Below are 72,089 nucleotides of genomic sequence, written 5' to 3'. Positions count from 1 at the left end.
TGAAAATGTAAAATATTAGCCTCAAATATGAACATTGTGTTGATGGCATGATTTTTGCTAAAATTTAGAATTTCTTGAAAGTTTATCATTTTATAATAATAATAATAATAATTGTAAATTTATATTGCGCAATTTCTATTTGGATATACTCAACTGCACATTACAATACATAACAGATAAGCAGAAAAACAATTAACAGGATACGCAAACATTTTAGAAGTAAATTTACGTTTGCTAAATTGATCGAAGAAAAATATGTAAAGATGGATTATTTCTACAAAATACATAACAAAAAAGTGACTTATTTATTAAAAACTCTCTTGAAAGAGGTGGGATTTCAGTTTAGTTTTAAATAAGTTGACAGAGGATGCATTTCTTATTGAGGAAGGGAGACTATTCCAGAGTTTGGGTGCAGCACTGACAAAGGCACGGTCACCTAGTGTAATCTTTGTTTTACATGGTGGGAGACTGAGGAGCATTGTGTCATGGGAACTACAAAGCCCGTAAGACTGGGTGGGTGATTTTAATTTAAGGAGTTCACTGAGATAGGTGGGGGCCATGTCATGTAGTATCTTATATGTTAGGAGCATTATTTTGAATTTGATTCGCTGACGTACTGGAAGCCAATGTAGATCGTAGAGTAGGGGCCTTACATGGGAAAATTTGGGGGAATTGCAAATGAGTCTGGCACATGCATTTTGAACACGCTGTAATTTTATCCATATTTTGTACCGTTTGGCAAAGGATAAATAGATATCTAGGTCTAATACACATCTGAAATTAAGTCAGAGTAGTATGTTTTTATATCAAAATAAGAAATAATTCAATTAATAAATCCAATTTGTTATAATGTGCATTCACTATTCATTTCCCACAAAGCATTGCATTAGACCAGGTCAGCTGCTCTATACTGCTACTTTAATTGTGTTAACTTGTATTATACCTGCCTAGTAGCAGAAAGAAGTATGAACACCATTACATGCAAGCAACGATGGTTTTTATATCATGAATATTCTTACATGTTTGGACTCCCTGTGGGGTATAGCATGCAGCAAGTCGGCCCCAGTTAGGAAATAAACTATAGCATGTAACAAGCCTTGAAATCGGATGCAGAAAATTGAGAAATGATGGAAAATTCTTATGCCGACCGTTTTCACATGAATGAATATGTCCACTTATTATTTTCAGCTAGTGTTTCGTTATAATTTTGTACACTGCAATATATATATGTAAAAGTTTCCTAAAGAAAATTTGTGTTGTAACAAACTGTTGGTGAATATATATATATGTCTTACCAGTACCAAGAAAATGGTCAATTATGAAAAAGTTAGATTCTAACTCCTGAATTAGTTTATTCTTTTACCAGTTTTGCTGGTTGCACAGACGCACACCCACATGGTATTTATTCTGATCAATCTTTTTTTTAACATTGACCGGTAAATCATGTCCTGTGCAGTCAAACTGGTTAGTCATCATATTAGAAATAACCTCTAGGAAAGATTCAAAATAAATATTTTTATAAAGATGAATTGATGATGAAATAAAATGTCATTAGCAAGTTCCCCTTATAAATTGGATTTGTAAGTAATTAAAAAAAAGAAGTAACCCCAATTAACTTGATGTAAAATCAAACATTAATAATTGTACAATCATATATAATGGCATATATACATGTACCTCCAAAATAGGGTTTCCCACTCGGCAACCCTTCTGATGTACCTTTTAGCCTGTGTGTGTTTTGTGGTATTGAATTGAAAAAAAAATTATTTCATCAAATTCTTCATGAGTATTCTTTTTTTGTCTTTCTCTCGTTTACAGTCAAGCTGGAGGACTCATATATCATGGGGGACATGGGCGGAGCGCCCGACCATGACAAGTGTCATGTGAGTATATTTTCAACTTTAAAATTGTTTATTCAAGCATGGACTCACAGACCCCTATTCTGAACTCGGGTGTAAAGCTGGTTTAAAGCTGTGGTTGAACTAAGTTTATGGATAGCCAGTTGTGGCAAAAGTCTCCAGTAAATATTTCCATCTCATCTCAAGACCACTGCTCAGGCCAACTCCTTCTGCTGCATTGATTTTATGGAGTAATATTCCTGTATTTATTTGTATTTTGTCTTTAAACAAAGTACAAGGATCCTTAAGCAGATACTTACCTATTTGCACACATGGATGGATACATACACATTTGTCCATGCAGGCAAGGCTTTCCACTAATCAAGAATGAAAATGGAATCACTTTCGTCTAATAGGGCCCCAATCGAATGCCATTTCTACTTATTATTGCAAAGGTTGATCAGTGTAGCTGTACTGTTTTGAGTTCAGGACCCACACGAATGATCATCAATGACGTTGACAATACAGGCAGAGGAACATTATCAACATCTCGATCCTATAATCCCCAAACCTTGTATCAATTTATGTCATGCAATCCCTATGTAACATGCCAATTCAATATCTAGTAGAGCAAGGAGTGACCAGCCGTGATGGCTAAATTGAAGAATATTGTCCAATGTAAGTCATATTTTTCTGTTTATCATCCGAGGAAGCGGGGAGGAAATTAAATAACTGCACCGCAGTTTGTTTTGCTGATCCCAGTCAAAATTGGATTTCAATATCTGGTCCAGATCCGCAAGTAATTACTTCTATTACTTTGATACATGTGGGAATTGAGACCTGGAAACCATTGCCCATGATCCTGTTTTATGTATGAGTTTTTTTTTATTTAATAAGGGTACAGTTCATACAAAAAAATATGTATATAAACATTTTAATGACCTTCAAGTTCAAGACAGCATACTGTCTCGAACTTGAAAAGATGGAGATTCAGTGAAATGTGGCACCCCCTGGAATGCAATTTTTTCCTTCATTTTTGGATTCACAAACGCTTGCAATTGAATAAATAGGATAATTTGATCACAAGAAGATCATTAAAAGGCAGACTGTGTATGTTAGGGGAGTTTCATAACTTATGCTCTACCAAAAGCAAGGCTATGCTTCAAGTCTTTTTTGTCAACATAATAAACACGTTGGCCCTATAAAATTAAAAAATTTGCCATGAGGTTAACTTGTGGCTGCAACTGAATTCTTGAATAAAATGATTTCCATTCCTTTTGCCATTGCTATCACCATACCATTGTCATTACCATTACGATAACCATTACCATTACCAATATGATTATCATTATTGTACAACGCCTACTTAGCTTGCTGGACGTGAGCAAATGGGAGGCTGAATGTCAAACATTCGTACCGTTGCACACACGACGTACCATCCAAAATGTACCGTCCAAAATGTACCGTTGCACGGCTTTAGGAGGTGACGTCACAATACGATTTAATTCATTGCACTCAGTAAAAATGAAGGTGCAATACATGTATGACCTGCTGGCCAAATGCGCAATGCTGCCCAAGATCATGTGCACTTGTGGGATTTGCCATTCGCTTTCATTATTTTGCTCCCTTGTCATAGATTACTGCAGGGCAAAACTCTTGTTTTTCATATTTTCGCTAGATTCCGAAGCATTGTACAACACAAATAGCGAATATTCTCATTCGTGCATTCGGTGAAAGAAAGAAACGCTCTATTCAATTCGGCTAACGCCTCGTTGAATAGAGCATCTTTCTTTCACCTCATGCGAAATCTCGCACCATCGCACTCATGCCTATTCGCTATTTGTATACCATTGTCATTGTCACTATTACGTTACCATGGTCACATGATCCTAACAGGTGCTTATTTAGATGAAGAGTAATAGAGTGGTGATAAAATAATTTCTATTTTTCTTGACAAAAGTTATAATGCTTTCAAATGTTAGATGCTGCATGATTTATGTTATATTGCATCTGCAGATTGAATGCCGACATTGCAATACTTCATTTTGAATTCATTTCACAACCAGTTAACCTTTGTAAGCTGTACAGGGCCCTTATTTTTGGAAGTGTTCTGGTCGCTTCAAATTATACTCATTTGTGATTGATCTCCAATTTCTAGCTCAATATGAATTTGATTTCAATCCATCGCAACTCTTTATAAGAAGGGGCACAGGAATTCCAACGTTATGAATGATTGCGTTTATTCTGTTGTGGATTAAACTCTGTTTCGTTCAACATAACAATCTTGAGACTGAAAGAAAAAAAAAGGAAAAAGAAGGAAACCCTATGGAAGTGCTTATAAGGATGATTTCCACAGGGATGTGAGAAAAGAGGATTTAACTAATCCAGTCTGAGGATGAACCTGGCTGTTAAGAGCATTGATGGGGATGAGGTCGTCGCGGCGACCCCTCAACCTCCAGGGCTGGAGTCCAAGATGTTTGCTCATCTGACGGTGGACAGACTCAAGTGTAGACTTTGGATTTCCAAAGACGTCTCTCCGGGATGTTTACGGGAGATGGAATAGATGGGACACCCCCTTCTCCCTTCCCATCCTTTCCCCAGTCCCTCATTCCAAGGAATTTTTCTTCACGTCCTCTCAGGGGGATGATTTGGAGGAACAAGGCATATTGATTACCACATTTTCATTGTTAGAACTTTCTTAGTATCTATCAATAAATTTGGCTGTACCCCATCCCTATTTTGAAAAAGTTGTCTAGTGCCACCATTATTAGTTTTTCTGTACTCTCCTGTACCAAGTCGGAATCAACATTTATTGTATTTTTACAAATCAAATACGATGGATTTATCCTGTGCTGTTTGTAGGCGTATACTCTATGCTTTTTTAAGATACCTCCCAAATTTGTTAAAAATGATTGTGAATGTCAAATTGTGACAAAGTAATGAATTATACTCTTTGCAAAGGCATATCTCACATCCTTGTGGACCATTTTTTTTTCACCTCTCAGCTTATATATAAATAATGTTAGAACTTGTCAAAAGATGTTTTAAGAAAATACTTCTGGTATCTCTTATCTTAACAATAAAAAAATGAAGAGTTAAGCTGAGATAGTGATTTGGAAAATATTCATCTTGCTTTTCTTTCAAAATATGTCTTATACTTCACTAGGATAACAATGTGATGACATGTGAAGACTATGTCAAGGGCAAATAAAGATAAAGATTCCGATGTACATGTATAAACAAAATATGTATAAATCCAAAGAGCTCATCTTTCAAGAAAGTTATAAATGTTTTCCAAATAAGGTTAAAATGTGTTTTGACAAAATATGTCAATCTCAGAGATTGAATCTGTGTCTCAACTTGTAAGGAATGAAACAGATTGTTTAGTTTCCCCAATTCCCCTCCATTGTTAATGTTCCAAATATTTTGGTTATTTCCTTGAAAGTTCACACTCTCTAGTACATGTAACTGTATCTGTCCTGTTAAAACATTTCATAAAGAGTTACAACTGTCGTAACTTTGCCATTATGGCAACTACCATGGCAACAGGGCTCAGCAGCCAATCAAAATCAAGGTTACCATGGTAGTTGCCATAAGTTGTAACTCTTTATGAAATGGGGCCTAGGATTGTAATCTGCAAATGTGTCAGCCTACAAATAATGTAAGCATTATTTTCACAACCATATAATATTACATCCATTTTGAAAACACATTGTTATCTGAAGATTCTTTTTTGTAGGATGCATTTTGTACTTCAAAACCCTTAAAAATGTCAGTTTGATATTTTCCTTTTTTTTTTTTGGGGGGGGGGGGGGCTCTGAGCTACATGTATGTAAAAATGCAGCTTCTTGAAGCTTGACATGGAATCAAGGAGAACTTTGTGTTACAAAAGTGTAATGATTAACCAATATTTTTTAAGAGTTTCAAAGAGTTTCTGGAAGTATTTGAAATTAAGAATCGATCCTGGTAAATAGCACAGTGCATCCCACAAAAAACAAAATCTGTCTTTAATAAGAGTTGGATATGATTATTGATTATGTTTTGATCATTAGCTAAGAGTGAAATTTTTCTTTTAAGGTCAAGTCCACTCCAGAGAATTGTTGATTTGAATAAATAGAGAAAAATCAAACTAGCAAAACGCTGAAAATTTCATCCAAATCGGATAACAAATAACAAAGTTATTGAATTTTAAAGTTTAGCAATATTTTGTGAAAATAGTTATATGCACATCATCATGAATATTCATTAGGTGGGCTGATGATGTCAAATCCCCACTTTCCTTTTTCTTGTGTTTTTACATGAAATCATAATTGTTTAATTTTTTCATGAGTGAATAATGTGTCTCTTTTATAATTAAATAAGTTGCAGCAATGAAAGTATTGTCTAATTCAGTTGGCAATCCAATTTTTTCAGTTTATGGTAGAAAAGTTTGAATAAACCTAATTTCATGTAATAAAATACAAAAGAAAAAGTGGGGATATGACATCATCAATTTGCTCATTGAATATTCATGAAGACATGCCTTGAACGGTTTTAATTTAATGGAATAATGCAAATCTTTAAAATACCATAACTTTGTTATTCCTTGTCCGATTTGGATCAAATTTTCATTGTTTTTTTTTTGTCTGATTTTTCTTTATCTGTTTGAATCATACTATTTTCAGCCCGGAGCTTCCCTTTAATGAGCCAACCCTATCTTACCCAAGGTCATAATATCCTTAACAAATTGCGACCCATTTAACTTATTCAACGCATCTATATGTATACATTCCTATCGTATTACTTAATTTCAAAATAAAGAAGAAAATTTTATTTTCTACTGATGTAAATGGAAGACCTTAAATTAAAATCATTTGCTTTTGCTGGAAAAAATTACTGGGAATCCTGTTTTCCTTATTTTGTGGGATGCTCTGTATATCTTTTTACCTTGTAGTCAATCTCATTTAAAACAAAATGGAGGATAGAGATTTAGATAGGATGGATGTGATGGATCTCATTTAAAACAAAATGGAGGATAGAGATTTAGATAGGATGGATGTGATTTTATAATTAATTCTCTCTTGAGTTCAGCTTAACCTAGTTTTTTTACAGTATGTAAATTCATGGATAAATCAAAATAGACAGAGCGGAAGCTTACTTCACAGGAATTATTCTTGCTAAGAGACAAAGGAAGAAAATAGGACATCAATCAAATAGTATTTCTGGGTAACTAATCAATCAGGAATTATTATTATTTGTTTGAATTTGACAGCAAATTTAAACAGATATTCCTTTGAGGTACGACTTCATTCCTGTGGTCCATTTCCATTTTCTCTGCCTCCTTTTTCTTTACACTACCAGTTCCAAGCATTTGTTCTTTTAGAAAGAAGAGTTGTGCTTTTGTACCTTCCATACACATAAAAATCCTGTATTATTTACAGCAATGTGGTGTCAGCAGTGTCCCCATGAACACTGGGCTCCGTCTTACAAATAGTTACGATTGATCCAATTAATCGTAACTCTATGGAAATCCATCAGTGTCATAATTTTTTTTACAGAAAATTTTCAAAATTTCCTTTTTAAACAAAGGAAAACACACCAAATTGTCAAGAAATCAATGAATTTATGGATATACATTTATATCTAGATTTTTTAAAACGAACATGCATTTTATATGTTGACTTTGCTGGCTTTCCATAGTTGCGATTGATTGGATCAATCGCAACTCTTTGTAAGATGGGGCCCAGGTGTAAAAAATAGTTTCATTGTTAATTTCTTGTCCGAAAGTTCACCTGAGAGGGACTGAGAGTAGCAAGAGAATTTTTTAGAATTGCTACACTCCACATATTTAGTTCAAACAGAACACATGTGTTACAGTGCAGGTTGTTTTAAGTCTTTCACATAAATATTTGCAGGAGAAAATAACAATTCTGTATTTTCACATCACAAGATGATGTATGGGAGTCTGCTGACACCACATTTGCCATCAAGAATTTGGAAGAAATAAAGATTTTTTGTTGTCACTGTGCAGAAAAGCTATTGTCATATCCACCACCTTTTAAATAAGAAGGTGATTTTCAGGTTGCACTGTGTGTGCATTCAAGCTAAAAACACCCATTCTTTCTTTTCCCCTCATATTTTGTGTGTCATAAACATTATGGCTTGTACAAAGGAGTTGCTGTGTTTGATTTGGTCTTGTTTGCTTTCTGGATCTTGGATGTTTGTTTTGGTCTTGAGCAGAGTGATCATTTTCATTTCAATTCAAACAGACTGGAGGGCCGACTAATGAAAATAATAAATTCTGCCAAGACCATGAACCCTGTCTGTGGAACCGACGCACTGAATGTGTATTCTATTACAAACAGGAATGTTGGGCCAGGTTTCATCAGGAGGTATAAAGCCTATTGTTCAAATTCTTTAAATGGAATGGTTAAAAGTTATTAAATGAGCACCCTTCTGTTTATAGTTTACTTAACTTATAGTTTTGATATTATACTCATACATGTAAATCCTTTTAAATGGTTAAGTGTTTTTTAACTTTAATTGAATAATACAGCGCCTGGGTATCTTATATTCTAAATTAAAAATTTATTTGTTACATTTCAAAATTTTTCAGGCATTATGAGATAGGAACTTTAGAAGGTATTGCAATCGGATCAATCTTGATACCATATATGGCTGAATACCAGACTTTAAGGGCTTGCTGAACGATCAGCTAATTGGTATTGTGGCTACCTTTGTTTAAGAAAAAGAACTAATTGTTATTTTGACCAGGATATCAAACCATGGTCACATAAGAGGATATTCTTGCAAGAAAATCTTTTATTTGTGAATAAGAGACAGACTGACCCATTAAAAACTTGACCCAAGCTCTGAATTGATGGTCCGAGCCAAAGCACAAGCTTCTGGTCAGTCGAATGCAATCAGATGATAAAAGTAATGAAGACAAATCCCTCTCCATGGGTATTGATTTTCGCCCAACATCAGAGAATCAATTCTGTCCTGCGGATGGAGCAAGAGGACGGGAATTGCCCGAGCAGAATAGCGGAAGAAAGTAATACCCACGTGACTCGGGGAATCGTGCTTCTCTCTGCAGTGTCCGTCAGAATTCTGTTTGTCGCCCCCCTCCCTTCTCTCCCTCAAGAAGAACAGTTGCTTGGGGCTAGAGAAATAATCTAGCAGGGTTTTGGCAAGTGGAAAATTCATGATTTGCATTCAATTTTGTGATCCAGGAGTAGAATTATGGATTGTTGTGGGAGAGGTATTGTTTCTCCTCTAGGGGAAGGTTCTTGGTGTGGAGCGAGATCTACTGAATCATGCAGAGACCCCTAGGTTGCTTTCGCTTCAAAATAAATTCATCCCTTGCTCATCGCGTCCATGAAGACTCCCATTCGTGGTGATTATTGTCTGTGTAAAAGGAATCGAGTAAAAGCAAGATAGATACACAGATAATGAATTTCAAATTATTTTTTTGCCTTTCTCCCAGGAGGTCCATGCATACTGTTGAATGCATCTACATGATTGTGCCTTGGGGTATATAGTGGCTTATTTTGAGACAAGATTGATAGCGCTTTTATCAACCGCCTCTTCAAAATTGTCCTCCGTTTATTTCTCTTTCCTTCAAAATGCCAAAGCTAAAAATGTGTCATATTTAGAAATATACTAGGGCATACAAAATTTTATCCTACACATGATCAGTATTTCAGAATAGATTTAGGTTTGATTAAAAGAAATATTGAATGTAAATGGTAATAAGAGGAACCACATGAAAAAATGCTTATAAAATGTTTATGGTGTTTCGATTTACTGTCTTATTTAATAAATGAAACAAGTAAGTTTGCCATTTTTCCATTTTTAATTGGCATCCTTATTTTAAGAATGACCTCATTTTTTGTTTTTCTTCTTGCAATGGTAGCATAACACTGAGTTATGGTGAGGAGACATCGCTGAGTCAGAAGCCCCAATAGCGTGAACAAATAGATGTCTAATTATTTTCTTACGTATATATATTCTTTATTTTGTCTTATTATTATCCTCACGGTCTCATCATGGTGGAAACTCTTTGGCTTTATCAAGTAGCTCCATGCAATTACTAAAATATCGGAAATTGTTCGAAGTTTAAATAATAGTCGACCATAACAAACAACACTCAGAAAAAAACCTTTCGAAAATTGGGGCGACCAATTTGACCTTTGCTTTTCTGCTCATGGAAAATTACGATGCGAAGCCAGCTGCCAATCACGATTTCGAAAACGAAGCATAAACAGCACTCCCAGAACCATGTTTATGATCGGCGATCTGAAACAACGTTTGAAAACGCTGATTCTGTCTCCGCAATTGAAGCATAAACACCCCCTAGTTGTATCTATTGTTAATACATCAGCTTATCAATAGTGGGTGAGGATTGAATGGGGGGAAGGACAAGATGATAATGTATTTCATATACTCCCCATTTCCTGACTCTTATGTCATATCTTTTTGTTCACTGGGTTATATTATTGGTTATGATCGACTGAGGGGGGGGGGGGGTGGGGGGTGGATTGAATCTGCAAGATGGAGCAGGTGTGTTACCTGAGACCACTAATTGTCTTGCGGCTGACCTGGAATGCTGTTTCCTCAGCAAACAATGATGATTTTCGGTTGGGATTTCGGGTGCGCTAATGTAATGGGCCACCCATTGACAGCCCTTCAGACATTCTATAAATTGCTTTTTTTTGTTGCAGATTCAAAGTTGAAGGATGTTTCTTTGCCTTCCTTTTAAATTCTTTTTTACTTCAATAAAACAAGCAAAAATGTGTACTAAGGATTTTTTTTGTGGGAGGGGTGTCTTCTATGTTAACTTCTGCTTGGGAATCTTGATCATTATCCAGTATTTATCTTGTTAATGCAATGAAACAAAAACATATCGGATCTATTATTACCTCACAATATTTGTTGAAAAATGCCTCTTAAGTTTACACTAATTTTGTATTTATTTAAGTACAACAAATACAAAAATTTTGTTTGAATACCTGTAGAAAAAAGTCAAGATCATGGAAAACCAAGTAGGCCTACTTTTTATGAGCTGTTGATTTTTTTTTTAATTTTGAGATTTATCTGCCCAACAATATACTGGAGAAATGATGCAAAATGCTAATTCAGATATTCTCTCAAAATTGTAAGTTTTCAAGAGTCCACACTTCCTGATTTGCACGCTGTTTTCAGGTCTTCTACATCAATCATGGGATATCCTTATTTAATTTACAGTATGTGCATAAATCAAGACCTGGCAGGATCCCTTGCTTTATCCATTAGTGCCTTGAGGGGGGAATCTAAATCGGTTTAGAGATGATAAACCACTGTCCGTCCAATAAACCAAAGATGGGATGAATTTTAACTGTAGCTTCTATGCAATGATGATGGTCATACATTTCCAGGGTATGCATATTGTGGATTATGTAGCCTTTGTTTCTAATATATTGATGCCACTTTATAATTATAATTTTCAGTTTTACGCAATACCATAATTTGGAGTACCTACACTGTATCAAGAACTCTGGATATACCACATGTAAATACAACTTTTTAACATCAAACAGCTAGCAATTTCATAAAATTTTCTCCAATATTCCCCATTCTAACTTTATTTATTTTAACTGCTCTAGCCATTATAATTTGAGAGCTATATATAACCTTTCATCATGTGAACAATGTAAACTAATAATGATTATGAAAACCCAATTAAAAAAAAAAAAAAATAAAAAATTGGGAGAAATCACTTCAGGAAGTAACACACATATTTTATGGAATTGTCCACATTCTTAATTTGTAGGTCCCATAGTTCTTTTGAAAAAAAAAATGTTCAGTATAAGAGATTGCCTTAAGAGTTAGTGGTGAATTACTATCCAATGTCCACGTTCTTAAAAGTGCAAGCAAAACAAAATTTGTAGGTCCCATAGTTCTTTAGAATTTTTTTCCCTTCAATTTTAGAAATTGATTAATGAGTTGGTGGTGAATTACTGTCCAATCTTATTGCATAGGAAAATACTGTGTCATGTAAACACCCATGATTTAGATATTTGTTATGTGGTTATACTATATGTATGTATTGATATCTACCCCCCCCCCTAAAAAAAAAAAAAAAAAAAAGTACACCAATAATACTGTGGTCACTAAATGTAGTAAATGTAGTATTAGACACCGTTCTCACTGCCGTCCTTAAACTAGTTTAGTGGAAACTAGTGTAACGTGTAATGAGAACGGTCAGAGAGGTCTTGGAAGCGATCTTCCAAACTGGTTCAGAAAACCACCTCACGATATAGTTTTGAAGATCGCTTTGATTCGTTAGACTGGTTACAGCGTAAGTGAGGACACAACTGTTCTTCGGGACGCGATCTTCGCGCATTTTGAGCGTGCTACTTCACAATGCCTACACTGCGGTTTCAAACATGTCGCCCCACTGAGAGTGTTCCCATAGCAACAAGACCGGTTTACAGGAAGTGGTTTTGAAAGCCACTTTCGAATGATCAAATGGAAACGCTAGCAAAGCGATCTTCCAAACTGGTTTCCTGAACCGATCTCCAGTAAACTAGTTTTAGAAAGTAAAATGAGAACGGTGTCATAGTCCATATATGCGACAATCTCATCAGATGACTGTCATTGGTGTTATGCTAATTATTGTCATGATCAATATAACAAAGTGATAAAGTCTGTGCACCAAATTATTACTCATGACTAATCAATATCATTTATACAGTTGCCTGTACTTTTGCTGATTAGTCACTTAGCTAAATTTGCATGCTGCATGACTTGTATTGTAATCAATATATGACTGAGCCATTGAAAACTTGATTTGATCTTTTAGTGTAATTAGATCCTGCATTTAATTTTGATGAATCCCCCCCAAAAAAAATGAATTTCATATTCTATTTCATTACTAGATTACTCCTGTACATGTATGAATATGCATGCTCTGAATCAGTTTTGATATTTGGAAAATACAATATATTTGATAAATTTGGGATTAATATGATTTTTTTTTCTCTTGATGGCAGTGCATTGGAGTTGGAGTTGAGCTGAAAGATAGGATGTGAAAAGCCATTGTAGTTAGCCTTGCAGTGGAGTGGAGAAATTCACTGATCAATACATAATTTTGCCTGAGATACCTTTAATGCTTATTAGAGCTAACATAAACTTGTGAAAATATAAAAAATATCATTTTCACATGTCTTGAATATAAAACTTTGCATATCCTGAATGAAATTAGTTAACTTTCCTTTAGAGCTATGCTTACATCTCATAAGATAATGGTTTGGTTTCATATTCATGTTAGTGTGCTGTAAAAGCCAGTTGCATCTGCAGACATTTTAAAAATTAATTTTAACAGTATTGCAAAATATTTTTATTATATGCCCGTCCTAGACAGGACGTATTATGGTATCACGCTCGGTGTCCGTCCGTCTGTTAACTTTTCCTTGTAAACACGATAACTTCAGTTTGACTTTAGATAGGCTCATATGATTGGGTTTGTATGATACTAGCATAGATCCCAAGAATCCAATCGATTTTGAGGTCAAAAGGTCAAAGGTCAAGGTCACAGTGACATGCTTTCATCTTACCCTTCTAAAGACCTAGTAAACGCGATAACTTCAGTTTAACTTAATCTGGGCACATATAATTTGATGTGTATGATACTAGCATGGGTCCCAGGAACCCTATTTATTTTTAAGTCAAAAGGTCAAAGGTCAAGTCACCACCTTTCACTTTTCTTGACCAATAACTCTCATTTTCCGCGTTACAGGCCAGCGCATTATGTGTTGCCCTAGTACCAGAGATGCCAACCCTCCCGATTTCATCGGGAGGCTCCCGAAAATTCATCCCAACTCCCGCCCTTACGATTACCATTCTTATCCTCCCGAAATTACGATTTTTTTTGCATTGATCAAATTGGATTGGAAGTACATGTATCGTCTGCTGACTTTAGCATGTAGTGACTCCATTACGTTTCGCTGCTACTAAATTCTGTGTGAAAGGCAGACAAATAAGGAGCAGCGAAAAGCTGGTGCATGTGATATGCCCAACGGGAATCCACTGTGCACCAGGCCGGTAGGCCCGGCTAGCTTCGCAAGGCGTGTGCGCTCGCGGCCGCTGGATTTGTCGAGTCGTGCGATGGAATATCGGTGTGTGATTTCGGCGTATTGATGGGTTGATATTGACACGAAATGGCGGAAAATCAACAAAAAAAGACCAAGAAATGGTCTCAGAAGTATAAGACTGAATACAGTCTCCAGTACCCGTGTATTCGGAAGTCGGAAAGAGGAATCTACCATGCATTTTGCACAATTTGCAGCGTGGACATTAAAGTTGAGCACGGAGGTCGTGATGATATTCGGAAGTATGGTACGTAGGGAGCAAACGGCATACGGACATTGCAAAGACGAGATCTTCGAGCTCCACTAGTACCCTGTTGACTTATTTCGCCAAGGCCAAGCAAGGGACCAGCGAGGAGGAAGACGTTACCCGCGCTTTAATAATAATAAAGAGGATAATTCCTCATTATTATAGTTGAACAGGTACTTTTCTTCTATTGTCCCCTCATTTTTTTTACATGATGTAAAAATGCATATTTGATATTTTTATTTTTAATTTTATGTCAAAAAAGTGGGAACAATGTTTTTTTAAAAACATGTGAAATGCTCCAAAATAAGGGTCAGATTGCACCAGAGAGCATCTAGAAACCCAGAGCTTCCAGGGCCCTAAGGCGGGCCCTCGACCCCGGCCGCAAGGGTCGAGCGCTCCGCGCTCGAGATGTGCGCTACGCGCACATAATTTGGTGTCGGTTGCAAATCCTCCCTAATTCTGATTTCCAAAAGTTGGCATCTCTGTAGTACCACAACAAAGAGCTGGAAATTATAAGGAGAGCACGCCCCCCCCCCCCCCCCCATAACTAGACCTCACTCGGTGAGTCATGAACTTTGGCATGATGGTGGTATAAAGAATCTCATTAATAACTGCAAAGAGAAAAACAACTTTGTCAAATTAGACCTTTTTGAAGTAAGTACTGAAGTAAAAATCATAATTTTCTAATCCCATAAAGAAATTCATCAAAAAGGTTAAGCTAATGGGAAACGAATGACGCTAACGGCGCGGAAGTTAATATGTAAATTAAGTGGGGTCGAGGGACATGTCGTCTTCCACTCGATGCATTAATCAGCTTTTAATACGCAGTCCATCCATCTAGTGGAATTATACAATGCAAGTCATTTGGAATAATTGATTGAATGCTGTTTATCTGTATAGGGGCTCTTGTAGAAGAAACAAAATGCTGTTTAGCTTACGGGAATCCCTTAATGGAGCCCGAGGTGTATTGTCGTTTTGATAAAGCGCACACAGAGTCGGAATAAATTATGCTGCCTCCTCCCTGCTAAAGTGGGTAAAAGGCTGCAGCAGTAACTTAGGAGAAAATTGGCTGTCATATTTTCGGGGTGAGTATATACCGTATTAACCTGTGTTTGGCGGCATTTGATACACCTTGCTTGAATTTGAGAAGATTTGAGTTTTATTTGATGGGATACGGCGGCAGTGGCCTGATTTATGGGTTGGGTGGATGAGCTGCGATGGTATTGATCAACATGTGGGCTCTAGTCATATACTGTATGCATTGTACTGTACATGCTGTGTGATGATGTGTATTGGAAGCTAAATTGCACTGTGTAATACACGCTGGCTTTACGAGCTGTGGTATTACCAACACGCATCGCCTGATGGGTGCTTTCCGTACATGTACATGTCACGAGGAGTTCATCTTTAATTCAACTCTCGCTCTCCTCCTGGCCATAAAAATCAGTTTTCCTTTGCTGTTCAACGGTGGCCAAATCACCTGAAATCATGCAAATGGCCAGGGCAGAGCGACCTTTCTTTGCTACACTTTCTACTATCCTCTAATGTTCTTTATGAGGTTGAGTAGTACATGGTATGTATTTATAATTAAAAGTGATTTGCTCTTCAGGTCGGTCGCAAAGGGATGACTCATATGCGACGTGCTGTCTACATTATAAATGTTGCTCGGCAACGAGATGAAAATTAGATGATAGGTACACTTCCAAACTATGAAATGCTCATGGGAGTTGAAATGCCATCAAAAAGTAATGCATTGATATTAAAAATTCAGAGACATTTTGGGTTTGGGAGTACTTTTAGTGTAATGAAACGACCAATCAGTCATTCAATCATGTAAAACATGAAGTGTGTATGTGTGACAAAATGTTCATGCATGTAATTTTTTGAAAGAATGGATATCAGGAATGAATAGTGTTAATAATTATTGGTTTATTTACTCACAGTTGTACCTAAAGAAATAACATTTTATTTTCATTGCTTTTCTGTAATTGCAATTGATTGCACACACATTTCTGTATTAATATATTCTTATTTATTTGATTTTTTTTTAATTTTGATATAGAGCTGAGCACTGGTGTACAGATGGGAGGGGGGGGGGGGAGATATTGGTTTTACAACCAAATAAAAAGAAAGGAATAAAAGGGAAAGGAAAAATTTGTGAAAAATTTGATATATTTTCTGAATATTATGTCATTTCAATCTAACACAAAATCAAACATTACAAAAAAAAATGCTCTTGCTCGCCTTTGCATATTTGCAACTTTTTAGATGTTTTGCCTTAGGCGCCATGTCGGGCCCCCTTAGTATCTTTTTGCTCATTATGCCACAGGAGCTGAAAATTTTGACATCTTCAATATTCTGATACAATCTGACAACTTCTGATATATAATTTATTAGAGCTATCGTTAAGAAAATTCTCTGTTGATGTATTGCTAAAAATTTCTTACCGATATTGATTACAATCACCAAATTAACATATAATCAATACGCATTTTTTATGCATTATAGCGATGTCACAAACTCACGTTGGTCAAAATTTGTATCTGCCACTGTACCAAGAACGCTTTGAAATCCGCGTTCATTGGATGTAAACGATTACATAACATCTTTTAACAAACATATTTAGCATAAATACATCCTCACCTTTCATGTTATTAGCATTATTTTAGGGTTGGATGAAGTTTTATCAATAATTTTGGGGTTTTTGGACATCGTTCTGAGCAATCAATGTCTTTCGCCTATCCGCCATTTTGATATCGTGCTGTACATCTTCGAACGTAGAGGGCAGCAACACACGGCCGTGTGCTTAGGATACCTGCATGTTATTGTGTTTGGAGGTCACATGGAAAGGTCAAATTTCATTTTGAGGTCAACATTAAAATTTACGTGCAAGACTCTTATGACAAATGTTATTCCATCTAAGTTATTTCACAATTAAGTTTTGATACAATTTTGTTGCATGCCCTCACAAATCACGATATTTCTGGTTATTTTCATAAGTGGGTGAGACACAAAATTGCTTATGCCTTGTTCAAAATAAAGTTCATATGTAAGTAAACACAAACAAGTATTGGAGGCATAATTGATATATGGTAGAACTGAGTAGCATCTCATGAAACAACAATGTTTTTATCACGGACAACAATAAGCAAGAGAAATTTATTTGCTATATACTCATTTTACCAAATTGGATTGATTAATTTGATGTTGTAGCCTGATTTTTACTCAAATTGGATGGGTAAAATATTTGAAATGTCACAAATAATGTGTGGGGCCTGTTGATAAACCACTCACTGCAGTTCAATCATATGTATTGAGTGATTTTAAAAACCATCATAAACCAAAGTTTATAATGCTAAAAATGCTAAAATGATAATTATATTTGGTGTCCTTAACCCCTATTTTTCATAAATAATTTTTTATTATTAATTGCTTACCTACTATGCTTAATTTCAAATATGGAAATGATGAATTTTTGTTTGCATATTTATGCTTTAAATTTATATGAATAATTGCTGTGATTTGCTTATGTCTGAAGAACATCCAAACTTTGAATGTGATCATCTCAAAATCTTGTTTTGGAGACCAGCCAAGGTTTAGGATAGTTTGTAAAATCACTGATGAATTATCAGAATCTTACTTTTGAGGAAACCTTGATGGGAGTAATGATCCTTGGAAAGCAATGGATATTTGATCTTCATTGTGTATATAGTGTATATAGTTAACACATTTGATATGAGATAAATATATATTAATTTCTTCAGCATTTTGTTCTTACTGCTTTAATCTGCATAGGGCTCTGAAGCCTCTCTTGAATATGAAACTTTAACTGGCATGTACGTTATGAAGATGAGTGTGGAATATTTTCCGAATGATTTTGCAGGATTGGATTATGGACATTTCTAGAACCTTTTGCGAGTGTGAAGTAGTCAATATCAAACTAGTTAGAATCTATCAAGTTGTGAGAATAGACTTGAATTCTGTTTAGCATTATCCTCCTAGTTCCCGTAACATAAAGGTTAGAGATTAATTGTACATTTGATTCTCACAATTGATTGTATAATGTAGTCAATGCAATCAATCGTTAAAGCATGTTCTACGTTGATCGCTAAGCTTTGTGTTACGGGCCCCCCGTATCAGTCTGCTGAGAAAGAAAGCCTGTTTAATTGTATTTGAGTGGTTTCTAGCAAATGATTTAGTTTGTCGAAAGCCTGAAGAGAACTTTAGATAAAGTGATCTAGCTCTTATTCCCACACTTGGACAAAATCTTTAATAAGATGGATCTTTGGAGTGCATGGTCGAATGCTCTCTGTCTGATTAAAACCACAGTCCGTGCTTGAATCGAAATCCTCTCTTGGACCAGACAAGCAGGTATTAAGCTATATCAAGATATCTCCCTAAAACACAAGCCTCCTGTCTCCAACTCCCATTTCCTTTCCCCGTATTCTGTTGCCATGGAAACGAATGAATCAGGTGTCAGAGGTTTTCTTCATCCAGAAGTACTACCCCAGAGGAAAGGAAGTCAGTTTAATGAAGTGGGAGAATGTTTTCTTTTTAAGCTGTTCTTCAGCGAGCCTCCCATTTGCTCAGGTGCCTGTTCTGCGGCCGTATGACGTATGTAGAGAACCAAATATACAAACGTGTGATTTATACTTGTTTCTTATTTATAGATAGCTGGAATCACCATCCCCTCTCTCTTTGCTTTCATTCCAATTATATGAGAGTTGAAGAAATACATTGAAGCTTTCTTTGGAGATTTATGAGTGTGCACTGTGTATTATGCTAAATACAAATATCATTGACCTGAATATTTATACTATTACTCACTAAAAGGAAAGTAAGAAATCAACGAATATTGATTACAAATTATGATTGAAATCATATTCTTACTTTCTTGATTTAATGGATTAAAATAGATCCATATCAGGGCTCCGTCTTTCAAAGATTTACAATTGAGCCAATCAACCTCAAGTATATGGAAATCCATCATTGTCATAATTTTTCTTTAGGAAATTTGTGCAATGTCCTTTGAAAACAAAGAGAAGCGTATTGAATTGTCAAAAACCAGTAAATGTATGAATATACATCATAACTAGAAAATATGTTCAACAACTGAATTATAAAAAAGTATGTTAAGACATTATTTAGAGATATTTCACGATTATGTATTGTAAATTTCCTAAAGGAGATCAATCTGTTTATTAGATTTTAGGTGGGAAACTGTTCGATTCCCAATCACAACAGGTATACCCTTGGGCAAGGTATTTTATTCCGATTGTCTAGTCTTTCGGAGGAGACTCTAAGCCGTCGGTCCCGTGTAAGGGAGAGTCACAGCATTTGCACGTTAAAAAACCTACTCCTCTTTTCGTAAAGAGTAGGGAAGTTATCCCGGGGAAGTGGTTAACGTATTAATTTATTACTGATAATTACTAATTTATAATCCTGTTCCTTTGTAAAGTTGCATTAGTGTAATTTGTACTGTATTATAGTAACCTTTCTAGATTAACCGTCCGACACTTATATGACACGCATGTGTTGATAGTGTCGTTAAATTTTTATCAATCAATCAATCAACAAACATGCATTCTTATTCTAGATGTTGACGTTGCCGGCTTTCCATAGTTGTGATTGATTGGACCGATCGTAACTCTTTGTAAGACGGGACCCAGATGGCTAGATGATTAAGATTTATATTTAAATCATTTCAGATCTGAAAGCAATCCTCAGGGTTTTAACTTATATCCCTAGTATGGCTGATCACCAAGCACAGATTGACCTGAATCCATTTGATCCCTGAACTTTTTAGTGTAAATTCATTTTGCAAACCCCTGTGAATTCCACAGTATTCTCTGCACCCCTGTATTATGAATAATAATTACAAACATAAAATAAATTTTAGGTAATTTATACTAAAAAAGTAGCCTTGATTGTGTTTGAAGTGTAGGTATTGTAGGCCTAATTTATTAATTTGTTGATGCAAAAACAAAGACAAAAACAAAATATAAAACAGTTAGAGGTTAAGAAATCACTTAAAATCCAATTGAAAGAGACTTACAGAGAATGTTATCTACTGCTGATGTAGACATACTGGATTTTGTTAACATGAAATTCATAGCATTATACATGAATGTATTTATTTTATTGTACATCAGTCATCCCTCATGACTACATGAATATAATGTGGATACAATGTCAGAATACGTCTAAAGATATCTAAATGGTTGTATGTATCTACTGATGATGTAGAAACATTTTGGCCTGAATTCACAAAGGTAGTCTTTTAAAACAATCGGTTGAACCCATTGTTTTTGCAGATTTAATATTTATCATGTATGTTAACAAATGTCCAATGCTATTGCGCGCTTTTGTCACAGTGCGCAAATTGAAGCCTGTTGCCGTGGTTAAGTATGCTATTTTATTAATGAGTCCTTTGTTTTGAAGAGTGGACTCATGAGTAAAACAGTGTGCTTAACCATGGCAACAGGCGTCAATTTGGCGCATTGTGACAAACGCACGCCTTGAGCATTGGACATTTGTTAACATACACGATAAATAAGCACAATTCATACAGGAAATCTGCAAAAACCATGGGTTCAACCGATTGTTTAAAAAACTACCTTTGTGAATTCAGGCCAAAATGTTTCTACATCATCAGCAGATAGGGGAAGGCGGGGTAAGTTGTGTCACTTTTTGCATTTTGCATGTTAGAATTGATATGACTAATAATATTGTAGAAATAAGTACCCTGCCTTTAAATCTGATTCTTGGAAAATATTTTTCACCTATATATAACTTTCTACCCCCACACTGAACGTCATTGTGACCTTTGAAAAAAACGATGTCAAATGGCCCAACTTGCCCCTATGCTCAACTTACCCCGCCTTCCCCTATATATAACCATTGAGATATCTTTAAACGTATACTAACATTGTATCCACATTATAGTCAATGCAGTCATGAGGGATGACTGATGTACAATAAAATAAATATATTCATGTATAATGCTATGAATTTCATAATGTTAACGAAATCCAGTATGTCTACATCAGCAGTAGATAACACTGTCCTTTAGATTATGCATTGGCATGTTCCCGCTTGGTATTATGCTATGGCTGGAGGTTAGAATATGATAGATTGATCAATATACTGTACATACCCACTCTATAGGAGTGTTTCATGAACCCTCTTGTCTGTGATTTTCACCAGCAAAATTGTTCTGAGCCAATCAGATGCAAGGATTTCAGTAGCTTATAACAGTTGTCAGTGAAATAAAATCAATCACCAATTTATTTTGATAATACATACCTAGGGCGCATTTCATGAAACAAGTAGTGCATGATTTTCATGTGTTATATGCTACTGAAAATAAGTTACGATTTACAAAAGAAAAATCAGCTGTATTTAAATTTACATGTACAGGCATATCCAAGAAGCTCTAATGCTTAAATTGACATACTTTGATAAAAATGCACAAACTTTTTTTCATTAATATCGGCAATTATCTTCTGATGGTATAGATTTGTAACTCGTTTTGCATGTAAAAATTATTTGAATCAATAACTGTCTGGCTCGCAGGGTTGGTGATTTTTTTTATTAAATTTTTTTTTAATCAGATTAAAAAAAATTTAAATCAGATTTAAAAAAAAAATTTTAATGATAATTTCTGAAACAATGTGGAAACAAGAAAAAATATAACCCTTACACTCAAATCATTTTCAAAATCATACATTAAACAACTAAAATTATCAATAAAGGGAAGTGATTTAAATCAATGATTGTTTTTTTTAAATCATAGAGAAAATGGAGTTGGGGGCTAAGTGTTAACTGCTTATAGCCTACATTGCCATATCAACCTGATTTCATTGACATGATTTCAATTGTTTTGAGTAGATATGAAGGATTTATTAATGTTTTTATGATAAAATCTTTCTAGTTTGAGTAAAAAAAAATTAAACTGCCCAAATAAAATAAAAAATCAATCATATGCACAGGTGTCAATTGAAGTGATTTAAATCAATGATTTAAAAAAAAAATCATAGTGATCTAAATCAACGTGATTTAAATCAGCCTACTGATGTTGGACTATATATAGTTAGTGAACTATATATTTTGACTTATTCTGAATTTAGTCTGACCTTTACTTTTATGACTTTCTTGCTAGGTGGTTGGAATCAACATCTAATGGTGAGATTGATGTTAAGTCGTGATGCGTTAAGACCTGATAGTCAGCGGAGGCTAAATGCATAAATTGAGAGAAAAAATAATTATAACCTGATAATAATTTAATGAAAGTTCTTGTCAGGGAATTAATATCTTTGAAATATTCAATTGGATATGTTTACATGTGGATATTAAGGATGAATTATTTTATGTGATGTAAAATTTGAATTGTGTCACATTAAGACATGAAGGCAGTGCACGAATCAAGATGTATCCATCCATCAGAATTGCAGTTAAAATTCACCACACAATACCTTTTAATGAGATAGACATAATTGTTTAGAAAACGCTCTTTACTATCAATCCTTGTTTTGCTTTATATTGAAAGGTATACTTTTCAATGAAGTTAACTGCAAATTGTGTAGGATTGTGATGTCATGAACATCATTGTGTTCGTGCCTTACTCTGACACAAGTCAAATTGATGTCACAGCAAACAATACCTCCTCGATTATAAGAGCACAAACGGATACCACACAAAAATTGTCTCATTATTTTTTGTGATAAGTACTTCTTTCTGGACATGTATCCCTGTTTGCATGTTCATGGCACATTCTTTCCCTAAATTGGCTATTTCTTGTGCCCATAATACAAAACTTTGCAATGATAGCAGAACCATTTTTTAAACGATTGATTACATTGACCACAATGTACAATTGTCAAAATCAAAACTGTACAATTAATCACTAATTTTTATGCTACAGGATCCTGATGTGTAAAGTTTACTCTGACTCAGGTAGTTTTGTGTGAACATGCTGTTCCTAAAATACCAAAGGGTCATCCCACATTACTGATAATGAGTCAAAGATGACTAAATTCCTTGATGGCATTTTAATCATTGTCATTTGCCCACATCCATTGACGGTCACATTCAGGCTTCTCGCTGACTTTGCCATCATGGGCATTGGCTTTGCATTTTCAGGAAAATACATGGGTGTATGTCAGAAGTTTAAGAAGTTATTTTACTTTATTGATCTAAGTATAATCTTTCACAACAAAATATTGTTTATAAGTTTTGTTTCTTTTTGATAAAAATCAATACAAATCATGATGTACCCCTTTAATTATTTTTTTTTATAAGCCCTTGCTATGGAACATATTATCGTATCACGTGTCCGTCCGTCCATCAACTTTTTCTTGTAAACACGGTAACTTCAGTTTAACTTAACTTTCGCTCAAATTAACCTTTCATGTATACAGACTTGCCTCCAAGTAATTATGATCTAAAGTGTGATAATATTGAGTAGTTTATATATCATGGAATTCATTAGAACGAGGATCCGTATGAAGTTAATTTCACAATTGCAAATAAGAACAGTAATTTATATACTGTAGGATCTGTTCCACATGACACACTCGCATCAAAACGTGTCTTGGCCTAGCCATGATACATGTATGGTTAGTAATGCAATATAGAGGGTCTCATTCCACAACCAGAGCATGCATGTATGTTCGCTTCTGTATGGAAACGTCTCCCGACGACGACGAGTTTCCATGACAAACATCTGCCATCTCCTTTGGTGGGTGACTTGATGACACATTGGCTTACAAATTAACGAGGACATTTTCATGAATGAACAGTGATCAGTGGCTTAGGCTGGGGCTTATTCTAAAATGGCGATAATGAGATAGCAGTATGGATGCCGTGTTGAGGGATGTTTTGTTGCGCCCCATTGGCGTTATGACACCTCCTGAGTGGAAGACATGTATGGAAGGCTGAGCACATACTGATACAAGGAATGCCTATGAATTCAAATGCTCTTGCTTGATTATGGATCAGATGCATAACAAGCAGCAATTTCTTGCCAGCAGTTGCTTCAAGCACAAGCAATAACTAGCAAAGCAAAAGATCATGCTTCAGCAATTGCTTTATTTCATAATGCATAACCCCTTGCTAGTGCTTGAACCCTTTTCTTGCCTTCAGAAAGCAATTGCTAGCGGTTTGAACAATAGCGATGGCATGCTGCAGCACTCTTGTGTGAACACAACTTGCAGATCAGGTAGGACTTGAACACAATGCTGTGCACCGCTTCTTTTCTATCAAACATCTTTTCCTCAGACGTGGTGTCAAACTAACTCGTTTCTTTTTGATAAATTCATATATGTGGCATTTGGTTTGCACTAAATAGGAAGAAAACAAATACATGTAGGTTACGGTGCACCGTGGGTTTTTCTCTCAAGTGCATAAACATTATTTAAAAGCGTGAATACCCTGATCAAGCAAACGCCCTGATGGAGCTTGAAAAACCCAAGCAAGTGTGCCAAAGCGAAATGCTCACTTTATGCATATATGCTTTTAAGCGATAGCTTAACCGTCAAGGAAATGCTAGCAGTCAGTTAGCGATTGCTTGAACTTACTAGCAAAAGCAATTGCGCGCTCATTTTTATGCATACGGAATCATTTAAAAGCCAAGCATGAGCCTAGCAAAAGCAATTTCTGCTTTTTATGCATTTGACCCATTCTTGATCTGTATCTGTATGTTGGCCAAAAAAAAAATCAAGTTAATTGATTATATTTTTCAATTCAATTCAATTCAATAATGGTATTTTATTTCACAAATTCAATTGCATACATGGCATCCAAAATGGCTGAAATTTTAGCATGCTTACAATAATTCTCCACACATTACATTTCATATTAGAGGACATTATATCATAACAGTAGCATTATACATGTACCATTATACATATACAAACATAATGAGGAAAATGAATTTCATTATAATTTTTAAAAATCAAAATTAATTCTTTAATCAAAATTGTATATAGTATTTGTTAAAAAATACCAATCTTAAAAGTTAAAACATATTATTTCGTTTATACTTTCAAAACATAATTTTATGGAGAAAAATTGTATTATCATGTACTACTGAAGATCATGATGACATGTCTATTTCAACACATCAGTGTATACAAATTTGAGTGTAGCCCTGGAGATCATGCTATCATGTTTCTTTAATGATCATATATATGACATAAAATTTCTTTTTCTGGATGATTCGGGAATGATTTGCTTTGTCAACATTAATGATGTATTTAGGTAATTTAGAAGAATTTTTAGTAATTGCAAGTATATTATTACCTTTATATATATACATAATGTTTTTACATTTAGCTTCTTATGTCAAATCAGTGTAATCAGATGCTTTTGTTTGAAATATTAATTGGTATATATTATGCGTTTTAGAAAAAAACATCTGGGACCACATATTTTCAACTTATTCTTTTTTTCATAAATGTAAATTGATGTTTTTTTAACACAATGTATAGAGAAATCCCCAGTAACAGCAAGTGGAAAAACAGGAGGGGGTGGCAGTGGAGGGGGATCATGGGAATAATTTACCTTTATTCCTTTGCATTTATGCTAAGATCTTCATCCAAATATAGATTGTGACATGATATATCGGAATTTAATGGCAATAATTTAATGAAAGTAATTCAATGAAAAATGAATTTGAATAATATCCCCCTCCTACCACGTTCACCATGTAATGGTGTATTCCCTTGCATTTATTGCAAGGGTTTTGATTTTAATAAAATTTGACATTTTATTATGTCAAAATTTTATGGAAAAAATAGATTTTATACTAAATAAATTTGAAAAATATATTCTCTCCACACGATGTTCAGCTGTATTCCTTAGCATTTATTGCTTGGAGTTATATCTAGATATAGATTGTAACATTTTATTATGTCAGAATATTATGGGGGAAAAAATAATGAAAATTCATTTTTATACTCAATAAATTTGTTGAAAAATATTATATTCTCTCCACACGATGTTTAGCTGTATTCTTTTGCATTTATTGCTTGGAGTTATATCTAAATATAAATTGTGATATTTTATTATGTCACAATTTGCCTTGAGGTATTATAGCAAGCAGATGAATATAGAAAATGCAACATTGACATTTTATGCTGTCACGAGGGACCTTTCATTAATGCTATTTTGCCCGTAATCACCATATTTTATGATGTGGTGTATGAAAACTTTGAGAAAGATAAAAAGATAATAAATGTTTACCAAGAAATAGACATTTAGGAAAACAGAAATTATCCTTTTCCTTTTATCCTCAAGGACAACTTGCTTCATTGTCAAATTTTTTTTGCAGAGTTGATTACAATGAAATGATGACAATGAAATGCTTATGGACACTCTTGTTCCTGATCCTGACTTTTTAATCTCTTGAAATTAAATTTCCTTTGCTGATAGTTGCTCACAAAAAGCAATACCTGAAATTCTATCACAAAAATCATAATGACCATGACATTTTCCTCTTAATTATGATGCACAAATTTTCAAATCAGGATAAAATATTTGAATCACCCATTGTAATGAGTATCATATAGCACACAAGCATGAAAGTTGTAGTCAATTGGGGTGTTTCAAGAATCCTTCAATTGATTGCAAGGCAAGTTTAGGGCCTGAAATCAATCATATATCTTGCAATTGATTGCAAATTTGCGATCGATTGCTAATCTGCTGCTAGAAACAAGCAGTGTATTTAATAATCTGATTTGCTACAGTTGAAATTGATCTATAAATTGTAAAATTGCAGCAGAATATTTGCAATTGATTGCAAATATGTTCTTGCAACACACCCCCTAAGTGAGGATCATTATAGTATATCTACATCAGCAGAAGATACCATAGGTTAACTTACATATTTCCTATGGTATACAGTCATGTATGTGACTGCCTTAAAAATCTCATTTCCAATGCATTACATGGAAACATCAAGTATCATATATTTCCCACTTGTTGTGAATTGTCTTGATTTATTTTTAATTAAACATATGATATCAATCAAAATTTTCAATGCCATAGCATAACAAAGGGGTTTTTAATGTGATGACTTTCTCATCGGCAAGGATATTTCATATAGATTCTAAAGATTCTTAGTAAAATGCAGTTTAAGTCAGAGAGAGGGAGAACTGCCTCAATAACCCCTTCTTGTACCCATCATTCTGTCTAAGCTCAGCAAAGCCTAAGCCCTGTTCTTAGCCAGTAGGCATAATCCGCCGGTCTTCATTGATTTTCAGCCCTGATTAGACGTGATTCAGTGTGCGGACTCCGTCATACCCCATCAGAATGAGTGCACAAGTGCAGTACCGCTCTGGCCTTTTCATTTTTGCCGTCTTCTTTTTTAAGCGGCGATGTTGTATGAAGGGGACGTCTATGTGGGAGAAACCTGTGTATGTGTGTATACAAGGGGAAGATGCAAGCTATCCCATTATGTATGTCCCCGTCGCTTGCATAGGGTGTACGTGGATGGGGACGTGGGTTGTTGTGTTATTCGATCGTCGTCCGTTCAGGGGCCTCCAGCTATTCTGCGCGCATCTCATTCTGTTTCATGGAGTGTTTACATTTGAATTTGAGTTTTGGGTATACACTTGAAGTCTCAGATTTCTTCCAATATCAATTTGATATATGATAGAGAAGATATGCTGGAATATGGAGATGAATAATTGTTTGAGGTCTGAGAAAAGCAAAGGAAACTTTACCGCCAATGCTCAAAACAGAATCCTCAACTGAGCCTGATCATTTAAAGTGAGCGTTGGGGTAAAAAATTCATTTCAATATTCTTATGATGTAATCACTGCCGGATCTTTCATTGGTATCTAAGGTTACTAAAATCCATATTTGTTTATTTGGTAAGGTCCGGAAAGCGTCTGGAATGACTCACTTTCGAATAGGGGTGTTGAACACTGTCGTCACAGACGGACGCTTTTGAAAAATATTGATTTGGTCCTATTTTGACAATCATGAAATTGCCTCGAGTTTTGTTTGCAATTAATTATAGATGAAACACCAGTTTGCTAAAATACAAAAATATTGGGAAATATTTGTCCAGGAATGGTAATACCGCATTTTTATATTCATGTTTATGCAAATTTGTCTGTCCGTGACAGAAAGAAACAGAAAAAAGTCACATATTGTTTTTCTCTTAGTTCGCTTTGTCTAGACACAATGTTGTTGTGTTTAATTATATTTATTTCATAATTGATTTTACTCCCTTTTGAAACATTTCAACTGACTGAGGATTCGCACATCAAAATCTGATGGGTTTCCTTGCACAAGATGAAACTCATGTCTTCATTGCAATAATGTTATACTTGTTATTTTTCTTTTAAACAAACCTTGTGAATGCTTATCTCACATAAATTTAGTTCTTGGATATCAGAAAGCAATGATCTTTGTATGTTGCATTCTAATCTCCAATTACTAAAAGTGGTCATTGTATCCTCTCAAAGTACATTATTTTCTTATCATCTTTAAACAGGTGTGTGGTTGCAGGTATAAACAGTACTACTCTTTGAAGCAAAGGATGTAGGAGATACTATAAGAGTCAAATCCACAAGATGATTTGTTTTAGAACCTAGAGCATGTCTGGGTCCAGCAAGGAACCGTTCTACCTTTTTAAGCAACAGAGTTAGGAGAGTAACTTAAAGAGATCCACAAGACTCATTGTTGCAGAACCTATTTTGAGGAACCTTTCAATTGCATTTTTTTTAAATTGTCTTTTTTATGTATGTGAGCAGTTGTAGCTAAGAACATTTCTAAATCTGAAATCAAACTTTAAAAACAAACCCACAAGAACCATAGGTCTAAAAACATTCTTTGGGGAACCTATCAATTGCATTGTCTTTTTATTGTCTTTATACGTAGGTGTGCGGCTGCAGCAAGGAACAGTACTATACTCTAAAGCAACGGGTAGAGGAGAGTAAACAGAGGATAAACCTAATGGAGAGCGAGTTCCTACAGAGTACTCTCTACACAGAGAATGAGCTGGATGAATGCAGGGAGGAGTACAGGCTGCTCCAGCAAAAATATAATGCGTGAGTATTATCATGCACATGTATCTTGTAGGGAATAAGTATATTGTGCAGTAGGTTCAGGAGTGAACGAGTACTCTTTACATAGGGGTCATTCCATGCCAATTCACCCAATGAATGTGCCATTTTGCACCCGACCCTCTCGGAATTCGTTGTAAATTGGTACACATAAAATTCACCATGGCCCACGCACAAAACAAAAAAAATAAGTCCAATTGGTCCGTCGGTTCTCGCGCTACGGCCCGCCCTTTTCTCCTTGTTTTAAAAAAAATGGACGTGACCTTCAACTTTCGATGGCCACTGCGTTGTAACGTGTTGACCAATTTTCATGAAACTGGTACCATTTATTAGGAAATTGAGAGAGGAATCCAAAACATGCATCAAATAATGTATTGGATCGATTTATAAGGTCGTGACCTTTGGCCTTTACTTTGACCTTGAATTTGACCCCCGGACAAATAATTTTTTAACTTGATTTTCGTGTATGTTAATCATTAGTATGATATTGACAAAATATGTTAAAATCAATGATGATATTTTATTTCTTCACCTTTTAAAACTCTTCCAAAGTTACCATGAAATTTCACTCTAGTCCTACATACTGATATTCATGTTAGTAAAGTGTTTACCAGTTATGATTTCTTCCAATCTTAAGTTACAGTATGTATGCACATGAAAAGAAATTAAGCTCATCGGTTCACAAATGAAACATTAAACATTTCTGCTCATGCATAGGTATCTGTTTAGGCATTTTGATGTTCAGCAATATATATCATATATATATGTATATATATATATATATCTTGTTAGTAAATAGGCATATACTCAACAATTTGATGATAAAAGTAAACACTTTACTAACAAGAATATATATATATATATGATATATATTGCTGATCATCAAAAATATATTTTTAGGAACCAAATTAGGCTCTGATTCTGAATAGGATGATTCTAGGCTAGATCTAAATTCAGTCTTAAATCTCCATTAGAGTGTAATCTATAACGTTAGATCTAGTCGACTAAACCTACGTACGTCCTGAAAACGTTAGTAACGTTAGATCTGGAGTCTACTCTTAACTTCTAAGCTAACTAACGACCATTAACATTAGATCTACCCGTCCTAACGTTGTCGTTTGTCAATGTCATACCTAGCTGTCCTAACGTTAAGTTGAACGAATAACGTTTATTGTTAGAAAGTGCAGTGACCGTCTAATCTTTTCACCCGACTCACCTTTTGCGAGCATGCATTTGAGCGAACTGCGACAAGACTTGATGATTGATACATCCGTTATGTCCTTAATAAGTTAGTTGTCTTTTCAATAAATGCCATATATTTTAACAGGAATTAACAAGCAAAAGTCAAAGATCGGCATCGTTCCATCGATATGTCACATCCGTTGCGCACACTTGCGCAATAAGCGCGTAAATGCGCGAATTGTCTAAAACTTTCGATCAAATCGCGCGGATATTTATGGTATCCGCAATCACCGCAGAAAGCAACATTTTGCATGCAATCAAATGGGGATTTCAGCCAAATTTTGCTATGCCCGTCGTTAAGGGGCGGATCAGGGGGCAACGGGCAGAAATCTTGTAAACTATGCCCGTTGCCCTTGGTTACCACCTTAGTTTGTTGTTTTGAAGGCATGGTCGTTTACATGACCTCAGTTTTGACCAATCAGAGGAACGGATTATTCGAGATTCTTAAAGAGAGGTTTATAAATATATATATGATATATATTGCTGATCATCAAAATGCCTAAACAGATACCTATTCATGAGCATAAATGTATAATGTTTCATTTGTGAACTGATATGCTTAATTTCTTTTCATGTGTTTGCATACTGTAACTTAAGATTGGAAGAAATCATGTAACTGGTAAACACTTTTACTAACATGAATATTAGTATGTGGGACTAGAGTGAAATTTCATGGTATCTTTGGAAGAGTTTTTAAAGGTGAAGAAATAAAATATCATCATTGGTTTTAACATATTTTGTCAATATCATACAAATAATTAACATACACGAAAATCAAGTTAAAAAATTATTTGTCCGGGTGTCAAATTCAAGGTCAAAGTAAAGGTCAAAGGTCACGACCTTATAAATCGCTCCAATACATTATTTGATGCATGTTTTGGATTCCTCTCTGAATTTCCTAATAAATGGTACCAGCTTCATGAAAATTGGTCAACACATTACGATGCAGTGGCCATTGAAAGTTGAAGGTCACGCCCATTTTTGTCAAAACAAGGAGAAAAGGGCGGGCCGTAGCGCGAGAACCGACGGACCAATTGGACTCATTTTTTTTGTTTTGTACGTGGGCCATGGTGAATTTTATGTGTACCAAATTACAACAAATTCTGAGACGGTCGGGTGCAACCACTGGGTGAATCCAGATGGAATGACCCATAGAGAATGAGCTGGACGAATGCAGGGAGGAGTACAGGCTGCTCCAGCAAAAATATGATGCTTGAGTATCATCATGCACATGTATCTTGTAGGGAATAAGTATATTGTGCAGTAGGTTCGGGAGTGAACGAGTACTCTTTACATAGAGAATGAGCTGGACGAATGCAGGGAGGAGTACAGGCTGCTCCAGCAAAAATATGATGCTTGAGTATCATCATGCACATGTGTCTTGTAGGGAATAAGTATAGTGTGCAGTAGGTTCAGGAGTGAACGAGTACTCTTTACATAGAGAATGAGCTGGACGAATGCAAAGAGGAGTACAGGCTGCTCCAGCAAAAATATGATGCGTAAGTATCATCAAAGACATATTCTAGGGAATATTGTGGAATAAGTTTTTGGTATGGAGCTTGAGAATAAAGGCTGGTGTTTTTTCCATAGAGAATGAGCTGGATGAATGCAGAGAGAAGTACAGGCAGCTCCAGCAAAATTATAATGCATGAGTATTATATATCAATTACATGTACGTGTGGGAATAAGTATTATTGTGTAGTAGTTATTTATGAATGGACCATGTAAAACATGCGAATTTGGTGTCTCTCCCCTACACTGGGCTTCCATTTTGGTGCGTTGTGGTCTAGTGGTTCTGACTCTCGCCTTTTAACAGAGGGTCGTGGGTTCAAATCCCAGCCATGGCGTGTTTTCCTTCAGCAAGAAAATTATCCACACTGTGCTGCACTCGACCCAGGTGAGGTGAATGGGTACTCAGCAGAAGTAATTCCTTGCATGCACTGAGCGCCGGTGATGGTAGCTCGAGCTAAAGCCGGAGTAATAATAGCACCGCTTTGTTTCCTCAGGCAAAAGCGCTTTATAAATCCAGCTATTATAATTATTATTTAACGTCTTATCCAAGAGGGACTGTTTTCCACCTTAATGAAGCCTACGTCTGTAAAACAGGAGGAGCAGGTTAACACACATTACAGGCCTCTAACCTATGACCTTTGACCTTTGGTTTGACACAAATGACTGAGCCAACTCGCTCCCTTCCTGTCATAATTTCAAAAAGTGCTGGGAGGTAAACACTTAAAAAAACATTAATTTTTCATCTAATATCCCTTTAAAATGGATGAGATAAGACTGATCAATGAATTTCACACTTTTTGCAATTAAAGATATAAGGAATCTTTAATTTAAAAAATAAAAAGATTAACTAGTCCATATTTGTTTCTTATGCTGAATAGTTTTATATTACATAATGTGCATCGCTTGTAGGCAGTGACGAAGACACTTTAATCATCTGGTGCTGGAAAGATTTGATAAAAACAATAATCTAAAAATTATTTCAAACACTTATAAAAAATATATGCATATTTGAATATGAATATATAAACAGATTTTAGGGGGGATTATTTTTAATTTGATATCCTGAAGGAGAATAAGGGACGGAACCAATTGTTCTGAGCGACTTTACTTAAATTACAGTTAAGTGCTGTCAGTAGGGATGTCATTGTGCAAGAGTACAGTAAGAAAAATAGAGACTTCACATGATATACTTTCCATTGGCAAGGTGACTTATTCATTAGTGTTCATTTACTGAGAGAGTCATGACTGAGAGATAAAGAGACGATGTAAATGTCAGAACTTTAAGCCTGACTTCAAGAAAGAACATACGTCTAGACTGCTCCATCTGTGTCGCAACCAGTTGAAATTTTAGCCAAGCATCCTGAAGCTACCAAGCAAAGGAGAGATCATTTAGACAGAGCCATGATTATTATGATAAATTAATGAACCAAGGCTTCAAATCCATTTAGTCATTAAACAATATCCATCAGGGGAGTATTTCATGTAACAAATAGTCAGCGATTTTCACTGATTATTTGGTATAAGCTACCAAATCCTTGCATCTGATTTGCTTAGACCAAAATAGTCAGTGATTTTAACTGTTGTCATGAAAGGCTCCCCAGTTGGTGGTTATTTTTGCAGATAAAGTCAGGATATGTTTGTGTAGTTTTCCCATCCCTCAACTAGAGAGAAAAAAAATAATGTAATTAAGCAACCATTCTTATGATGATTTCTGTGAAATGCTAATAGCAAAGGAAGAGTCAATTCATAGAGTACACATAAGTTTCAAACTCTTCTTTCTGTTTTCTGTCTGGATGTGTGGAAATCTCTTCTTGTGTGTTGATTTTTTTTTTCAAAGAAAATACCATGAGCCAACTTAACAGACACAAAGAATTTTACAAATCGTTTTTTTAAGGAGAGAGAGCGTGGGTAAAAGAGAAGGCGAGAATTGGGGGCGCAATGAATGCAAAAAGACAAGTAATGTGAAAAACTGCTACTATGATCATACCTTATTTATCACATTTTACTCAAATTAATTTATGCATCAAACCTACTACTGCATAAACTGCTTGCGTCTGGCACTGCAGGCACGTTGCGAATACAGAGGCCCTAGAATTTTTCATCTAATTGAATTATACTACAAGCAGTGTGAGAATAGCATTTTAATTCATAATTCAATTACTCGCAAATCAAGTTATCAGCATTCTATTGCCATTACATTTTATTTCTGTCTTTATTCCTTTAAGCCGTGAGCCTCACTGCGTTTGAATACTGCATTCAAAGAATTATCCAGCTATAATACACTGCAGTCTGTGGAGAGGTTAGCACTGCACATGCAATTCGATTTCAGGTTTTAACAAATATTTTTCCTTCCTCTTCCCTGGTTCATGCCAGATTAGTCGTATTGTCAGAAAAAATAGCACGGAGGCATTTTAGAATCCTTTCTAAATTGGCAGTGATGGCCCCGGTGCTGTCGCCATGGTAACATTCCAAAGTAATACATTTGCAGATCTTTCACACTCAGGCCTTTTTTTATATATGTATTTATCCGTTTGATTGGAAGAAAATGATGCGGCTCTCAAAAATTACGGGTTCTCGATATCAGGAGTTAGAAGAAGAAATTCGGAATGTAGCGTTGTATTTATGGTATTGGTGTTTCATTCTTTGATGATACGTAGACAATGATAAATGTCACACACATTGTCTAGGTTGGTAGGAAAATTAGGCTTTCCAATTCACGTTTTAAAGATGGCAAATGACAAATATTAATGGTATATTTTATTCATTTAAATCTCAAAACCAGCAAAGTTAAAAATCACATTTCATACAGAATACAGAATTGTGTGTGTGTGTGTGTGTAGCAGAACTTCTGATTGTTGCAGGAAATTGAAACATGTTCAGAGTAGATTCTTACTGAAATTGACTAGATCAAGCAAAAAATAATTTCCATGTTTTGTTAACACAACAGATTAAAGTGCAATGTAGTTTTCAACATGGCATGTTGTTATTCAAAAATATGCTGTTGTTTCCATGGTTATCATGCACGCTTTCATGCAGACAGGCACAAGACTGATGACTGAGTATAATAACATGTATTACATGCACATAGTTTAATCTCCTAATTACTAGTACATGTTGCTTAGATGCTTTTCCCACCCAACCAACAATAAAGAACTTTTTTTTGTGCTGATCTATCATCTTAATAAACATTAAAACATCGATATCAAGTGTTGACTCTTTTACAGCACTAGTCTGCAATATAATTGCAATAATATCTACTATTAAATTGTAATGAATACACAATTACAAATGTACTTTTATAATAAACCACAAATTGATAAATAAATAGTGAAAGGTTTGGTGGATGTACACATTTTTGGCTCATATTTATTAAATTTTTTTAGGAAACCACATCACTTCAAATTATAAGTAATTTGTAATAAGACCGTGACAGTTATTTGTAGCTTTTTGAATATACACAAAATGTAGACTGCACATTATTTGTAATCAAGTAATCAAGTAATTGATTTTTATCATTCATCACAAAGGGCCTTTTGCATTGAGCAGTCCTTATCCCAGTTATTTTAAGGTCATTTGTTTCCTGAATTTTATCGCTAGTTTCATAAAGGATGGAAATGCTATAGAATTTGCTACGTTTGTCTGGAGTTCTATAAAAATATGTACAGCTCCTTTTTTTGTTCACTGTGGTTTGTCTCCTTTCAAGTGTGTAGAATGTTCCCAGTCAGGTCCTTTCCTGTGAATCTTATCTTTCTTTTTGTAGAATGTTTGAGCGATTGATCGAGAGAGAAAGAGAAATGGGACGACATGTTTGTCTAGCTTTTCAGGAGGGATGACTCAGAGAGAAGTTTTAGTGGGTGATGTTGGCACGTGTTGCTTTAGCTTCTTTCTGATTTTCCTCTTCACCTGGCTGAGAGCTGATCGAAGGACATGAATGCGTCAGGAAAGGAGAGTGGGAGAATGAGGAGGGCGTGTGTAAAATGGAGTTTGGAAGAAGATGCGGGTTTGGATAAGTGGATGACAGAACATTATTCATGCATGTGCACCTCATGCTCAGGACCAGTGATAGTGGTTTTCATGCTCAAGTTCCTCTATCTTGTTCTGTTGCTGTTCTCTTCTTTATTTTTGCATTGTTTGATTGAAGTTTTAGTTTGGGGAGAAGTGATGGAATTAGCAGCATGATTCAATGAATCTCCATCTACAAAGTCCTCAAGCAGGTTCAATCCTGACACCAGTAGCTCCAGTCCGGCCGTGATAATCACGAACCGCATCGTTAATGACATCTAGAAGAATAGAAATGATCATAATTATAGTTAAATATGGAATGCCTAACATTTACTGTTACATATATATACAAATTAGTATAAAAGAATTGCCAGTCTTACTGCCTTGAAAATAAAAACTAGAATGTGTCAACATGGCATTTAACATTACCATGAAGAGTTTTGCCAGTGAGAGGATTTTCCCTGAAAAAAAAAATTTCACTAAATATTCAATTTCCTGGGCTACACTACCGAATAAAGTGCAAGATCGTTTTCGCTGCTATTACTTTGTTGTTTTGGTTTACCAAAGAAGAAGAGGCAAGCGCCCCCGAGCAACCATTTGTGGTTTGAATTATTAAGTGCATATACAGGTCCAAACAAACACGGACCAAATCATAGGAGGGGTACAGTTCCCCGGCCTCATTACCCAGCCACTGCCAGCAATCATCCTCTGTCAGAGGGGACACTGTCTTGAACCTTAGAATTTGGGGGACATCTGCTCACTCGAGTCTGATTAACCTTTTGAATAATCCATCTTGACAATTCACCGGAGAGGGACTGCAAAGTGGCAGTACCATCCTTAATCAATGATCCTCCATGGGTGCAGGAGGAGGGTTGAGCCCCCGGTCACATTGGAGCAACTGACGCCAGATTGATCGTTGACGTGCCATTCGAAGTAATGCACTAGCTTTGATCGGTCTGGAGTTGGTTTGGTTGGTGTGACTGCAGTAGTAGATGGGGAGATGAGAGAGGGAAGGAGGAGTTGACTGTTGATGACAAGATCTAAAGTTTTAATGACTGATTCTCAATTCAAATAGTTCTCCTTCTTGCCTATTATACAGATATTGCCTACTTAGAGTTTGAATATAACATTTCTTTTCCCCAAAAGAGTTACATTTTTCCCAAGGATTATATTTTGCCCAAAGCGCACAGCGCTGAGGGAAAATTACTTATTAAAAAGATAGACCAGGCAATATCTGTTATATTATATGGTCTTTGCAGATTCACTATCAGAGACTGCATTCATCATCTGGCATTACGATTAACTCGAAAAGCTTGCTGCAGCTCTGATCCATCCATGTCATTATCAAAAGATTTTGGAAATATACAGCAAGTGCATTCTTTATATAATCGAAACGTAAACACAAACTACCTGATTACGCAACTTATAAGCAGTGAGTGACGTCACCATAGTGAATATAATGCCGCAGTTAATAATACAATGCAGTTATATTCCCTGAGGTGACGTCAAAACCTAGAATTTAGCAAATATGATCCTTGGTGCTATGGTCACGTGATGGTGTATTGACCTATAAGTGATTCGAATCTACATAGTCTCTGTAAGAGCGTTTGGTACAAGTAAACTTGTCATCACATTATATATATATATATATTTATACATATATATATACTCCTCTCTCTGCTACTCTGTCAGGTTTTGTCTCCCTCTATCTTTTTACCCCCCCCCCCCCATTCCTAGACATGTACTTCTATCACACACTTATACACAGATGTCACTGGTCAGTATTAATGTACATTACGATTGTTGTGGAATTTTGTAAACAAGTGTCCTGTCTCAGATCAGATATTGAATAGAAGACATCAGTAGTGTAGAATTAACATGCAATCATGGCAATATACAGCAAGGGGCAGGGAGTCCCCCCCCCCCTTAATTAAAAAAAAATCTTTATTACTGAAAATTTTCACATTCTTTGATATCACCTTCAAAATACAAAAGCGCCTTCATGAAAAACTCAGCTCTTTGCTCCCTCGCTTTCTACATAAATTTTTATGCCTCCCCCACCCCTTCCCCAGAAAAATATTCTGTGTATGGCCATACATGCAAAAAACATTGTACCTCTCCTTTCCCCCTCCATGTTAGGCATATATTTGTCTGCTGAACTCAAGCTGGGATACAAGAAATGATTTTGCTTGACTTTGTCTTCGTAAACTAGATCTTTTGTCTCTTCCTCCTTCTTCCTCCCTCTCTCACACATGAATTGGCCTAGATATGACAGTGAAATTCACTCTACAGTGTGAGTCAGAAAAAGTGTAACACTTTTTAAATCAAGTATATTTTGAAGAAAATGTGGGATTCAGAGAGAATTTCTAGCATATATGGACAGAATAAGTATTCCTTTGTCACTCGGTAAAATTTGTTTCAGTGTTGTTGTTATGGTTGAATGCACAGCAGCCATTGTTTGAGTAAGTGTCAAAACCCATTTGCGCCAAGTCAGGTGATTACCTGCTGAAACAGAGACAAAAGCATTCACACAAGCAATGAGCATAAAGTTTATGCCTGTGTTTATTAATCAAGAAAAGTAAGAGAACCTGTAAATCATCCTGTAGGGATACATTCTCAAGTCAAGCCGGGTAATGCGATTAAAAGTAAGCCATTCCTACATGATGTTGTTCTCTCTTGCCCCTCTTCCTGTAACCTTTCTCGAACAGCTTCAACATTCTCTCATGTTCTTGAAGTTCTTCTTCGACCTGATCCTCGCTTGTTCAGATTGTTTTTTGCTCCTGTTGCCCGTTATTTCGCCATGTTGCGATAGACTGTTTGACGTGATGGACATCGCGTATTAGGAAAGCGGAAAGATTCTGTGTCCTGCCATGATGCCAGGAAGCTTTAAACAAAGTGCCCTACCTGATTTGAAATAACTCAATTATCATTACAAAGGGACTTCCTGCTTATTGTGCAGTAGAATCCAAATAAGGCAAGGTATTGTTGATGTTGGTGCAAATGGGTTATCACCCAGACCTATTATTTTGTTCCTGTCCAATAAATTCATTACTGATTCCCCACACATGTGGTATCAAATAAGACTGGAAGAGTTACTCTATCTGACACTGGTACAAGAATCATGATTTATTCTATTGTATTTCTAATATGAGCATGTAAGAAAGCGTAACATTTTTCCTGACTCACTCTGTATATCCGTTGCAATATCATATATGTGCACTCTCTCACCCTACAGACCCTTATATTAGCATTTATGTAGGTCAGTTTGCCGAACACTGAGTGAACTAATGCTGGCAGAGCTGCTCAAATACAAATAGTCTCAGTGCCATGCTAGAATGTACAAGTGTTTTGTCTATTTGAAGTCACTCATGAAAAGTCAAGAGCCCAATAAAATGGAAGGGGGGGGGGGGTGATGCCTGCTGCCGGGCATGTGCTTTCCTATGGTGGCATAACATGGTTTATGAGAAAGTAACACTTCACCTTCATCCCACCAATTTTCATTTTCAAATTTTGCATACACTTTAGGTGATGTAATAAGAAGGTGAATCCATGGGTGGATAACCTTTGCCCTCCAAAGTCTCAATACTGCCTGTATTTTGAAATAATTATTAACAACTTTATATTTTGATGAAAATTGTTGGATTGATTCATAAAATAGTTATTATTACTTACATAGCGCTTTGGTACATTCTTTAAGTAGGTCTAGAAGTCTTGTTTTTACTTGCACGCTGTAAGCCATTTTTTTTTACTTGCACGCTGCACTTCACCAGTACGACAATACACCAGACGGTGGACTGTACTGTTTCCAGAAGAAGAAGAAGAAGTCTCTATAAAAGGGCTCTACTATAAATACATCACAATTACTTAAGCATACAGCTGTTATGCGCTCTGAATCTAAGGAATAAATTTCCATCAGGTCACCACGTACCCCACATCACAATATTGATGAATTTTTTTGCCAAAGGAAATTAATGTCTGGAATAGGATTTGAACTCCCAACCCTACGAATAAGAGAAGGGAGTCAAAACCACTAAACCATGACGCATTCATACAAGTATGTTTCAGAAAATAATTTTTAAAAATCAGCCTACCGATTGATTGGGCCCTGATAAGCTTTGTTTCTATCATTCATTGATAAAAACGAAAATAATAATAACGCTTTATTGACCCATGGTAGCCACTTCAGTTAGGAAACTGCTCTACCAAAGGGCCCTGCATAACATAATAATGTTATTATTACCCTTCTCCAATCTAAATGATGAGCGCCTAGCAAGAAGGCAGAAGGTCCCATTTTTGTAAGTCTTTGGTATGACTCGGCCAAGGATCAAACCCACAACCTCCCGTTCATGAGGCGGACGCTCTACCACTGAGCCACCATGACCGGTTCATTGATGATGAACATTGTATCACTGCCTTTCATTTGAATGGATGCAGCAGTTGACAAAGAGTTTTTAATCAATATGTCATGAAAATATATATATTTTTGATGATTCATGTATTCACATAAATGATGTTCAGTCCTTGCAACATTATTAATACCTTGAGAGTATACTGTTCATGATATTGAAAATGATTCATTTCATTAAAAAAATCCAAAACGGGGCTTCCATTTCCTCGAACAAAATTCTTGCAAATTATGTAAACATGATTCACAGCCTGAAGTACATGGATAGGAGGAATACATGATTACTAATGAACCTCAATTTCATGGTCGAAAACTCTGGAGTAAAGTGTGGGGATGCATTCAAAGCAAAGAAATAGAGGTATAGAAACCACGCATGTTCCCAGCATCATCACTTCAAATCCATTTTCCCAAGGTCACGTACGAAGTGAGTCACGGAGGGCCTTGAGCGTTTTACCTTGGTCGACAAAGAATTAATCATGGCCCTTTCGTCTAGCCTTCCCGTCTCATGAATTCTGACATTTGCAGGTGTATTTCATGATCTTATTCTATATTGGTATTTGATTTGGAGAAAGATTCCTATTCTGCTGCATCGTCTGCGTGTGCAGACTATACCTTGGATGCTTGGGTGGAGTAGGGGTGGAAGGTTGTAAATGTTATAATTCATATATTTTTTCATCTTGTATTGTTTGTTTTAAATTAGTCCTGCTCTACATGACAAGCTGGCAAGGCAATATTATGAGACAATTAAATATTCCTTATTTCTAACTTCACCTTTGGGCAAAATATATTTGACAGCTTGATCTATTTCATTATATCTGCTTATAAAATAATACATACATATATATAAACTCCTCAAAGAAAGTTTGGAAATCTGACTTTGATCGATAATCCCTCCTCGTGTCAATCAATGTGTAATTAATATCAATGAATAGATCATTCAATTTTCTTTAAAATGATACCCTACATGATATGATTATGGTTCACATGGAGGTGCAGTGCCTTGAAATGTGGGGCTAGGTCAAAATTCAAAAGTTGCAAAATGACACAATATTGAAAGTCATTGTTCTTTTTTCCGTGGTGATGAGTGAGTTTCTCAGCGGTTTCTTTTGACTTTGATCAATAATCCCTCCTCGGTTTTAGTAAATATCAATGTGTAATTAATATCAATGAATAGATCATTCAATTTTCTTTAAAATGATACCCTACATGATATGATTATGGTTCACATGGAGGTGCAGTGCCTTGAAATGTGGGGCTAGGTCAAAATTCAAAAGTTGCAAAATGACACAATATTGAAAGTCATTGTTCTTTTTTCCGTGGTGATGAGTGAGTTTCTCAGCGGTTTCTTTTGACTTTGATCAATAATCCCTCCTCGGTTTTAGTAAATATCAATGTGTAATTAATATCAATGAATAGATCATCTAATTTTCTTTAAAATGATACTTTACATGATATGATTATGGTTCACATGGAGGTGCAGTGCCTTGAAATGTGGGGCAAGGTCAAAATTCAAAAGTTGCAAAATTACACAATATTGAAAGTCACTGTTCTTTTTTCCGTGGTGATGAGTGAGTTTCTCAGCGGTTTCTTTTGACTTTGATCAATAATCCCTCCTCGGTTTTAGTAAATATCAATGTGTAGTTAATATCAATGAATAGATCATCTAATTTTCTTTAAAATGATACTTTACATGATATGATTATGGTTCACATGGAGGTGCAGTGCCTTGAAATGTGGGGCAAGGTCAAAATTCAAAAGTTGCAAAATTACACAATATTGAAAGTCACTGTTCTTTTTTCCGTGGTGATGAGTGAGTTTCTCAGCGGTTTCTTTTAATTGTTTTCAAGTACCTTAAAATCAACATTAACATGGAATCAAACACACCTCTGCACAAGCAAACACATAACAAACAAACAAACGATCACTACATAAACCACAACAAAACATAAAAAATGAAGAAGCAGGGGCTTGATTTGAAAGGATTTTCATCTCTATTGACACAGACAAAAGAATCATGTTCTGTATTGACCCTTCATGTCTATTTCTGCTCGTTTTGCAGCTTTTCAATTCAGACCTCATCCAACACTTTTGAATCCTGCTCTTTTTTTGATGGCATGATTATAACAAGCATGATTTCATTTTAAAGAGAATCAAATGATCGTTTGAATGATATCAAATATGCATTGTGTAACATTTGGAGTTGGGAGAAATTAATAGCCAAACTCAGATTTCCAAACTTTTTTTGCTCGTTTTGCAGCTTTTCAATTCAGACTTCATCCAACACTTTTGAATCCTGCTCTTTTCGTGATGGCATGATCATAACAAGCATGGTATCATTGTAAAGAGAATTGAATGGTCTTTTAAATGATGTGAAATATGCATTGCGTAAAATTGGGAGTTCGTAGAAATTAATGGCCAAACTCAGATTTCCAAACTTTTTTTGAGGGGTTTACATACATATGCAATCTTATGTACAGTGTCTACAAGACTTTTTTGTGTACTGTACATTAAAAACACTGACAAATGAGTGGATAGACTATGATAAAGTAAAAAAATTTGTAACCTGGCTTTCATAAACTCTATTGAATAATATATCATATCAAAGAGAAAAGTATAGTCTTTGTTTTCCATCTAGTTGCAAATTGTTATCAGTCACGCATGAATGATCATAATTCATTAAGTATGAAAATGCATATTTTCTGTGATCATTGAAGCATAACTCGTAATGCTTCAATGATCATGACTTATCGGTTTTTTCTGAGAGATGAGATGACATGCTTTCATTTCATATAAAATTCAAAATACAGATCCTTTTCACATGTTTTATTCATTTTGACAGGAAATGAAATATCAAAAATGAATCTAATTACACCCCTGTACAAAAGTCAATGGTGCAACAGCAGTCAGGCATCAATTCGTTTAAAATTGTTTATGAAATCTAATACCAACTGAAATATTAAGAACTGTATATCAAAGGAAAGCATATCATCATCTCGGGGAAAAAAAGGAAATAAGTCATGATCAATGAAGTGTTACACAATACGCTTCAATAATCACAGCAAGGTTTGAAATTATGCATTGTTGCAAATAACAATTCATAATCATTCATGCATGACTGATCACTATTTGGAAGTAGTTGCAAAACAAAGGCCATACTTTCTTTCGATTATCGTTAAAGAACATCAACTCCCAAATTAGTGTTTAAGGATCACTTTAATATCATCGTTTACTGGAGACACATATAATAAATAGTGCATTTACCTTATTTGATTACCATGGAAATCACTTGTCCTTCTGACTGGACATTATTTCAATAAACAATGTCTACAAAGCAGTGTAAAAAAAAGACAAGCTGTCCATTGGGACCAATTGAGAGTTTTCATCATTATATCGTGCTCAGTCCAAATGAGTATTTGATGATGGACAGAATAAAGAATGAAGCAGTTATTATGTCTATTTTCTCTTGTCTGTCTGTCTGTCTTTCCCTGTCTCTTTCTCGCCTTCTTTCTCTGTCTTTCACTTTGTTTCTTTTCCTGTCTCTTTCTTATTGTCTATCTGTCTCCGTCTGTCCTCCCAATCTCCTGTCTCTTTCAGTCTATTGGTCTATCTGTCTCTGTATCAGTCTATATCCCTCTCTATGTCTATTTTTTTGTTTCCCCATCTCTCTCTCTCTCTCTCTCTCTCTGTGTCTCCCATCACTTTCTGTGTTCCTCTGTTTCTCTCTCATCTCTCTAGACCTCTCTGTAGACTCCTTTCATCCACGCCTTCACCGCCTCTGTGTCCCTCTCATTCTCTACTGTCTCTTTCGTAGATGATTTGTCTGTACTCAGAGGTAGGCCCTTGAATAGTGTTTAATTGAGTGGCTTTTAATGAATATTTTCTCCCTGTTCACACTAACCCTCTACTTGTCTCTTGGTACTCTTCTTCATCCTGTCTCGTCTCCTATGCTTCTTGGCCCGTATTCTGAAGTCAGGTTTAACTTAGACCACGGTCTAACTCTTTGCTAAAATTATGGGAAGCCAAACATTCAAATATTCTGTTTATATTGTCTATATTTTATGTTTAAGATTTTGTTTCCTTTTGCTTTCATAATGAAGAAAAATACTGCAGTTATAATTCCCAGACAATTATGAACAATTTGGGTGTCGTATGAGTTAATAAATTGAATGTGTGCTGTTAGGGATTTTGCCCCAATTGGCTCTCCATAGTTAAACCACAACTTTAAACCAAGGTTTATTTTAAACCCGAGTTCAGAACACAGGCTCTTGTCTCCCAGCGGTTTTGAGTCTTCTCATGTTACACAGACCGTCTTTTGCCATTTTCTAGTGATGTGTTTGGTCTTGTATATATTTTTCAACATTTATCTCTAGTTAGAGAAGAGAAAAGGTTGGTGGTAAAAGAGGGCATCACATATCTTGCATATAATTCTTATCCACACGACTTGACTTGTATCAAAGGTTTTGCTCCATTTTTTCTTTTTAAAGCTGAGTGAAAATACAATATAAAAACTAATACATTTGGTAAAATTTTACAATGGTGCATTCATTGATATGCCATTGCCCAGTTTTTCCTGAATAAATAATATTCTTCGTGGATACAATTGGAGTTTTTTGTTGTTGCTGTGATCTTTAGTAGATGTTAAAGTAGCAAAAAATGGCATATTGTGCTTTTACATAGTTTGCTTTCATATTAATTGATTAAATCTGAATTATAAGAATTATCATATTCACATTTAGGTGTGTTATAATTAAAAATCTCACCCTTTCAAGGAGAGATATCATGCCCCCTAAAAAACCCACCCCCAAACAAAGATTCAACTTGCTCGAGAGAAACGATGTCAAAGCGGTATTTATTCATTTTACTTTTTCTTATCCAAGATGAAGAATTTTTTTTTCTTTTAATATAAGGATTTGTCATCCCATCTATTTGACTGAATTTAAAATCAACTGAAGAATGGTTTCCCATCAGTACGGGAGGCCCTCGTGAGCAGGTATTAGAATTGATGTCTCCCTGATAGCCGTAATTAAGTCCAATAAATCATCTTTACTAAAAGCTATTTTCAGACGAGGCAGTTTTGCTATATATTAAGGACTGATAATATAGGGTGATGAGTAAAGGAGAGGACAAATTATGGAGAGATGGAAAGATTGATTGATTTGATTGGAGTGAGAAAAAGAGCGATGGAGGGAGAGGTGGAATAAGGAAAAAATGTATATATAAAGCAAAGTATACAAGGAAAGGGACAAGATGTTATATATGTACGACATGTCATGGATAGATGGTGATCAAATTTGATGTGTAAACACCATAGTTCCTGATCTTCTTTGACATATCCCTTGAGAGGCACCAGATCTTATTCTAGCCCTCCAAATGAAACATTTGCAGATTCAGCGATTTCCTTCACCTTCCCAGGATATATCCTTTATTCTGAGCTGTGCTACGATGGGCACTTCTGCAAACTCAGTCCCCAGTGGAAGGCACGTACGTAAACATCCCCCACGAGCATTTGAATTTGCACAAGATATTCATGAGCCGGGTATAGGAACAGGCCTCATTGTATAATGTGAGCCTGAAAGATGTGATCCAAGCGGCCTTCGGGACGAGGAGTATTTTTGCCTTACTTTGTAAATAATTCACAATGATGCCTGTCCTGTGCGCAGTCTATTCATAGTAGAGGTCGTGGAGTGAATGCCTATAGACCCTGAATACCGTACTCTACATTGACAGTGAAGACTGCATTGCACCGACGTCATAGCAGGATGTCGCAGGAAATGGCTGTTTAGGGTTAGATGGAGCAGATGACAATTGTATTCAAAGTGAAGATGGAATAATAGATGTGTTTACCCCTTAAACGGATAACTGCATTATCAAAAATAGTTCCTGGCCATGATATATTTCAATTTTTATCTTATTTTCAAGACCGAATCTCTTTATTTTCTTCAAATAATCCAATGCTCCCTTCGATGTGTTATTTTCCGTGATTAATTTCAGGGCTGTTATCTGTCCTCATGCTAATCTCATTGCCTGTATATATGTTATTCCAAATTTTTGTTGGTATATTTCCTTCGAGGTTGTAATGGACTTGAATTTTTTCTGTCTGAAATCAAATTCTGCCTATTGATGGTAAAGCTATTAACATACATTTATTGTATTAATTCTTTTCCATTTTGCAATCATCAAACAAAAAAGAACAATTTACACTTTGCATGCATATGATTTAAAAATGCACATCTGTGCAATTCCTTCAACTCAGATTTGCAATAATTCACTTCTTATTTCTACCAGATAAGCTAACATTTGGTTAGAGTCAGGGGTGTGAGAGTTCAGATTTTTATCTGATTTCAGATTTTTTTGTTTTGATTTTCAGCTAAATTTCAGCTTATTTTTGGCCTTCCTCTGTACAAAAAGTATGGGAGCTCTTTCTATTTCAGACTTTTTCAATACTCTTCAGCTTTTTTTCAGATCTTTTTATTTGTGACCACTCACACCCCTGGTTAGAGTGCTTGAGTAACATCTATGAAATAGAAATAAGTATTATGGTGTGTAAAGAACACAAGATTTTGATAAAGTATTGAAAGGTGAATTCTCATTATAATCCCATTAAAATTGAATCAGAATGCAAAGAGTAGAATATACTTGGAATTCATCAGATTCTTTGGGAGAATAAAAGGCGGTGCTGCACCAGCCCGAGTTTGCTTAATATCGAGATTTTAGCCCAATCGGCCCTCTTCGGGATTAATCTCGAGATTTAAGAAATCCCATCTCCACCAGCGCAAGAAGAGCAATTCGTGCTTGAGCGAGGCATCGATGCATTACGGTCTGATGCCGTAAATAAATAATCCGAGAGCGTCTGCACCTGCGAATTAGCAGGATAATTTGTAAATAGCGCGCTATTTTGCAAATAATCGTAAGTTGACTTAGGATTGCATTTTTAAAAATTAATCCAGCGAACTATCACGATGATTGGGTCTCCATTACAAATAATCTTGAGATTGTTCATTTCAGGATAATTTGCCGGATCAGAAGTAGTGCAATAATATGAAAAATGGGGCTGGTGCAAATGGCCCTAAAGTGTACTCCTTCCAACATCATAAATATGCTTTTCACACTGCACTTTTTTTCCTTAACCCCGGAAAATTGGTGGGGCTAAGGGGGGGGGGGGGGTCTTAGCCCCACCAATTTCCCGGGGTTAAGCTTAGCCCACATCGTTTTCACACTACGTTTTAGCAAAGTGGGCTAGCACGGTAAATAGTACGGTACAATCTGGCCCTGCAAAAAAGCAGGGTTAGCCGGCTTATTTTGGTGCTAGCACCACAATTGCGGTGCTAAGAGATGCGGTGTGAAACGAAGCGGAGCTAAGGAAAAGTGGGGCTAAGCGTTAACCAATCACAGAAGTTGAAATTGCACATTAATCATGCTCTGTATGGTAAAATCATGAATATTCATGAGCTATGTGATAGTCCGGGGTCAAGGCGTTAACCCCGGCTTAGCAAATAGTATGGGGATAAGAAAGACAGTGTGAATAAAAAAAAGATAGTATGGGGTTAAGGATAGTCCGGGGTTAAGGATAGTATGGGGTTTAGGAAATGCAATGTGAAAAGCATAAAAGAGTGTCAATGCAACATCTGGATTTTCACTTCGGCAGTTTACACACTCCAGTCCACATGGCTAATGGCTGATAAAGTGGTGAATAGATGAAATGATATTGTATACATTAAGAATTGGGAATGTATGCACTTCTCCATATCAACCAAATCATGCATGGACAAAATCAACCTTGATCTTTTAATAATATAACCCTCTAGGCAGCTTATACTACCGATATACATGTAGACTATTGAGAAATAAATTGTATTGCTCCAGTTCTGAATCTTTAACAAAGTTAAACCCTATAAAAGCAAATATCAATGAATACAAATTGGTATTTAAAAGATGGGACGCCCTTGGGTACCGGGATATTATTTCAAGTAATGGGGTCATTGTTCGATTATTGGCGTCATTGAAACATGGAGATGTCTCTGTAGTCCCCCATTACCTCTCAAAACTATACACCATTTTCATTTTGATCTTGCCAGATAATTTCTTGGGCTTGATGAGCTCTGCTGGGTAGGATGATAGGATGAATGGTGTCACTCTCAATTAGACTCTCCCCAGCTCTCTAAACCCCTCTAAGATCCCCCTCAAATCCCTGTCCAATGACGAATGATGGGGGTCTGATGTCATTCATAGAGTTAGTGCCTGTTTCATAAAGCTTGACAGTTATGGATCCAGATGGGGGTGCAAGGGACACTCGCCCCTTCTGTATTTTGAGGAACTTTCATTAAAAATTTTAAAGCTAAATATAAGAAAATTGTCATTTGCAGGCTTCTATTTTCAGATTTGTTCTCTGCAGCCCTTCTTTTTCAAAACCCTTAATTTGTTACTGTTATACATCAACAAATGTTACAATTCTATAACAAATTTGCTTTTGATCAATCAGACGTCATTTCAGTACATGTTGTTTCTAACAGTAACAAGTACTTGAAAAACATTTCATTGGCAATAAGTTCTGTCAAATAGGCCCTGAGATGGAAGTCTCCAATGAAATCTTGTGTTGAGAACCAGAAGATTAAATTAAAATTAAATAGATTAAATTGTTGACTGCTGAATCATTCACACCCTCATGATCTTGATACAGGGTTTACCAGGTTTGTGTATCCAACGGGTACATGTCATGTCGGTCTTCCTATGTAAACATATATATGTTTGGGAAGATTTCTGCCCAATCTTGGAATGACTTGCTACCGATAACATGTAGCTTGGTACTACCTGTCGCATGGGGGCTGAGGATTGGTGACCCAGTCTTCTACTAGTCAAAGACAACAATGAAATCACAATACAGCACCCTGCTTCATATTGAATTAGTAGTAGTATTGATGCAGTAGTGGTAGTTCAAATATCTTGTTTAAACACCCATCTTGGAGATGGTATTCCCCATTCGCTCCCATGGGAGCATTTCATGAAACAAGTAGTTGGTGATGTTCACTGATTATTGTTGTAAGCTACTGAAATCCTTGCATCTGATTGGCTCAGAATAAGTCACCCATAAAGATATCTCCATTGATTTCCTGTGGTTACCGATTTCCTTTCATCGGTCCTTCTCTCATAAGCTACTACTTTTTGTGTCTGATTGGGTCAGAACTAATTAGGCAGTGAATTGTTATAAGCTACTGAAATCTTTGCATCTGATTGGCTCAGAACTAATTAGTCAGTGAAAAATCACAGACAAGCTGCTTCATGAAACACTCCCCCTATGACAACATCCACAATGATTCATCTACAATGATTCTCCTATGCAATCCCTAGTCTGCTGTGCAAACCCTTCACTCGAGTAAAGGGTCTGTATTGCAGCCTACTCATGCCTTGTGTACTGAAGGCCCTCTCACTCAGGAAATGAAACAGCAAGTTTTGTATGTGCTAGTCTTTGCGTGGAGACACACTTGTTGATCAAAGTTTCAATCAGGGTCTGTGCCTGCAGACTATGCAATCCCCATAACACTATCCCCAATGACTCTCCCATGGTCCCCATTTCCCCCCCCCCCCCCGATCATGGGTGCCTCCATCATCGCCATTATCTGACGGATTTAATGGATAGATGAGTCACTTGATCCACTTTGTATGATGAATGGACTTGTTGACGGAACTTGTGTGTGTGTGTTGGACAGATATTTTCTAGGGCATATTGATCCCGGCACATTTTACGGCCATGCCAGGAGCTTGAAACTGCACAAACATAGTAATTGGAAGTATATGATGAAGGATGCATTCATACGATAATTCTATCTTGTGTGTGTTTTTATTTAATATACCAAAACTGTTTATGTAGATATTTTTGTTCAATCCAAGAAATCATTTCTGATTTAATTTCCCTTACTGATGCTTTAGAGCGATACCTTAAAGGATGCAGGAGACAACATAAAAAAAATTACTGTATTATTTTCTTGTCTTATCTATATTTTTAGAAATTTTTGTGATGATTTTTTTTCAATCCAAGAAATCATTTCTGATTTAATTTCCCTTACTGATGTTTTAGAGCTTCCTCGAAGGATGCAGGAGACAACATAAAAAAAATTACTGTACTATTTTCTCGTCTTATCTATATTTATAAATTTTTGCGTTGATTTTTTTCTCTGACTGTTATCTTCATTGAAGTCTTTCTGTTTCTTTACCTTTAAGCTTAGGATTTCTTCTCCATATCTCTTAGATTGTACTAAAAGATCTTTTATTGTTGTCTATTTCCATGATTGTTGTCTGGCTAGTCTCGGTCTCCTTCATTGGTCTCTTGTCTGTACAGTCTGCATTTCCTTTTGATTTCCTTTCTCCTTTTTAAGCATGTACATCAGGTACATCAAGTTTTGCTAATTGTATAATTACATTAACCTTTCAGAGTCCATCAATCTCTGTTCCTTTCTCACCCGTCTTGGTGCACTACATGCATTTCCCCCCTTTGCTCTCTGGCAAACACTCCCACATGCGCTTCCACCACCCCAGACATACACACTACGCCATGCTTTTCTACTACCATCTCTTTCCAGACATACACACACCCAAATGCTTTTCCCAAAATCCCCTTTTCCCAGACATACATGCACCCACATACACTTCCACCCCCCCCCCTCTTCCCAGACGTACACACACCCACACGCACTTCCGCCAACCCCCCTCCCACAGATATACACTCTTAGATGCACCCCCCCCCCCTCTGCTCCCAAACACACAGACGGTACCAAATGCACTTCCACACCACCCTCAGTTCCTAGACCAGATACACTGCCAAATGCACTACCAAATACACTACCACCACCACCCTCAGCTCCTGGACCAGATACACTGCCAAATGCACTTCCGCCAGCCCCCCTCCCTCCCCCACTCCTAAATGACCCATCTACCCCGTCTTCCACCATCTTCATCTCTTCCCTCTCCTCTTTCATCCTCCTAACCCATTAAGATATCACCTGATGCCTTGCTCGCGTACAAACAAGTGGCTGGATGCAGAGATAAACATCGCCGTCTATGACCCCCTTTCTTCTCCTCAACCTCCACTCCAACTGTATCGGCTCACATTCCAAAGATAAACGAGATAAATGCACCTTTTACCCGTCCCGCATAAGAAATGCATGACTAAGACCCGTCTCCAAAAGGCGGTGTGCCTCGGGACATGTAGCTGAATCAAACTTGAAAATAAATTGCATGAATAGGCTACAGCAGGAAGGAATTCATATGAAATCGGTATGGATGTATCAACAAATGCAGTAATGCAGGCCTTGCCCCAATGCATATGTGTTATGCATAATATGCTGGAAATGGATGTTTCTAATCAATTGTAAAGGATTTGGGTAGTGGTTGCATTGTAAACTAGGAACATTGGAAAGATGAATTAGGATTAGTGTCAGTTCTATGTGTTTGGCTTAGTGCACAGAAATTTCCCGAGAGTACTTGTCAAAGCAATGTTCATGGAATGAAAATAGTAAAATATAATTTCTTGAATTCCTTTTATTCTTTTTTGTTGATACGGTGCAGTAGTGAAAGAGTTAAAATCATTATTCATTAATGTAAAGTAGATCTGTATTGTATATGCCATTTGTTCCCTTCGTGTTAGCAATACACCCTTAAAAGTATCTAAAAATAGATGTAAAAGAAGTATTAGAATTATAAACCAGACTCTTGAATGAGAGAGGATTGTTTGTGATTGTAATTGACCTTGATTAAAAACATACATGTACATCTATATCTGGTGCACTTAGACCGGTGTAATGCTGATCTTGCTATTTAATGATCTAAAGTAGATGAGGAAGTAGTTAGGGGAATTATAAAGAAGACTTTTGATTGACACAGGATTTAATTGTTTATGATTGTGAATGTTGATAATGCATTTAAATAGATCTATATCTGATGCCCTTTGATCCTTAGATGATCTTAGGTAGATGTTAAAGAAGTTCAGAGAAATCTAAATCCAACTTCCAAATTACATATTATCAATATGAATGACATCAATATTATTGCATTCAAATTTATGTAGATTTACAGTTGCGCTCAAAAGTGCTCAAATGCAGACAACAACACTTTAGTTATTGGCTGAGCCCAGAGAAACAAACTTTTACTTTATTGAATATAATATTTCATCACCTGACTTCACAATTGAATATCTAGAACATGACAGATTTTGAACACTTAAAAATATCTTCATTTTCTGGTGGGGTTCAATAACTTTTGAGCACCACTGTATATCTTGTGCCCTTAGACCCTTGCTAATGCCAACCCCATTCTATGATCTTAGGTAGATGTTAAAATAGTGAGGAAAATTCTATCCTAGATTCATTGATTACATTGGTGATAAAATTGCTCCTTTTACTTTTAGCCCTTTATTACTCACTTTCTTAAAAAAGGGAAATTTGTCTTTTTGTCTTTATTATTTGAATATCACTGATAAGCAATATGGTACCAATAACAATTTAATATATGAATTGTAAGTACACCTTTGTATTTCTTAGCTTTATTTCATTTTATGATGAATAATTGATATCAGAGTTTAGATAAACGACAGTGTTCATGACAACCGAGGAAAATAAGTTGAAACAATTTTTGCGGAACTGTAGACAGATAACAATAGTTCATCTTTGTTTGTGTGCTTCCAAGGACATATGCCTTTGCAAATAGCTGCAGATGAGGAGATATGAGAAATGGTGCTGCCTTCGCAATTTAACCTACATACATAAACAACATACTGAAGCATATATCATTGATATTGTGATAACCTATCCTGTATCATTACTGTTGTATGAGAAAAGACTGATTTATAGTAGCTGGCAGAGAGTGGTTCAGTGTCTGGTCATAGTACTATATATGTGCCTGGGTTCATTTGAGGGTCATTCGATGTTACAATCACACCAACGTAGGCGACTACAGAATGTCCAATTATATGTCATTAAAAATAAAGCAATAGCTTTGATCAATCTGAAGTCGATTTATTTGGTGTGACTGGCATTATGGGAGTGTGATAAGAGTATAATTTTTTGGTTCATTTCTCAAAGTTTAATAATGATGTGCGGCCGTGTTTTCAGATGTTAATCATAGAAGTTTATAGTTTACCCGCATCCTAAAGAGAAACTAGTAAAAAAAATAGATCAGTAGTCGTCTTGATACAGCTGTTATTATTCTTAATTTATCCTAACCAGACTCTTTTATTTAAAAAAGAAGAAGATATTTTCTCTCCTCATATAAGTTTGTCTCCTTAAAGGGGCTTTCACAATTGCTTGTGCGATCGTTTGGTCACAACATATGTTGCACAGAATCGCAACATTTGTAAGCAGTTGCACCACCAATTGTGAAAGGGGCTTTAAACAACCTTGGGGGTATTGTAATTAGGATTACTATATAGTATTGCAATGTCCTATTTAATTATATTTGTATATTCCCAAACATATTGATTAATTTAGCAGTAATGATAATGAATATGTATATTCTGTTGCATATAAAACTTATTCAGTTATTTAATTAAGATGAATGTGACTTTTCAATGAACTTGTTTACATAATGATGCTTTTGAAATTAGCTTGGAAATCTTGCAATCAATTAGGAAAGTGAGTCCCAAGGATGTCATTATCTTAATGGGCGAAATTTTATAATGGATATTACTTCTAACTGCAAGTTTCAAAATGAGTAAATGTGAAAAGTTAATTTTGTGATAACATTTGTAGTTTGTAATTTGTTTTTAAAAATAGTGAGCAAACTATCTTACAGGAGGTCCAAGCTTTGAAAGCAGCAAAAATTTGCCTTGAATATTATTTCTATGTTCGGAGCTGGAAACCAATGTTTCAATACGCAATGCGAGTCTCGCGGAGCTCCTAATGTGATGGATGGTATGTGATTCGTCTGTCATGGTCGCATCTCGCAAACCCATCCCTCGGGGAATGAATGAAGTCTAGCATTTGACTGATCAGGGAGAGAGATGAACACAGAGGGAGAAGATCTAATGGGGGGAAAAGAGGAGAGAAGAAAAAGGGAAAGACAATTGAATGAATAGTCTCTAGCCAAGATTCCATTTCAACTAATTGATGGATGGTAAAATGTGCCAATTGCTCCCACCGGGATTCGTGTTCCGACTCCCCTCAAATCCGCTGCCTTTTGCGATGCTTCTACGACGATCATGAGATATCCATGATAAGACAAAGCTTAACCCATTGTGCATCCATTCTTTATGGGTGTAATCACAGCCTTATAACATTCTATATGAAAGGGAATATACTGTGATTTACCTGTAACTTATACGTGTCCATTTCTTAGAAGAGAGAGAGAGAGAAAGAGGATTTCTTTGGCTTTATTTAGTACAAAGACTACATGAAAATATCATTGGGGCAGTTTCACAAAACCGTTATACATGACTGATGACCTTGTGCTAAGATGTGTCCCTATGTGGCTGACTAAGTGGCCAAGAACATGTTCCAGTGGTGGGTATAAGTCATATGTAACATACAAAAGTAATCTTTATGAAATGCCACCATTATGTTTGATGAAGCTGTGCGAAAGTTATGCATGACTTTATGAACAATCCACGTACCCCTCTTGCGCCAAGTGATACCCACCAAATGTTCATTGGTGTTGAATTAGCTCCCAAGAAAGGGTCACCAGTCATTTGTAAAGTCACTTGTAACTTATGCAAAACTTTATGAACACAACCCAGGAGCATTAACTTTTGGTAAGATAAGACTCAAGCAGGAAGAATAGGAAACGATAATGATGTAATGTTTTGATTTTTCTTTTTTAACTTTTTCTTCCATTTCTGTTCTTTGACTTTATCATTACAGATTGGAAAAAAGTCATCAGGAATTACATGAAATCAACCAGGATTTAGAGGAGAGAATTCTTGATGTCGTAAGTATATATGTAATGTTTAGAACTAAAAGTAGCAAAACTAATCATCATAGATAACTTTTAGAAGCATAATATATTACAAAGTGTCATCACAAAACACAATCTCTTTTGCTTTGCATGCATATTAATAATTCATACATACATGGCTGATATCATAAATAATTTTGATAAATGTACCAAACCAGTCGTCAGAGTGCTCAAGTTTAAAGTAAGAAAGAGAAAAGAAAATATATACTGTTACAAATACAAGAGAAAACTTAACGGCAATAAAATATAAGAATAAAAGACATTAGATAGGTGTATCATCGGATAACATTTAAAAGCAGAAGTGCAATTATAACCGATGGAGCTTCTGCAAAGTTCTTGAATGTAAGTAGACTACAACATTCTGGGGACAATTTCATGATGGTCCACATACCTGTGAAATCAAGTTGCTAGATCTCACAACTTGTCTGACAACAAATGTTAATGAAACACTCACCAGCTTGCACTTATCTGGCCAATTTTACAAGTTTTCATTCTTGGGCTCTCTGGGCTAATTCAAAAGCAAAGGATATTGTCCCTACCTAATCAAGCATTAAAACACACAGCAGGACGATGCTGACGATGTTACGTGCCATCTACCTTTTCCCCTGACTTTCTGCCTCGGTGTCTCATGTGCCCGGTCTTGAAAGACGAGATGACAAAATTAGTCATCACGCCCCTGAGCGCTGAGCTGGTTAATTTTCGTCTGAATCACATCAGGGGGTTCTTTAGCCTGTGCGTGCGAGTGCTGGCCAGTCGGCCGATGAGATAGTGAATTTGTTCGTCCAGTGCACAGAGCACACCCCAGGGACCTTCTACCTTGTATGATGTTATCTTAAGCAAGGATTTACTGATGCGCTGGTGAGATGAAATCTCAGAGGCTTTCGTTCTACACAGGCAATGTGATCGGGGGGGGGGTCGCTAAGTGGTGGTGGGGAGGTGGTGGATAAAGAAAACTGTGTTAAAGGTAGTGAGGTAGATGTTGAGAGATAGAGAGAGTCATAGACAGAGACAGACAGAAAGAGAGACAGAGTAATAGAAAGGTACATGGAGAGTTGTGAGATTTGCAGATGATATATGGGTGAGAGACAAAGAAAGGGGTGAGACAGAGACACAAAAGAGGGGTATGGGATAGAAAGAAGATAGAGAAAATGACAGAGGGACTCAATATTTGCATCAGAAAGGGAAAGAAGTTATGGAGACAGAAGGATAAAGATAAAGTGGAAAATCAGGGAAAATGGTGAAAGTTTCATGTGAAGTTTAATTTTAGAAAATATTACAAGTAGTCACCAATTGTCTAATTTGTGATTGATTAAAGTTTGGTTGCAAGTCAAAAACAGAAGAAAAGAAAATAGATATCTTAAATCAATATAATTGTAGACATTTTGCAAACAAAGGTATTTCGCTTCTCATCTTCTGGAACTAACAATCTGACACCATCTGCAAGATATTGTCAGTGATTTTACAAACTGGCTTAAACCTCGGCTGGTCTCCAAAACATGATTTTGAGATAATCGCGTACAAAGTTTGAATGTTTTCAGACCCTCATAACTTCACGCTTTGAAAAAAAACAGATCAATTATTTATACCAATTTAAAGCATACATTCTATTCTTTTATAATATGCAGAATTTTGTCGGCAATTCCTATTCATTCTCTCAATATTTGAAAAGAAGTGCATGTATGCATTTTAGAAGCTGCTAAATTTTTCCCAAAACAGGGGATTTGAGCCAGTTCGTAAAATCATGCATACCATGCGCACTGATTTTTAGCGTCACAAACCACGGTTTGAGACAGTTCGTAAAATCATTCATGCTATGCGCATGATTTTTTAGAGGCACAAACCCTGCGCAAAGCATATACATGCCGCATACGCACAGCATCTAGGTCGGGTCATTGACCTGAGCAGCGCGCGCTATTCCAGAGACCTCATAGTACACAAAGTATGGTTTGAGCCAGTTCGTAAAATCAGAGGAGGTTGAGCCAGTTCGTGAAAGAATTAAATATGCTTTTATTCTTAAAATACCGGTAATACTAATTTTTTTCTGAAATTTGGCAAATCATTAGAGTGAATCACAGGCTATCGGAATATGCATGAAAATAAATTTTGAAAATTTGACCGAAAATTAGGTGTGAGCCAGTTTGTAAAATCACTGACGATATGTGATATTGATCACATAGAAAAAAAATAATGATAATAATGTTTTATTTACCCAGGGTAGCCACTTCAGTTAGGAAACTGCTCTACCAGTGGTCCCTGCATAACATTTTATATATATTTTTTATCTTTTATAACTTTGTCCAAAGAGCTTAAAAGGTAGGTATGATAAAAATGTTAGAGAAATGGTGAGTCACCATTGTCTATGCACCATGACAGAGTGATTTGATCTTTATAGTTCCTTAAGATCCTTAACCCTGTTTATCCCCAGTCTCCATCTCTGATTGATCAACAAGTTTCTGTCGCTGGGTATGTGAGTATAGGTGCACTCTTCGCATGGCAGTCCCCGTGGATAACAACATTACAGAGCGGGCATGGGGGAGAATGCACCCGACTGCGAAAAACACTCTCGCGACTGAGGCACACATCTCGTCAAGTTTAATTACCTCCCCCTGCCTATCCAATTACTGGTCTGTCTCCATCCCTGTACACTCATTCTAGCGGAATACTCTTCTCGCCATTCTCCGATAAGAGCCCGACAGGTTGCCGTCACGTGACCCTATACCCAATTATCCTCGTATTTTTGAAGGAGCGACCCCTCCCTTATCTCTTTCTCCACATGCGAGGCTTGACCTTGCTCGATGGACGAGCCAAAAATGGCCCGGGGCAACTATTTCAAGCTTGGATTTGCTCGAACACGCTCTTGAAAGACAATCGGTGTGACATATTATTCGGGCCACAGATTCAATGGCCATTAGGAAGGTCTGATGGCATCAAAAATATATACTAGTATAAGGAGCCATGTTTTGTGGATTCTATCATCTACTTGAAATTAGATGGTTTGATTTTTATGAAAGGAAAAAAAAAATCATGTCCTCTAGAGATGTTCAAAGATGTGTGGTTTTGTGAAATTTCTATAGAAACTAGCCGAGTAAAATATTGCTTGCTTTTTATCCATGTATTGGTGGGACAACAGATCATAGCATTATTTGTGCATTCCAAGGTTGTATAAATTTATAAGAAACCCAATTGCATGAAATAGTGAGTCTAAAGTAGATATTGAACCCTTGATATGACTTTACCTCCACCAACTCAGTTAATTGTGATTGAAAATGATTAAGAAGTTGAAAGATACAATAGATTGATACACACAAACTGTTTATGAAGTTCAATTATGAAGGATTTATTTGATAACTTCTAGATAATTTTTAGGTAGATATCCTTGGAAGATGTTTATTCCTTTGCCCTGTACTTGCAATTCCATGTTTGGTTTTGTGAACAGAGGGGTGTCTCTTGAAAGGTTTTATCAGTAGTTTACATTGACTAATTTGCTCTTGGCCAATCAGGTGTAAGAGTTTGCAGTAGCTTGTAACATCTGTCATCTGAAAATCACGGACAAAAATAGGGACTACTGAATTTTAAGATTCGTGTAGACTTTTTTACAGGATCATCTAGTTCTAGTAGGCAATTGGTTAAGTCCATACGTTGTGTTTCCATCGGGTGGTCACGATTGACAGGTTTCACCGTATTCCTGAATATGTGCATTTGTTTCAAATTGGTATTGTTCAGTCAGACCGCAGGTCCCTATGCTAATGAGCAAAAAGGCCAGATTCATCCAAATCATCTCGTGACTGAATCCTCCTCCTTGCAAAATCTCGTGATTCGTGAGATTTTCTTTCTCTAAGAATTTACCTGTTTTAAATTAAACATTATTGCATCATCAGATAGAGTAAAACTTACTTTTTCATATTGGTCATTTATTTTGTATACAATATTTTGTTAAATAAGTAAATATCTGGCCTGAAATTGTGCCTCAAAACTGAATTATCTTCCTCTGTTTTCGTTTGCAAATTGTGCAAAACTTTTTATTTTGAGCCTCAATGATATCTATATCACCATAAAGCTGAACTTCTGTACTTTCTCACAATGCCACTCTTGATATGCGGCACCTTTTAATCGGGTCAAGATCACACTTTTCCCACCAAGGTACAAGACGAGATTTCTAAAATTTTGTACTTGCATGAAATCCAGAGTTCTGATTGGCTGGATAAGGTTCACAGAACAACAGGCGCGGGGTATTTGAGGAGATTACCACATGGGAAGTGTGACCTTCCCACGAACCCAGGCACTGGAACCGTTGGAATTTGCCATTGTGTGGTCTTTTTGACCAATCAGAGTGCAGTATACTTGTTTTCAAGCTGCTTTATGTACTTGGCAAATGAAAAGTGTGATCTTGACCCGATTAAACCAATTCTTATTTTGAAACCTATATCATTTCAAAGCATACATATTCAGCTTTATCAAGATATAAAAATCATTTGGGCTCAAACAAAAATAAAGTGTGAAAATAGCAGCTTTTGTCAGGTGAAAATATTTATTTTGTAGCATATTTTGAATCAAAATTTTAACCTATATTACAAAATCTTTGAATAAATCCAAACACATGACCTAAAAGAATGATTCTTCTTCTTTACAATGGTACCAAATTCATGAAATTCGATGCATAATTAGAGCAGCAATGACCGAATGAAAAGAGGTGTTTTGGTCCGCATCAAGCTCATTAAATATGCAAATCATCTCAAGTCATGAATATCACTTGGATGAAAGAAGCCACTTTCTTGGGACCTGCAGTCTGACTGTTGTTGAAGCCGTCTTAAAATGCTCCTATCCATTGCATCCCAGCTGCACGTAATTTGCAGCTTCATAGATGGCTGGCGTGCATGAGTTGCAGGATGGCCCCAAGTTGCAATTTGCCGAGCTTGAATTCATCTACAGTGCAACTGTTTCAGAACGTACTTGATGCAGTTGTGGATTTTCTCCCTCTTCCCCCATCACTCGTTTCCATGGCGATTAGAACTTTTTGAGTAGATGATGCTACCCACAGTCACACCTACGAAACTGACTCCAAACCGACCAATGATATGTCATTGGGAATAATGTAATATGTTTGGTCGGTCTGGTATCAGTTCTTCCGGTGTGACTGTTACATTAGAAGGAAAATGCCTGAGTTTTCCTTATTTCAAGAGGATGGTGTTGTGTAAGTTGAATAAGGGTTTCTGCAAAACTGAACGTATGAAATTGGAATGTCATCTTTACTTTTGCAGTTACATATCAGCTGTGAAATACATTGAGTGATTAATTGTTGATGTTGGAGATGCTTAAAGAGAGAATGGTACAGGAGAAGAGATTTGAAAAGTGTTTGAGTGTGATGAAGGCAATGATATATCTAGAGAAGATGGTGAATAGAGAGAAGAAGATTGGGAGAAAATAGAAATGAATGGAAATAAGACCAACTGGTTTAACTCTTAAAATGCCACATTAATCTGTACTTAGATTTTTTTTTTAATTTGTAAGGTGATATGAAAAAATCTTTCTTGGTGTGAATGACTGGAAATTAATCCAAAGATACAATGCAATGAGCGTTGTTGGTTTTGCAAAGTCTGTACAGCTAGTATTGATGACAAAATGAATGATTACGATAAAGATACAAGTCCTGTGGCCTGCTAAATAAATCGTTAATATTTGCTCCCCAGAAACATGTCTTCTGCATAGTTCCAATGCCTTGTCGTCAACTAGTACTAATAATTTTGATATCAAAGAAGTATCAATGATCCCAATTTGTACACCCAGAATATGTATTTGATCAACCTGTACGTTTGATCTGTTTGAAAAAACAGGATTTATGGTTCAAATAGATCCCAGGCAAGAGGGCTGAAACGTGCCTTCGTCCATCCATATCGCATCCAGACCGTGGCCTTAGATCCATGCTATGGGATCGCTGATAACCCAAATTTGGCTCCCGATGTCTGCTCATAATCGTGTTCATTATTGATGCGCCAAACCGATTGGATTACCCCTTCTCCATTATACAGTCCACTCTTCTCTGTCACACGTTATTAGTATTCCAAACTCCCCGTCCTCAAATCGTGTTTCTGCCACCGCTCCGGGTGCTAAAGAGGGGATTAGGGCGACGGGGAAAGCGCGGTCGTTACCTGCGCATGCAGCCTTTGATTGGGGCTCGTTAAAAATAATTGCACCGCTACCATGTTTGCATTGAATGGGCTAGTGGGTTTATTTGGCTGTCTGTTTTAATTAGATTCTATTTGGAAATGTAGATGTCTTTGATTTGCTAGAAAAGGTATTCGATTTAGTTACAAGTAAAGTGTTATTGTCATTTTTATCACTTGCTTTGCCAATCACTGTTTCTGGTGTATTAAGGGGAAGGAGAATGTTTAAAAGCTCTTAATTATTTTTGATACTTGGTTGACAACCTGCTAGATTGATTAAGGGGAAAAAAGTTTTCAAATGTGTAGGAACATTTTTTGTGGGAAATTATAGATTATGAAATACATCTAGATATATTTTGTAATTTATAAATGTTTTAGAAGATTCAGGTAATGGTTTTGGTATCTAGTATAGAAAAGAAATGATACTGATGAATAATGCATTTTCATAGCATACGCAAGGATGATTATAATGATAATATTTAGTATTCATAATTCCTTGCTAAGTGTAGAACAGATGCTTTTTATTTTAATGCTCTAAACTTTAGTAGAACATTTTTAAATAATAAACAAAAGTTTTGAGATGTCAAGTGTATTACCTTACTTCTAAGTCATGACAATAAACCATGGCAACAGTGAAGTAGAAACACGCACATATTGGGGTGCGTTTTCATAATTAAGTGTGATAACATGGTGTTGCATATCGTACATACATACACATACATCCAGGCTCGGCTGCCTGCAGACAGACACAGAGGACAAGTAATAAAGATTCGCTTTCATAAGTGCATATTTATGATGTTTGACTCAAATGTCACGGTGCAAGTGCACCCAGACGATGGAGGCTCTGTCGGCTTGCACCCAGATATTGATCCGTGGGGCCTTTATTTTCCTAATACATGACCAATAATACACTCGTGAGTACAGTTTGCCTAACCGGGGTATACACCGCTATGAAAAGGGCTGCTTCCTGTTTGGTTTTATTGCTGATATAGGAATTTTACAGCTGAAAATGATTGGATAAAGGTGCCAAGGGAATTGGTTATTTTGTTTTGTGGATCTAGGAATTCAATGTTTCTCATATTTTGGTTCGTGTCGATGGGGGGGGGGGGGGGGAGGGTGAATCAGCTATTGCTGTACATATGCAAGACCAAAGTTTTTGTGAATCATATTTATCATTTCTCAAAATGATGAATTATTTTGGTATTTCCATGTGTTTTCTGTGAACATAAACCTCAACATGTTTTTTTTTAGCGAAGTGCCCCCTGATCAAAGAATTTTTATATTTCACAAAACTCAATGTTTATAATGTAACATATAATGCACATGAATAAATTCCAAACCAAAAACTTGTTTTTCTTTATTTTTGTCTGTTTTCTTATCAAACATACTACCCTTGATTTTGATTTTAGGTCTTTTAACAGCATCACATTCAGGGGCAGCGATCCTTGGGGGGGGGGCACTGTTTAAGCACTGAAAAAGTGCCGTCTTTACACAAGAAAAATGCCCCCTCATGAACGTGTACTGTGCCCCTTTCACCTGAGGAGGACCTGATTTATGTGTTAGAAAGTGCCATATCTCACATCTTTGCCAATTTTTACCAAAAATTCCCCCTCACGAACGTGTCCTGTGCCCCTTTCACCTGAGAAGGACCCATTTTACATGTTAACGAGTGCCCCTTTGAAACAAGAAAACAATATTCTCATTTTTATGTTACAACAAAACAAGGATAATCCTACATGCCTTAAGCTTCATGAGTCATGTGAGTGGAGTAGATAAGCAGAGGCGTGCAGATGGGGGGCTTTTGCCCCCTTTCCATTTTTTCACGACCAACAAAAAAGAGAAAAAGGAAACTAAGAGAGAAGGGTGAAATATGATATTATATTTGCTGTCAAAAGCTATCAAAAAATTTGATTTTCGTTATAAAAATGTCAAAATTTTGCTCGCTTCCAGCTTATAAATATACGTAATACAACATATCTACCCCCTCTCAAAATTTTTGCCCCATAACGACATTGTGGATAAGTCATATTTTTCTTTGTTTTAAGATATTGCCCTTTTCAAAAGAAAATGTGCCCTTTTTCCCTGTACCTCCCACTTTTAACTTCGCTCCACTGCCCCTGATCACATTCCATTAGAACATCCTTTAAAAAACGTTTTTCTGGCCGTAAATGTGTACACCAATGCCCTTCCCCCTCAATTGCATCAAGTCCTAATGTGTATATTCAAAACATTGATTAAAGTGCACCAAATCTACAAGGTATGTTTATTTCACTTGAGCAGTATTTATGGTAGTACATCATGTGTATTTGCACAATAGACCAACAGGATATGATGGCACCTTTGGGGAAGGAATGGGGGGGGGGGGCTGCTATGAAAAAGAAGCAATTAATTTTCCTCTGAGCCTTTCTAATCATGAATTATTCTCTCATATTCCCACAGATATGCATTCATATTCATATAAAAAAAAACACAGTCAGTTGGTATTTCAAATGCCAATTTAAAATACATCAGAGTATGAATGAGGAAATGAGGTGTCTATAAGCTCTCAAGGTTGTTTCCCACAGTGGTATTTGTGACAGTTTTCAATTTCTGACTCTGAACTAAAAAAAGGGTAAACTAGACTGCAAGAATTGCTCACAGCATGCAGATAAGCATGTATCATTTACGGTAATCTCTCATCCTTTGAAAGATAAGTCGGGTTCGTCTAAAGTTCTTCAAGAAATCGTCGCAGTAGCTTTGTATGGTTTCTGATAACTTTGCATTGTTTTTATATCCTCATTTGCGGGATACTTTGGGGATATGTTTGATTGTAATCCCTCAAATATCAAACAAAAGCAATTGAATACGCATGCAACTTTGACTGTCTGATGGAATCATATTGAATAGCGTTTACCCGCCGCCCTCATAAAAACAAAAGAGAAAAGTTCTTCCTTTGACGTTTTGCCACTTCCAGGTGCAATATGAAGTTTTATTTTGTTGTTTTTCAGAAAAAAAACTTAATACTGCATATGTACACTTTGGAAGACATGCATGTTTAATTCAATTTGATAAAAAAGCAGTTGTGGAATAAATTTGAGTAGAGTGACAGATAAATTCATTCAGTATTCATGTATGTTGCCAGTAAGCAGCAAGAAAATTGAGTAAATTCCATGCCAAGCCAATATTTTTTATCAAATGGCTTACAGCATGATTTTCATTTAGAACATAATGTGTAGTTGTCAGAATGAAATTAATGAAGAGCAATTATTTTTTATATGTTTTTTTAATTACGACGATTTAATGAAGAATAATTATCCAACATCACTTGAATGTATAAATTTTAGTATCCAGCCATCCATTTGTAATTGTTACATATGTTTCAACGTTTCTATATGAGTTTATTTGTTGAATTGTGGGTATTATGTGACTTTTCTACAATTTGATTCAGTGAGTTTCTGTATAGGTATTATGTTAGGGCATACACATGTTTGGAATATTTGTTCGCAGGGGATTATCAGGGGATTAAGGGAAAAAAGGGGGGTAAAATCAGTCCCCAAGTCCCTTCCCATACAGAGTCTGCTATTATAATTCCAAAGGATTATACTCATGCATATTTGCTCTTTAATTTCTGAAACTCTCTTCTTGCATTTATGAGTGTTAGGAAGCAATATGGAGATTAAAGAATAAGACGTACGTTTTAAAGCTGTGATCCAAATTTATTTCTTACTTACTCAGGAAAGAGAGACACAACTGCTTTATGAAGACCAGGTAAAATATAAAAAACCAAGACAATTCTTGTATCTTTCATTATCAGAATATTTATTTGCACACATTGTAAACATACAGTATATTCTTCATTTAAACCTCATTTTGAAATGAAAACTTTTAAAATTTTCCTTTCAAACTCCCATGGATGCTGTGAACTTGCACTCAATCAGTGTGTGATTTTTGTGTGAATTTATTATTTCTTAAAAGTTCATGGTATGTTATTGTTCATCAATATATTTATTGGATTTCTTTTGTTTTGTGAGTGAGTGTAATCCCATTGGAAACCCACCCTTACGGTGTTAAAAGCAAAATCATGAGTTTCAAAGCATTAGCGTCTGATTGTCATGATCATCGAATCGAAAAGATTGTACTTTATAGTATCATGTTTCTTCTCTTTTGCCATTTTCAAGGAATGTATCTGTTGCAGTAATGGTTTTGTTTGGAAGCATGGAGATAATTGTTGGAAGTTGTATCTTTGTTCTGTTTCTTTTCATTTCATAAAGTCCCTTGTGTGTTCCAAAATGATATGCTACAAATTATGAAGCAGAAAACCAGACTTTATATATTCTTTTCTCATACTAGTACAATCAACTTTTTTTGTTTTAAATGTTTATGTCCATTTTGATTTTTTTTTAAAGATATATTTTCAGTTCATACATTTTTTATGCTAGAACATTAAATCTTTCCTGTCTTTCAAAATGCAAAATTGATTTCAGCGTCCCTCTGCCCCTGAAAAATAAACTAAAAAATATCTGTATATTAAGATTATGAAATTATCTCATAATTATGAAAAAAAATCAGATCCTTATTGAATCAGGCTACTTATTTAATTTGAAAAAAAAATGAAACAACATTCCGCTGCTGTAAATAATTACTTACATATATGAATCACTCATTAATTAAATATTCCTGGTACTTTTCCTTAAATTTTCTGTCAGCATTTTCAATATATGAAAACTATAAACTTGTTGTTTAAGTTGATATTGCATAATGCTTTTTCCACTACAAATGGAAATTTAGATTACAAATTTTTCATCATATGATACATATTTTATTCCCATACTAGCCGTCATTTTTTGTACAAATTCTTCTACTACTCATGTTTCCATCATTACTTTCTCATCAAACTGCTCTTTTAAGCAACCCTAAGTTTTCCTATTTGTTTCATTTGCTTTTTATCTCTACAAACACAAAATTAAAACTCTACTTCATACCAAGATATCATTTATGATATTTATCATTATTTACAAGGATCATGGAATGCTTTACAACAAATAACTTGTTTTCCTTTTTATTTCATTTAATGTTTATATCTAAAGACATCATCAAGCATATTTCTCATTATTTACAACATCAAATAATGTTACAACAAATCCGCTGGTATACCCTCTAAACTTTTATAGAAATTATACATTGCTCTTGTATCGGACTACCACTTGTAGACATCAGTGTTTGTACGGAAGTGAAGGGTTGGATTCCTCTCTGCGATTCATGGTTAGTTAAAACATTGTAAAAAAAATTAAAGTTTCAGAGCTTCTCTCCCTGCATGAAACCGCCAAGCTGCATTTCAAGTTACCAATTCTCACATTTCATCATAGGTAAAAAATGGGGAATACGGGGAAAGCTGCTTTGGAAAGCGCTTTTATTGCAGGATTCCTGCAAAGTCACAGACTTTTGAAAAGGTGTCCAACATGTCAAATTTCACAGGGGTGTATTACAGCAACATTTATTTTTATCTTATCTTGCCATAGAATCTCAAACCTCTATAAAAATTTCTTTGAATTGATTGTCTATCTATAGTGTATGGATGTTATGTTATTTTTGTATAGTTTGTGTGGGTTTCGCATAATTTCTTACTGTTCTCAAGTTTCAGTTCTTTCATTTAATTTGGCGATTCATCACCTCCTAAAAGCTTTTCTATCTCAAATGCTTAAAATAACTGCTGACTTAAAGATAAATATGGTCACAAGTAAGTAATATGAAAAAATTTGTAGCCTTTATTCCAATGCGCATTTACATTTATTATTCAGAACTACATTGTATAAGGACTTTCAAGCCTGTCTAAAGTTTTGGCATTCATTTAAAATTCCAATCTTACAAAAAGTGTATTGGTCATTGTTTTTTTTTTTCAACCATTTAATTAGATCTTTGTGAAAAAAAAATTGTATTTTGTGCCCTCTCTCAGTAAGGTGTTTATTTTTCTGTAAGAACTTAAAATGCTAATTTTTATGAAAGATTTAGTTATTGGATATCAGAAAGGCACAGTCAAAGATTATATCCTGAAATTTTAGCCCTTTTCTTGCTTGAGAAAAAGGATTAATATTTTCACATTCATATGATGTAATTGGAGTAAAGACATGCTTTTAAGGAGATTGTCCAAACTTTAATATAGGATTGAAGTCTATGTTGAGTGTGTGAGTTAATATCCCTTTGGCTACAAATAGTCTCTTTATTTTGTTCTATAGTCATCAATCTGGAAATGGAATGATCCATATTTCACAAAATTAAACTTGTTTTTTCCGTAATGATGGAGTTCCATCTTATTTCCCAAATAAAAAATCACATTTAAAGAGCTGAACTTGTATAATGTATAAAGCTATTAGAGACCATATAACAGTGTACATGTAGAATTGTAGATACACATCTTTTGATGATTTTCGTGTAACACTTTTCATGTCAGTTGAATTTTTTTCACATTTTCATCAATTTCTCTTAACTTTATTTTATTTTAAGGGTCTTTTAAATATTTTACATGCACCAGCATGAGCAATTTCAGCATCAGTATGTCTCTCTATCGTCATATTTGATGATATTAATTTTGATTGTCATATTAGTGATGTTTATTTGGAATCGGGCTAGAGTATATAAACCCAGAAACAGTTTCATTAAAAAAAAAAAATTATCTGCAATTAGTGCAAAGTTGTTAAAATTCTATCAAGGTATCATGAAGGGGTCTCACCTTATATGTGAATGCTAAAATGCAAAGAAGATTCAAGGCATTATCTGTAAGATTTGACTTGGTGTACACCTGGGCCCCGTAACACAAAGGTTAGCGATTAATCGCTAATTTGAAAGAAGAATTCTGATTGGTTCCTGGTTACTCTATTGAGCAAAATGCGCATGCAAGGATGATCTTGATAGGCTATTTCATTTAGCGATTGATCGCAAATCTTTGTGTTACGGGGCCCTGGTCAGTTATTCCATCTATCAGCATAGATACATTGACCTGAACAAAAAAGGGAGGTTACACTTTTAATTATATTTACTATTGCAGACATGCCAACCGTTCCCTTTTTAGAGTATTTGTTCCTCTTATTTGCTATGAATACGCCAATACTTTTTTGGTATGATTTGTTACTTTTTTGAAAATTTCTGATCATGGGGTATGTATTATACACAGCGTGTGACACCAGCGCCGGTCCGACGGTCCCAGACCAGTAAAAATCACAGTCGGGCCAGTAACTTGTTGCATGAAAAGAACAAGTAAATTCTTGCCTACGAGCACATGTTTTGAATGGTGAATTATCAAGTTTTCAGTAGAGTAATTCCACATGATTTTACACTGATCTCACTACAACAGGCTGGCGATTTTTACGTTGAGACAAATAAAAAAAAAACTCTTTTTTTTTGGTCAAAAAATACTTTTATTTCCTTCTAAGAATACTTTTTTTGTTGGAGAAGGTTGGCAGGTCTGCTATTGATGTGAAGTATGCTACTTGTAGACTTGTTAATCAGAAATATTGGGGGGGGGGGGATAAGTGCATAATTTTTGTTACTCTTTCCAGTACTATTACGAAGCTCATGTGAAGTGCCTATAACTTGCCAATACATTTTCATGTTATAATAATCACTATGGTATCCCCTATTATTATCCTCACTCATTGAAATATATAGTTTCAGGTTTCAAGTTAGGTTCATTTTCATGTCAACTCAACTCAATTTGATAAGAAATCATCTTTCTACACTTTTGGTATAGAAAGATAAAAAAAACAACAACAACAAATGTATACAATTCATTTGAATTTCCCATGCCGGTGGAGTAAGGGAAAACTTAATTTCGGGTAAAATTTCTGAATTCAAACATGTTGACAGTTGAGGAAAAAATGACTGAAATTTATGTATTCACCCTCTGAATTTTCTAGTTTTGCGGAGTGGATGATGGAACGTATTGTGTATCTCCCATGTGAACTGTATTGTGAATGGTACAATCACGGCGATATGGTACAATGTTATGTATTAGCTATAGTGATTTCATATTACAGTTACAACCCCTCAGGGTTTGGGCCATATTTTCCAAAGGGTTTTTGACAATTGCACTTCCCAGACTTGCCGTTTTGTCTCCTTCTCTATGGCTCCTGAGGGAGTTTATCCTAGGGAACATTTCACGAAACCAATCGTCGGTGATTCTCACTGACTGTTTGTTATAAGCTACGGAAATCTTTGCAGCTGATTGGCTCAGATCAAATGTGTCAAGTGAAAATCACCAACATGGTGCTTTATGGAACACTCCCAAGGGCAAGCCGAAACCTTATCCTGACAATACAGAACTCATTCGAATTCAAGATGCTCCAGGTTTCTGAATCCAATGAAAACTTAACCAGTTCGTGAATGCAAGGTTTAAGTGACATACAAGGTCCTTGCAACATAAAGCTAAGCAATTGATTGTAGGGGCTGATTTAGAGGATTGATCAGTCATAAAAAATCATCCTAGCAATCAATCACTTAGCTTTATATTACAGGGCCCATTTGGAAAGGAAAAAACAGAACTGCTTTCCGATTATACAGAAAGAGACTAACACAAAAAGGCACATTAAAGAGAAATTCAAGACAACCTTTGAAAATCTATGAAGATTCAACAGCTTTCCACATCCGACAAAAATAAGAAAATCATGTATATATGCAGAGATTTTGCTCTGTAATGCTGTCAGAAAGGAAATGGAGGTATGGGGAAGAGGCAAGAAGTGGCATTATCACCCAGGGCCCCATCTGGATGGGCAGGAAGTTGCATGCTATTGGGTAATTTGAAAGGCAGTGTGGAGATTTATATTGATTGGTAGTTTATAAGAACTGAGAGGGGGAATGCTTTTAGCATGCAGTCAAATTGCTCTTATGCTAGAAAACCTTCAGTCAACAAAATGCATCATCTATTTGAGCAAAAAATTATGTATTCATGGTGAAAATTATTGCATATTTTGTTTGAAACATATAATTATTACAATTATAGATAGTTGAAGTGAAATATGACCTCAACAGACCTGCCAACCAGTACGTTTTAGCCGTATTTAGTACGTTTTTGCAACCAAAATACGGCAGTACGTTTTTTCTTTGAAATTTTTTTTTTTACTAAATCGTAATTTATTGAGAAAAATAATCTCTATATGTCTCTATTTCATAAAACATACACAAATATGGTTATTAGATCAATGTAATTTCAGGTAACTTATTTTTTTTTCAATCATTTTGTTAAAACCAGGGTGAAGATATACACGTGTTTTAATGTTTTTTTTTTCATCTGCAAGAGCAGTGCGCATTTTAGCTTGCATGCAGCTTGAGCGCCGCGATGAGCGAGTGCGCCAAGCATTTTATTATGTAATACACTTTTTTGGGGAAAAATACAGTTTTTTTATCACAGAATACAGTTTTTCATTCCCAGAAGTTGGCAGGTCTGCATATTTATCTCACACGGTAAAAATACAGATTTTTTTTGTCAAAATACTGATTTTGGGGGATAAGAATACTGAAAATGCAAAATACAACTTGGCAGCTCTGCCATAAGACTTAAATCTTTGTTCTGAAATGATTTTTTAAGGGGCTTAACATCATCAAGTCATAACCTGTATAATCAATTTTAAATATAATATGCTGCAATTTAAATCTTAGATTAAAAAAAAAATCTTAATTCAAACATTCCTTAGAGAGCTAAGTTACCACTTTGAAAAGGATAATGTTCATTCAATCACTATTCATTAACAAGAATTGAAGTGAAATATGACCTTAAGGCTTAAAATCTTTGTTCTGAAATGAATTTTCAAGGGGCTTAACATCATCAAGTCATAACCTGTATAATCAATTTCAAATACAATATGCTGCAATTTAAATCTTAGATTAAAAAAAAAATCTTAATTCAAACATTCCTTAGAGAGCCAAGTTACCACTTTGAAAAGGATAATGTTCATTCAATCACTATTCATTAACAAGAATTGAAGTGAAATATGACCTTAAGGCTTAAAATCTCTGTTCTGAAATGATTTTTCAAGGGGCTTAACATCATCAAGTCATAACCTGTATAATCAATTTCAAAATATAATATGCTGCAATGTAAATCTTAGATTAAAAAAAAAAATCTTAATTCAAACATTCCTTAGAGAGCCAAGTTACCACTTTGAAAAGGATAATGTTCATTCAATCACTATTCATTAACAAGAATTGAAGTGAAATATGACCTTAAGGCTTAAAATCTCTGTTCTGAAATGATTTTTAAAGGGGCTTAACATCATCAAGTCATAACCTGTATAATCAATTTCAAAATATAATATGCTGCAATTTAAATCTTAAGATTAAAAAAAAAGAATCTTGATTTAAACATTCCTTAGAGAGCCAAGTTTGAAAAGGATAATGTTCATTCAATCACTATTCATTAACAAGAATTGAAGTGAAATATGACCTTAAGGCTTAAAATCTCTGTTCTGAAATGAATTTTCAAGGGGCTTAACATCATCAAGTCATAACCTGTATAATCAATTTCAAATACAATATGCTGCAATTTAAATCTTAGATTAAAAAAAAAAAGAATCTTGATTTAAACATTCCTTAG

General features: G+C 35.7%; 1 long non-coding RNA gene across 1 annotated transcript; it reads left to right on the top strand.

Annotated features, from left to right (window-relative positions):
* The first annotated feature begins 29,084 nt into the window (after positions 1-29,084).
* LOC135154635 (uncharacterized) lies at positions 29,085-68,162 on the top strand. The gene is made up of 3 exons (XR_010294006.1): positions 29,085-29,254; positions 55,274-55,340; positions 65,243-68,162. It is a non-coding gene; the product is annotated as an uncharacterized LOC135154635 (long non-coding RNA).
* Positions 68,163-72,089: the final 3,927 nt, after the last annotated feature.

Source organism: Lytechinus pictus, chromosome 7, assembly GCF_037042905.1.
Source record: "Lytechinus pictus isolate F3 Inbred chromosome 7, Lp3.0, whole genome shotgun sequence".
NCBI classification, from domain to species: Eukaryota; Metazoa; Echinodermata; class Echinoidea; order Temnopleuroida; family Toxopneustidae; genus Lytechinus; species Lytechinus pictus.
Note: the sequence above shows the minus strand (reverse complement) of the source record. Positions and strands in the feature narration are given on the sequence as shown.